General features: G+C 43.8%; 1 protein-coding gene across 1 annotated transcript; it reads left to right on the forward strand.

Moving 5' to 3' along the window:
• Positions 1-10,698: 10,698 nt before the first annotated feature.
• On the forward strand, positions 10,699-42,425 carry LOC141085296 (free fatty acid receptor 2-like). The gene is made up of 2 exons (XM_073570575.1): positions 10,699-10,944; positions 37,776-42,425. The coding sequence occupies exons 1-2, from the start codon at positions 10,901-10,903 to the stop codon at positions 38,749-38,751; spliced, it is 1,020 nt and encodes a 339-aa protein (XP_073426676.1). The 5' UTR covers positions 10,699-10,900; the 3' UTR covers positions 38,752-42,425.
• The last annotated feature ends 29,664 nt before the right edge of the window (positions 42,426-72,089 follow it).

The raw sequence follows: 72,089 nt of genomic DNA on the forward strand, positions 1-72,089 counted from the left end.
GAGTAGTGGTCCATGATGGTAAGAGCATAGATGTAGCCCGACCGGCTTGGGACCAACTTCACATGGTCCAGGGCAACCAACTCGAGTGGTTGCTTGGTCACTATTGGCTGCAGAGGAGCTCTCTGGCTGTCTCGATCCTTTCTGCGCAGGTTACATTGTCTACACTCCCGGCACCACTTTTCAATGGCTTTCCTCATACCAGTCCAGTAGAATCTCTCCCGGAGCAATGCTTCCAACTTCTTCCATCCGAAGTGTCCAGCTCCATTGTGGTATGCTTCCAAGACCATTGATGCCTCTCTTTGGGATTATCACCTGCCAAACCAGCTCATGAGTGCGGGCATTGATACTCCTCCGACACAGTTTTCCTTCATAAATGAACAGCAGGCCTCTTTCCTTCCACAACTGCTGGGTTTCCTCAGGAGCATTCGACTCTGGGCGTGAGTCAGCTTGTGACAGTAGCTCCTTCACCAGGCGGACTGCAGGGTCATTATCCTGAGTTTCTGCCCAGTCATGATGGGGCAATGGATTTAGGGTGACCTCTTTCAAGCCAGACCTTCTGTTTCTCACTCCTTGGGCACGTTGGGCCGCGATTGGCCGGTGGAAGGGAGATAACGCCATCTCTTCAAGAGCCTCAGGGTCTTCTCCTGCATCTGGCAGATTAGGCATTCTGGACAGCGCATCAGCATTGGCATTCTTGTGCCCTGCTCGGTACTTGATGGGAAACTCATAGTTAGACAGCCGAGCCATCCATCGCTGCTCTAGTGCACCTAGTTATGCAGTGTCCAAGTGAGTCAACGGGTTGTTTTCCGTGAAGATGGTAAACTTGGCTGAAGCTAGGTAATGCTTGAATCTTTCCGTCACAGCCCAGACTATGGCCAAGAACTCCAGCTTGAAGGAACAGAAGTTGTAGCAGTAGTAGTCCTTTCAGTGGGACGAAGCTTCCTGCTGGCATAGGAGATCACTCTTTCTTTGCCATTCTGTACCTGTGACAGTACTGCTCCAAGTCCCACGTTGCTGGCATCAGTATACAACACAAAGGGCTGTCATAATTTGGGTAGGCCAGTACTTCATCTCCTGTGGGAGCCATCTTCAGTCTGTGAAGGATCTCTCCAACTCCTCAGTCCATTCAAAGGTGGAACTTTTCTGTTTGGCCTTCTTGGACTGTCCCACCAGAAGATTTTGCATAGGAGTGGCTATTTAAGTGAAGCCTTTGATGAACCTTCGGTAGTAGCCTACCAACCCGAGGAATTGACGTACTTCATGGAGGTTGCTGGGCTTCGGCCAGTCCCAGATGACTGTGACTTTGTCAGGATCTGGTGCCACACCTTCTGCACTCACTACATGACCGAGGTACTGTACCTTGGGCTTCAGGAGGTGGCATTTGGAAGGCTTCACCTTTAGGCCAAAATTGGACAACGCTTCAAACACCTCAGCCAGGTGCTCCAGATGATCTTCATAATTCTTGGAGAAAGCAATGACATCATCAAGGTACAACAGGACTGTCTCAAAGTTCATGTGTCCCAGGCAGCACTCCATCAGCCGTTGAAATGTTCCTGGGGTGGTGCAGAGCCCGAATGGCATATAGTTGAACTCACAGAGACCCATTGGGGTGGTAAATGCTGTTTTCTCCTTGTCTACCTCTGCCACGGGAACCTGCCAATACCCACTAGTGACATAAAAGGTGGAGAAGTAGTTAGCAGTTTTAAGTGCAGCTAATGACTCTTCAATTGGGTAGGCATCTTTATGTGTAATGCTGTTAATTTTCCTGTGATCAACACACATTCTCATGGTACCATCTTTTGTCTTTACAAAAACTGTTGGAGCTGCCCAAGGGCTACAACTATCTCTGATAACCCCTGCTTCCTTCATCTCTCTCAACATACCTTTGGCACATTGGTATTGTGTTGGGGGTATGGGCCGGTACCTTTCTTTAATGGGTGGATGATCTCCAGTGGGGATATGATTTTGAACCCCTTTCCCTTGCCCCAAATCTAGTGGGTGTTTACTGAATACCCGCTCATATTCTTGTGTCGCTCTGTAAACCCCATTTTTCTGGTATGAAGGTGTAGAGTCAGTCCCCACCTGCAGTTGCTGGCACCACTCCTCCATTTGCTTCACGGTGCCATTGTCCTCCACCTGATCGGATGAGACCAAGGGCTCTGCTGCCTGCAAAGAGTTGTTATTAACAGTGAGCAGCTTAGCAACTGTGGCGTACTGAGGTATTGTGGCCTCCTCCTCCCCACAATTCAAAAGGCGTACAGGTACTCTCCCTTTACGTACATCAACCACCCCTCTGGCTGTCAGGACAGTGGGCCTGCTATCAGAATATACTGGTTCTACCAGTGCCTGGTAATCCTTCCCTCTGAGGCCTATGGCTGCCCGACACCAAATCAACATTTCACATCTGGGGGGTATTTCAATGGGGAAGGGGTCACTCACTCTGACACTGCCAATTTCTCCGCCAGAGAGTTCTACCTGTTGTCTTTGCATCAGGGCCTTGATCTCCTTCTGCAGGACTCGTTGTTCACTGGAACCAGCAGTCTCAGTCACCTGATGCAACTAGACAATAACCTCGGAAAGACAATTTTCAATTACATTTGTACCAAGAGTCACCATGGGATTACATTCTCGTCGATCAATATCCACAACTATCATACCTTGAGATTTTAACTCCACCCTCCCCACTTTAACAGTAATTTCTTTACATCCCACTTGTGGTAAAGACAGACCATAAGGCTAAGTGCACACATAGCAGAAATTTTCTGCTGAAAAACAGGACTCCCTTCCCAGAAACCGCGCGTTTTTTTCTGCACGTTTTCACCGTGTTTCTTTGCATGCGGTTTCTAGACACATGGAAAAAGCCAGAAACGCGGAAAAAAACGTGAAATTAATTAGCATGCTGCGTTTTTTACCACAATGCGTTTTTTTCACGGTAAAAAACGCATCAATGTGCACAAAAAGTGCTAAATGCATAGAAATAAATAGGAAGCTTCTTTTTCGCGCTTTTCCCATGGATTTTTTTGGCAAATCCACGAGGCAAAACCGCGAAAAAAAACGCTGTGTGGACACAACCTTACTGGCAACTACTGTTAGTTCACCAGATGGGCCACGGGTGAGTTCAGAGTCAGGCCAATACCTCTTATAAAGGATATAGGGCATAGTGGTCACCTGGGAGCCAGTGTCCAGCAAAGCGTTCATGGGGATGCCGTCAATCACCACTGGAAGGATTGGTCTCCCTCCAACATACTTGGCTCGCCAGTTCCTTGGGCCTTGTGGTCCTACTCCTGGGGGTTGGCCCTCTGCCCCAGGGGTTGCTGGTTTAAAGGACAAAATCTTGCAAGATGACCTGCCTTGTAGCAGCGATGACAGATGGGACGTCTGTTCTGGTCATAGCGGTCGTTGTTCCTTCCTCGGAGTGGCGGAGTTCTTTTCTTCCGGAGCCATGGGACATCCTCTGGACTGGAAGCAAGCTGGATCTTCTCTTTGGAGGACACCTGCAGGGACTGCATGGTTTTAGTAAGTGCAGCCATACCTTTGGTCAACTCCTGGACCTGAAGACGCAGCTCTTCTTTTGGATCTTTACCCAGAGTCTGTGCATCAGCCTCCACAGGGATGGAAGGGAAAGATGTTGCTTCCTGATGGTAGGTGATCGCTGGGCGCCTAGGGGGCGCTGGACGGCTGACAGTTGATTCCTGCAGGACCCAAATAGCCCTGTCCTTAAAATCAGCAAAGTCCAGATCAGGGTTTTGCAGGGTTATGATACGCAACTGTCCTCTGTGGGTACTGGATAGGAGTCCTTCAATGAACTGCTCCTTTAACAGTTTATCTTCCTCCTTCACACTGTCAGGATCAACTTGCTTAACTGCTCACAGCGCCTCCTGCAGTTTAAGAGCATAGTCCCTTATACTGTCCTGCGTTTTCTGCTTACATCCAAAGAATCACATCTTGATTTCAGCTGCAGTGCGAGTGTCAAAGGTGCTTCTCAGCTTGGCTAGAATCTTTTTAACAGTCTCTTTGTCAGTGTCCTGCCAGGCTTTCACCTCTCTCTGTGCTGCACCCGCTAGCTGTCCAATAAGGATGTGCCTATTTCGCACAGTCTATAGCACACAACAGTCTCTGGCACACAGGACCCGGGGATACCGGGCTCCGTAATCCTGTTCGTAACGCCAAGTTGGGTCGCCCTCCCAGGGCTGTGGGGTACTTGGTACCGGGCCGGTGTCAGCGGGATGTGTCACAGCAGCGGTGACCCGGTCCGTGGCCCTGGGCGCCCAAGTAATGGGGGAGATTGAATGGTGGAATGTAGTTGATTAAATGAATAGTTTGTGACACCACCTGTGGTGTTCAGCAAGTGAGATGTTAAGCCGACGCTGCATGTAGCTCCACTGGGACTGATGGTATGGTGCAGCAAAGATGTAAAAGCTCCCCACAGGTGAAGCTGTAGTCCCAGGGCAGTGTAGATGTGGTTGGCACGGGGATGTAGCAGTGCCGGAAGGGTAGGAAGCAAAGACACAGCGGGGTGCAATTTCTTTACCTTTACTTGGCAAATGCAGTCCAGCGTCCTGATTACAGATGGCACAGGAGCAGGCTAGCCTGGAAGCAACTCAGGGATCTCTCTATCAGATGGGTTGTGTAGTCTCCTTCCTAGCGCTGGCTTGAGGTACATGCAGTACATTGTTACACTGAAGTTCCTCCTTCTTATCATCTCTTAGAACTACCTCATATGGCAGACAGCTGTAGCCCTCTATCTCTCTTGGCTCACCCGTGGCTGTTGTGCCTCCGAGTCTTAGTTGGAAATAGAGCATTTACAGCCTCCTACTCCTCTGGTGTCTGTTGCAGGACCTTCAGTATCCATACAACCGTGGGGACCAGGCTCCAGATCATGCGCTCTCACTGGGAGGGAGCTCTCTTTCCTCAGCTAAACCTCCAGCTTCTCTCCACATGTCTACACACGTGGCCCTCCTCACACTATCTGACCACTCCTTCCTCTTGGCCCTCAGAGCGCACTCCTCCCTTCAATTCCGGTTCAGAGTTCCCCCTGCTGGCCTGAAGTGGAACTGTGTTGCATGTATAGGTTAACTGCGAGAGAGACCCTTCCTTGCTTCCAAGCATGACATCACCCTCCCTGGAGGAAGGCAATGCCACTGTGGCGACCATACTCATGGGGGCACCACATTCTCCCTTCAGAGGAGAGCACAAACAGGCTCTAACCAGAGTTGAAAGAGAAGTGGGAGGCCCCACTGCACAACTAAGCAACAAGTACATTAGAGTCTGTAGTTTGAGAAATCGACCACTCACAGGTCCTCAACTGGCAGCTTCATTAAATAGTAGACACAAAACGCCAGTGTCAACATCTGCATTGGAGATGTGACTCCGGGATGCTGGCCTTCAGGGCAGAGTGGGAAAGAAAAGCCATATCTGAGACTGGCTAATAAAAGGAAAAGATTAATATGGGCAAAAGAACACAGGCATTGGACAGAGGAAGATTGGAAAAAAGTGTTATGGACAGGAATCCAAGTTTGAGGTGTTTGGATCACACAGAAGAACATTTGTGAGATGCTGAAGAGCTGAAAAAATGCTGGAAGAGTGCCTGACGCCATCTGTTAAGCATGGTCGAGGTAATGTGATGGTCTGGGGTTGCTTTGGTGCTGGTAAAGTGGGAGATTTGTACAAGGTAAAAGGGATTTTGAATAAGGAAGGCTATCACTCCATTTTGCAACGCCATGCCATACCGTGTGGACAGTGCTTGATTGGAGCCAATTTCATCCTACAACAGGACAATAACCAAAAGCACACCTCCAAATTATGCAAGAACTATTTAGGGAAGAAGCAAGCAGCTGGTATTCTATCTGTAATGGAGTGGCCAGCGCAGTTACCAGATCTCAACCCCACTAAGCTGTTGTGGGAGCAGCTTGACCGTATGGTACCAAAAAGTGCCCATCAAGCCAAACCAACTAGTGGGAGGGGCTTCTGGAAACATGGGGTGAAATTTCTACAGATTACCTCAGCAAATTAACTGCTAGTATGCCAAAAGTCTACAATGCTGTAATTGCTGCAAAGGGAGCATTCTTTGACGAAAGCAAAGTTTGAAGGAGAAAATTATTATTTCAAATAAAAATCTTTTTTTCTAACCTTGTCAATGTCTGGACTAGATTTTAAATTCATTTGGCAACTCATTTGATTAATAAAAGTATGAGTTTTCATGGAAAACACAAAATTGTCTGGGTGACCCCAAACTTTTGAATGGTAGTGTATATCAAGAAGAAGCTCAGGATGGGACATGTGTACTTGGATGGGGACATATAGTGGTATGTAAAAGTTTGGCCACCCCAGTCAAAATTACTGTTATTGTGAACAGTTAAGCAAGATGACACATTTACTTTGTATTTTAGGCAAAAAATGTCATTTTTTACATTTTGAAAATTACACAAAGAAAAATGGGCCAATGGAAAAGTTTTGGGCAAACTGCATGCTTAGTATCCTGGGCACCCCATTTTGCAAATATCACAGCTTGTAAACGCCTTTTGTAGCAATCTAATAGTCTTTCAATTCTTGTTTGAGGAATTTTCATCCATTCTTCCTTGGAAAATTATTCTAGTTCTATGAGATTCCAAGGTTGTCTTGTATGAACTGCTATTTCGAGGTCTAGCCACAAATTTTCAATGATGTTCAGATCAAGGGACTGTGGGGGCCATTGTATAACTTTCAGCTTGCACCTTTCTAGGTCATCTATTGTTAATTTTGCCATGTGTTTAGGATCATTCTCCATTTGACGAAGCCATTCTCTTTTCAACTTCAGATTTTTTACAGATGGTATGTTAGTATCAAGAAATTGTTTAAATTTCATTGAATTCATTATTTTCTCTACCTTTAAAATGTTCCCCATGCCTTTGGCTGCAACATGACTGATCCATGATTGGCGAGATGTACTTTTCCTGAAATTCTGTGCCCTTTTTTCTCCACAAATACCTTTGATCATTGTGGCCAAAGCGTTGTATTTTAACCTCAATGTCCACATGCCTTATTTACAAAATGCGTCAGGATTGTTCAGATGTTAGTTTGCATACTTCTAATGCTGAATTTTATGATGATGACACAGGAGAGGTTTTCTTCTAATGACTCTTCCATGAAGGCCATATTAGTGAAAGTGCCTCTGAACAGTAGAACAATCTACCACAACTCCAGAGTCTGCTAGACCTTTGTGACGGTCATTTGCAGTCAAGTGGGGGTTATGATTTGCCTCTCTAGGAATCGTACTAACAACTCTCAATGAAATATTGCTTCGTGTTCCAGACGTTATCTTGACCTCCACTGTTCCTGTAAACTGCCATTTCATAATTACATTTCAAACTGAAGAAAGGGCAACTTGAAAATGTTTTGCTATGTTCTTATAGCCTTCTGCCTTTGGGCTTCCACCATTTTCATTTTCAGAGTGCAAGGCAGCTGCTTAGAAGATCCTATGGCTGTTATTTTCGGTACAATTTTAGAGGAGGCTGGATTTTTTAAACAGCTGAGAAATTTGAATCACCTGGCCTCCAGAGTTCCAGAATTTCTTTGGATCATGGCATGATGTCTATCTTTTGAGGATCTTTTGGCATACTTCACTTTGTCAGGCAGGATTTATTTAGGCTGTGTGCCCACGATGCGATTTTTAAGCGTTTTTGCCACGATTTTCGGCGTGAAAATGCTGCGAAAATGTTTAAAAATCTTGTACAGAATGCACCCCATGCATTCCTATGGCATTCCGCACATGCTGTGCTAATGCTGCGCTTTTTTCCGTAGCGGAATCGCATCGCGGAAAAAATCGCAGCATGCTCATTCTTTTGTGCGGAATCGCAAAGAATTGCCGCGATTCCGCACCCATAGGAATGCATGAGAATCGCTTACTTCCCGCATGTGGCTATGCCCACCATGCGGGAAGTTAAGCGTCTCATGTGCGGTTGGTACCCACGGTGTGGAGGAAAGGAGACTGTCCTCCAGGCCCTGGGTACTATACCCCTGTAAAAAAAGAATAAAAAATCGGGGTATATTTACCTTCCGACGTCCCGCGCTGCCGTCCCGGGCCTCAGCGTTCCCAGTAATGCCTTGCGGCAAGGTCCTGTAATGACGTAGTCTCGCGTGACTCTAGCGGTCTCGTGAGATCACTATAGCAATGCGAGACCAACGTCATCACAGGTCTCGCAAGGCATCGCTGGGAACGGGAGCGTCGCTGAGACTGCGCTGGACGTCGGAAGGTAAATATACCCCGATTTTTTATTTTTTTTATTATTTTTTACATTCTTTCTTTTACTATTGATGCCGCATAGGCGGCCTCAATAGTAAAAACCTGGTCACACTTGTCAAACACTATATTTGACGAGTGTGACCAACCTGTCAATCACATTCCAAGCGCTGCTTCAAATCGCTTGGAAAGTGCTTGAATATCGCACGCGAAAATCGCGGCAAAATCGCGATCATAATCGCGGTAAAATCGCGAGGAAAAAAAAGCGCGATTTCTGGGAAGGAGTCCGGTTTTCATTGTCCGGAATTAAACGCAACGTGGGCACATAGCCTTAAGTGATTTCTTCATTGAGAATAGGTGTGGCAATCAGGCCTGGATGTCGTTTAGGACTCAGCTTCCCAAAGATGTGATAAACCACAGTTTTATGTTTTAGGCTAAGTGCACACGTACCGGAACTCTCACGGAATTTACCTCGAGAATTCCGGAATTCCAGTCCGCGGGAAAATCGCATTTTAAATTCCCGTGATTTTCCCCGCGGAAAAACTAGCATTTTGCAAGCGTAATTAGCTTGCAAAATGCTAGCGTTCTCCAAGCGATCTGTAGCATCGCTTGGAGAACTGATTGACAGGTTGGTCACACTTGTCAAACATAGTGTTTGACGAGTGTGACCAACTTTTTACTACTGAGGCCGCCTATGCGGCATCAATAGTAAAAGATAAAATGTAAAAAAAAATAAAAAATAGTGTTATTCTTACCCTCCGACGTCCCGCGCATCCGTTCCCAGTAATCCTTTGCGAAAATGCCCATGATGATGTCAGTTCTCGCGGGATCGCGACGTCTCGCGGTTATTTGCGATGACGTCGCGCGAATGACCACGAGACTTCGCGATCCCGCGAGAACGGACGCCATCGCGGGCATTTTCGCAAAGGACTACTGGGAACGGGAGCGTGAAGAGAAGCGGAAAGGCTGCGCGGGACGCCGGAAGGTAAGAATAACAATATTTTTTATTTTTAAATTCTATTTTTTACAGGCATATGGTACCCAAAGCCCGGAGGACAGTCTCCTCTCCTCCGGACCGTGGGTACCATCCGCAATTGTTCTGCTTACTTTCCGCATGTTGTGCACAGCCACATGCGGGAAGTAAGCGGAACAATGCATTCCTATGGGTGCGGGATCGCCGCGATTCCGCAAAATAATGAGCATGCTGCGGTTTTTACCGCGAAGCGATTCCGCCGCGGTAAAAACCGCAGCATTAGCACAGCATTGCGGAATCCCATAGGAATGCATGGGATGCTTATTTTTCGCGTTTTCGCGGCAAAATCGCGCGGTTAAAACAGCCGCGGAAACGCGAAAAAAACGCCACGTGTGAACTCAGCCTTAAAGGGGGGTTACCACTTTTTCACACAGGGCCCTCTAGGTTTGGATTTCTTTTTCCCTTAATAATAAAGTTCTTTATTTAAAAAAACTGCATTTTGTGTTTACTTGTGTTATCTTTGTCTAATATTTAATGACAGGATGGGGTGCATATATACGACGATGGGGGACATATATACCAGGATGGGGCCAGGATGAGGGAGATATATATTAGAATGGGGGACATATATACCAGGATGGGGCCAGGATGAGGGAGATATATATTAGAATGGGGGACATATATACCAGGATGGGGTCAGGATGAGGGAGATATATACTAAAATGGGGGACATATATACCAGGATGGGGTCAGGATGAGGGAGATATATACCAAGAAGGAACACAGGATCAAAGGCATATATACAGGGAGTATACCCAGGATTAGGGACATATATACCAGGATGGAGGACATGTACACCAGGATGGGATCAGGATGAGGGAGATATATACCAGGATGGGGGACATGTATACAAGGAAGGAACCCAGGATGGGGGCCATATATACCAGGAATGAGCCCAGGATTGGGAGCATATATGCCAGGTATGGGTTTAGGATATGGAGCATATGTACCTGGAAGGGGCCCAGGATGAGGGACATTACTGCATAATGGAGGGCGTCATGTATCTCCCTATAGGATTTAGAATGCTACAAGGGTCCAACATGCAGGGGGACACAGGTCAAAATTTTGCAACGGGACCCATCAGACTCTAGCTATGCCTCTGCCTCTGGCTTTGGCTCAAAACTACATGTGTAATTTCAGACATATTTATGCAATTCCCCAGGATATCTTCATAAGTTCCGTAGACACTTTTTGTACTGACCCCCTTTATTGGGCAGGCGCTTGTTACTCACCGAGACGTCTCTGCCCACTTGTTGGCACACATTGCATTTCCCCGTATCTGGCGCAGTGCCAGCCTCTGCCACTTTACATTTCCTTCTCTATTATTCTTTTTGACTTGTATCTTTTGTGAAAATCTGACGTCAGCCAACTATGAGTTTACTTAAGTGACTGCTGGCTGCAGGCAGAGAAGCAGAGGAGCTGTAACCGTCAGCCGGCAGCACTCATCTGTCTCCACATTATGGTCATCCCTAACACCGGGGGAAATGCAGATGTTCACTGGATATAAGGTCACTGTTATTATTGCAACTTTAAAAAAATGTTCTTACTTTTTTTCTTGAAATGTGAAGTTTACGTAAAGTCGGTCTGCCGGGATCATCCCTGAACCATAGACTGACAGATCCTATGACTTCAAGGATTTTACAGCTGCAATGGAGACGAACTTAACCCTTAACTCATCCACGAAGTTAGACGGGTATGTTAGTTACTATTAAACTGTCTTTGCATTATAAAGTAATTATTTTAGATGTAGCAGTGCTAAGTGTGCGGAGCACATGCTTATTAATTGAGGATATACTGAATTTATCTGCAGGTCTATGCAAAAGCACAGATGATGTCACCATGACAAACACATCTCTGCTACATTTGTGTTATTCAGCAACAGATCATCTCTATGTAGTTTTACATTAAAATTGACGGTAATCCTAAAAGATTGCCGTCAGCTCAATCATACTGGATCAACAATAGAAATACACATGATCTAAGGAGATCTGGAATCTTCAGCCATATTCATGGGTAATTTCCAACATGGCAACTCATCACTGTCCTCCTGCCAGGCTGAATAGTCACCCTGAGAATGGGGCTCTGGAATGCCTTAATAGAATGGAGTGGTACCCGCTCATGTACGTCACTGCCCCATTCATTGTCTATGGGACTGTGGGAGAAAGTCATGGGAAAATAATGGGAGTATGGTACTCTGAATGGGTTATCACAGAAATAGATAATAGATAGACATATTTTTCTAATCTTGTAGATTTAAAGTTTAATGATATAGTAAGAAGTTCAGTTCCGTAAGTCTCTGCTTGCTGTCAGTGAATGGTAACTTTCTGATTTACACCTATAAGCTAAATGTTACATTCCCACAGATGAGATTTTGCTACAATTGTATCCAGTGCAGATACTGATAGTTCTTGTTGTGATCTGCTGTCCTGGCAATTTATCACAATGTATCAGCCATGTAATACGTATCAGTTTGTTTTTCCCACTTTTCAGCTCATACAGGATTGTCTGTACCGGATACCAGGGCCGGACTGGCTATCTGGCAATTCTGGCAAATGCCAGAAGGGCCTGTCTGGTCATGGGCCACTTGGCAGCTACATTGTTAGCAGGATCGGTGTTCTCAAGACACCCATTCTGTTAAGAGTTGTGATGGAGCACAAAGTACCTGACATCATTTACCCCAGCAGGCCACAGGTATCATTAGAAATATTGATCTTGTAGTAAAACTTGCTTTTCTCCTTCCGTTCCAATATTAGTAATATATCCCATCTGGAGCTTTGGAATGGGGACAACATGGGCCTCTGTGATTTCAAATGCCAGGGCTAAAATTCAGCTCCAGTCCATACCTGCCGGATACCATTGTGGCCAATCATCAGATCATCAGCTGTGAATTTTTTTGATCGATATCGTTGTTTTTTTTTTAAATTCACTGACAGCAAGCACATAAGGATATGACACACAAAGTTTATCAGAAAGTTGTAGAACTTTTCATTACCGGGGGATTAATGGTTATTGACATAAGACAGAATGACTGCAATTGAAATAACAGGTTAGATAATCAGCCAGCGACGCTGGAGCTGATCTTGCCGTCACCCGCGCTACAATCGATTGAGGGCTTATATCTGAGGACAGGTGCGAGGTCGGGAGACTTATATGGCGGCCGTCCAGCTGGATGCGGATAACACCCAGATACGAGCATGCACACTCACAGACTTTCTGCTCCTGACACGTGGACCGGGGATCTATCACTGTGTCATTAGGCAGATCTGGGCCACCTGACAACCTCTCTGAGGGTTGTCATGGTGGTCATATTGGTTGTCAGCCAGCTTTCTTCATAAAAGAGGACTGCTGTTCTCCCAGAGAGTTCCTTTAAACATTAAAAGTCATAAAATATAAAATCTCCAAAGCAAAGGAACAAATATTTATAAGGTGAGAGTCCAACTTTTCAGCAAATGTTCTGAGTTTGGTGCCAAAGTTTCACAGCCCAAAACTGTGAGTGTCAAAAAGTTTGTAGAGAGCGATGAGTGATGGCCTGAAGATAAAGTACCGTAAGTTTACTTCGAGGGGTATAAATAAGGTTTATTAGGAGCACAGGCGATGCTCACACCAGATAAAGTATCAGATATTACAGTGCGGTCCCTTAAGAACATTGCCGGGGACATAAAAGACCAGGAGTCCATGTCCTAAGATGAGCTTTATATACAGCAACTGCTAAGATACCAGGACCAGATATTGCCCAATACATCTGTTTACATTCATACTGACCTGTGACCGCTGCAGCCAATCACTGCATAGGAGTTCATAGATTGGCTGCAGTGGTGAAATAATATTGCCGGAAGAGAAGGTTAAGTGAGGGACCTGAAATCTGTAAGCATAAAGCTTGGCAGGTGAATGCTTGTTTGTTTGCTTTTGGGAGGGGGGTAATTTTTTAAAAAAGTAGAAAAGTGCTGGACATCCCCTTTAACCCCTTCACCCCCAAGGGTGGTTTGCACATTCATGACCGGGCCAATTTTTACAATTCTGACCACTGTACCTTTATGAGGTCATAACTCTGGAACGCTTCCATGGATCCCGGTGATTCTGACATTGCTTTCTCATGACATATTGTACTTCATGTTAGTGGTAAAATTTCATTCAAATAACTTGCGTTTATTTGTGAGAAAAACGGAAATTTGGCGAAAATTTTGAAAATTTCGCAATTTTCCAACTTTGAATTTTTATGTCCTTAAATCACAGAGATACGGCACACAAAAAACTTGATAACTAACATTTCCCACATGTTTACTTTACATCAGCACAATTTTGGAAACAAAATTTTTTTTTGTTAGGAAGTTATAAGGGTTAAAAGTTGACCAGCGATTTCTCATTTTTACACCACCATTTTATTTTTAGGACCACATCACATTTGAAGCCACTTTGAGGGGTCTATATGATAGAAAATACCCAAAAGTGACACCATTCTAAAAACTGCACCCCTTAAGGTGCTCAAAACCACATTCAAGAAGTTTATTAACCCTTTAGGTGCGTCACAGGAATTTTTTTGAATATTTAAAAAAAATGAATAGGTTCAATTTTTTTTATTTTACCAAGGGTAACAGGAGAAATTGGACTGCAAAAGTTATTGTGCAATTGGTACTGAGTACGCTGATACCTGATATGTGGGGGGGAATGCCTGTTTCGGCGCATGGCAGAGCTCAGAATGGAAGGAGCGCCGTTTGACTTTTTCAATGCAAAATTGGCTGGAATTCAGATTGGACGCCATGTCACGTTTGGAGAGTCCCTGATGTACCTAATCAGTGGAAACCCCCTACAAGTGACCCCATTTTGGAAACTAAACCCCCCAAGGAACTTATCTAGATATGTGGTGAGAACTTTGAACCCACAAGGGCTTTACAGAAGTTTATAACGTACAGCGGTACAATTAAATAATCATATTATTTCCACAAAAATGATCTTTTCACCCCAAGTTTTATTTTCCCAAGGGTAACAGGACCCTAAAAGTTATTGTGCAATTTGTCCTGAGTACGCTGATACCCCACATGTGGGGGTAAACCACTATTTGGGCGCATGGCAGAGCTCGGAAGGGAAGCAGCGCCATTTGACGTTTTTGGCTGGAATTGAGATCGGACACCATGTCGCGATTGGAAAACCCCTGATGTACCAAAACAGTGGAAACCCCCACAAATGACACCATTTTGTAAACTAGACCCCCCAAGGAACTTATCTAGATGTGTGGTGAGCACTTTAAACCCCCCAGTGCTTCACAGAAGTTTATAACGCCCGGGCGTGAAAATAAAAAATTCGTATTTTTTCCACAAACATGATCTTTTAGTCACCATTTTTTTATTTTCCCAAGGGTAACAGGAGAAATTGGACCCCAAAAGTTGTTGTCCAATTTGTCCTGAGTATGCTAATACCCCATATGTGGGAGAAAACCACTGTATGGGCACATGTCGGGGTTCGGAAGGGAAGTAGTGACGTTTTGGAATGCAGATATTGATGGAATGGTCTGCGGGTGTCATGTTGCCTTTGGAGAGCCCCTAATGTACCTAAACAGTGGAAACCCCCCACAATTGACCCCATTTTGAAAACTAGACCCCCTAAGGAACTTATCTAGATGTGAGGTGAGCACTTTGAACCCCCAAGGGCTTCACAGAAGTTTATAATGCCAGGGCATGAAAATAAAAAAATCATTTTTTTCCACAAAAATGATATTTTTGCCCCCAATTTTTTATTTTCCTAAGAGTAACAGGAGAAATTGGACCCCAAAAATTGTTTTGCAATTTGTCCTGAGTAGGCTTATACCCTACATGTTGGGGGTAAAACACTGTTTGGGCGCATGGCAGAGCTTGGAAGGGAAGGAGCACCATATGACTTTTTGAACTCAGAATTGGCTGGAATTGAGATCAGATGCAATGTTGCATTTGGAGAGCCCCTGATGTGCCCAAACAGTGGAAACCCCCAATTCTAACTCCAACCCAAACCCCAACACACCCCTAACCCTAATCTCAGCCCTAACCCTAACCCTAGCCCTAACCCTAGCCCTAACCCTAACCCTAACCCTAGCCCTAACCCTAGCCCTAATGGAAAAATGGAAATAAATACATTTTTTTTTATTTTATTATTTTTCCCTAACTGAGGGGGTGAGAACGGGGGGTTTGATTTACTATTTATGGCGGTTTTTATGTTTGGCAGCTGTCGCACGCTAAAAGATGCTTTTTATTGTAAAAATAGTTTTTGCATCAGCACATATTGAGAGCTATAATTTTTCCGTATTTTGACACACCGAATCATGTGAGGTCTTATTTTTTGCGGGACGAGTTGACGTTTTTATTGGTACCATTTTCGGGCACGTGACATTTTTTGATCGCTTTTTATTCTGATTTTTGGGACGCAGAATGAACAAAAACCAGTGTTTCATGAATTTCTTTTGGGGGAGTGCGCTTACACCGTTCCACGTGCGGTAAAATTGATAAAGCGGTTTTATTCTTCGGGTCAGTACGGTTACAGCGATACCTCATTTAGGTCGTTTTTTTATGTTTTGTCGGTTTTATGCAATGAAAACTATTTTATATAAAAAATAATTATTTTTGCATCGCTTTATTCTGCGAGCTATAACTTTTTTATTTTTTTGCTGATGATGCTGTGTTGCAGCTCGTTTTTTGCGGGACAAGATGACGTTTTCAGCGTTACCATGGATATTTATATGCGTCTTTTTGATCGCGCATTATTACACTTTTTGTTTGGCGGTATGATAATAAATCATTATTTTTTGCTTCGTTTTTTATTTTTATTTTTTAAGGGGTTCGCTAAAGAGATTAACTAATGGGACAGTTTTATAGGGCGGGTTGTTACGGACGCGGCGATACCTAATATGTGTACTTTTATTGTTTTGTTTTTTTTTATTTTCAAAAAATGAATTTATTGGGGAATATTTTTTTTTTTTTCACTAATTTATTTAGCGATTTTTTTAAAATTATTTTTACACTTTTTTTTTATTTTTTTTTTACTTTATTACATAGTCCCAGGTGGGACATCAGATCAGAGATCTGTCACAGGCAGTGCCGAAGGCTTCCTCATGCCTGCGCTTTGCAGGCACTGAGGAAGCCAGCTTCCTGCAGGCCCCCGAAGGCCCCCGTCGCCATCTTGGATTCGGGGGCCTGCAGGAAAGGAGCCCCCCGCAGCAGCGCTGCACATTGCGCTGCCGTGGGGGGCTCAGGGAAGCACGGAGGGAGCCCCCTCCCTGCCGATGCTTCCCTTTAACTCCCGGTACACCGCGATCGTGTTTGATCGTGGTGTGCAAGGGGTTAACGTGTCGGGGGCGGTCCGTGACCGCCCCTGACACATTGTGCCAGATGTCAGCTGTGATAATCAGCTGACACCCGGCCGCGATCAGCGGCGCTCACCACGTGGGCGCCGCTGATCGCTGAGACGTACTATCCCGTCCATGGGCATAGGGGCCCAGGTCCCATGGACGGGATAGTACGTCGGATGTCAGGAAGGGGTTAAAAAAAAAGTACTAACATAGCTGATATACAGACTGTTTTTAGCTCCGTGAGGTTGTGACAAGTTATCGTCACCCTGCAATCTTGTCCCAGGCAGGTGGACAAGTGGGGTGATAGAGGTCTGCCTCTAACGCTAATCGCTTAGATGCTTTACCGCTATAGACCACGACATCTAAGGGGTTTATTTGCTGTGATCAGAGCAGTTTGAGGTGGACATCACCTGGGTGACATGTATGGCACTGGGATGTATGAGTTTCTGAGTCTGCTCCATACAACTCCTGCGGAAGTCCATGAATGTTACCTCCATACTGTTGATCAACAAAACACAATAGTCAAAGATCAACATTAATTATCAATGTTGCCACCATTCAAAGCCAAGTGCTGCCACAACGTGACCTTTACTATTGCGACATAACATAGAGGATTACTTGATTTTGTTTTTAAATAACTCTTTAACTTTTTAATCCCTGACTTTCATGTGGGCTCACAAGCCAAGCCCACATCTTTCCTGGCAGGTGGTGGCTGAATTATTCAACCATCATGTGTCTTTATCAGCTGTGACTGCTAACATGTTAAACGCTGCTGTCAATCTCTGAAAGAGGCATTTAATTGGCGCCAGCAGGGGGCTTGTCATTCTATCCATGATGTGATCGCGGGGTGCCGATGGGTTGTCATGACAGGTAGAGGTCTGTTGAAGACCTCCATGCCTGTCATAATGATCCTCCTGTGAAAGCTAGAATTTAGTCCTTGAGAGACCATAATTTTAGCTATACATAATACAAACAATCAAATTATCGCAACTAACTGCAATACAAAAGTGAAAAAAAATGTTTTTAAAAGTAATAAAAAAATTAAAAAATATAACATTTCCAATCACCCACTTTTGCCTCATAAAAAAATAAAAAATACATATATTTGGCATCGCTGCATCTGTAAAAATCTCTTAAAATATAAAATTAATCCAATAGAGAAAAAATCTAAAATCCAGAATTATTGTTTTTTTGGCCACCGCAACATTAAATTAAAATGCAATAAGAGGCGATCAAAACATTGTATCTACCTAAAAAAGAGAACAGTAAAAATGTCAGGTCAGGGCACAAAAAAAGCCTTCACACAGTCCCAAATTGTGAAAACTGAAAACATGGAAAATGGCGACACAAGCAAATTTTTTTTTTTTTTTTTACAAATCTTCAACTTTTTGCCATTTAAAGAAAGAAAAAACTATACATATTTGGTATCTGCGTACTCATAGTGACCTGGAGAATCATATTGATATGTCAGTTTTATCGTCTAATGAACATGGTAAATGAAAAACTAAAAAAAAATTGTGGTATTGCACTTGAAATTTTTTCAGTGCATCACATGATAAACTGAATGGTGTCACTCAAAAGTACAACTCTCCCACAAACAGCAAGCCATCTTACATCTATTTAGATGGAAAAATAAAAAAAAATTATGGCTCTTGAAAGAAAGGGAGGAAAAAAACGGAAATTAAAAAATGGAAATTGGCTGCGGTGGCGGCAAGGGGTTGAAATAACATGGCAAAATATTAGGAAATCCTGAATTTCATGTGATATTCTTCTCATGTCAGGGGCGGACATACCGTGGGTGCAGCCTGTGCAGCCACACAGGGGTCATAAAGGTAAAGGGGCCACATCCATCTCCAAAGAAGATGGAATTGATCATGATGAGGAGCGATTGGGCTGGAAAGGTCCCATAGATTGTGCTGGCACAAGGGCCCTCTTCAGTCTGTCTGCCCTATGTATCAGACGTATCCAATAATTTTAGGGTTAAATCAGAAATGCATAAAATGTTGCATTTTTTTCCAGTGACCTCTAGATCTACCTACTCTTATTTTAATCTTTCTATTCATCATCATCACACATACTGTGACATCTCCCAGGTTCATCTCTTTTTATGACGTGTGCTCATAAGATTGTCCCAGATAACTCACACACTGGGAAGGAATGTATCACATCTCACCGCTGAATATGACACACGTCTTGCCATATAGATTCCCCTGTCCTACTTACAGTAATTACTCTATTCATGGTTCATTTCTTCTTTGAATAAAGGAAATTAAATTGTAACCCATATAATTATAGCACTTAGCATTGTACATCACTACAATGTAGCAACTTTTACATTGCAGCATTTTATATTGTAGCAACCAATTAGTGGTAGGGGCGGTGTTATACAGGTTAGCCTGATTGGTCTGCATGTGACTCCAAGTCAGGAAATGATAATGTGATAAAACACTGATTGTATTAAATCTACAATACACAGCCTAGTAAGTGACGCATCGCTGGAATAAGTATCTCTTGCTCTACATTAAACATTCTCGAATTACATAGCAAAAACCTGCTAACAGATTCTATTTACGTATTATGAGCAGTTCCTATACTCCTCTCTAATCACTCCCATTATTTGCAAGAAAGCCAAAGCTTACCAGAACAGGGTTGGAACATAAGTGATTCTCATAATATTATTGCATCGGGATAGTGCAATTCCTTAACAAAATAATTACTAGCAATTGCACGGGAGGTTTTAGTTTTGCAATTATCTGATGTAGAAGAGTTGTCCAGGTGCATAGGAGAGAAGTTGGCAATGTTAAACTCTAGAACACAACATGCAGGGACTGCTTTGTGTAAACTTCACGTAAAGTAGTTGCAGATACTGCCCTGGAGAGTCTCTCCATCCTATAAATTTCCTACCCTGGAGAGAAAATTTGGATTGTAAACTACAAAAGAATACTGTAAATCAGCCCAATGTTATGACAGTGTAGAAACTCACTCAGGGAAAGAAGGTATCACACTAAAACTGCAACTGACCCTGAAGATTCCTGTACAGACTAGAGATCCTGACCCTGCAGTCCCTAGTGGTTCCTGCATGAGCTGGCATAGCCCTAACCACAGACTGGACAATGACAACTTGGACCGATGCTGCCTGAAAGGCCGTCAAGTGCTTCACAATCCTCCTAAGGAACTGGAGTGCAGAACAGAGTGCAAATTACCTACAAAAGTGAAAATGTGCTGACATAGAAAGACAACCCAGAATGATTAAAACAAACCACAAAATCAAAAATAAAGGATTAAGGACATACTGTTAGATATTATATGCTACATATGCAGAAGATATGTGCAGGGTAAAGAACATAAACAGCAGAGAGAGAGAAACTTTTGCTGGTCTTTCACTGACTGGCTTAACCTACAGCAGTGTGGCTGGACATCCAAATGAGACTATCACCAGCAGGAAATACCAGACATGTGATATGAAAGAGCATTTGGCAAACATTAGCTCCTTAATCATCCTCAATAGAGATGAGAAAAACTGAACTTCAAAGTTCCGGGGTTCATAACTCGTCCTACAAAACCTGGCCAGACCTTCTCTGTCTTGCCTGTGAAAGCTCTTTTGCCTTGCTCTTAGAAGATGCTGTACTTAATCAAAGTTTGTTGTTGCTATTGGCAATTTGTCTTCCGGTGCTTTGTGTTTAAGATAAGTGTTTAGGAGAGTAGTTGTTATAGAGGTGTTCTGTTGTATGTGTTTATCTCCTGGTCCCTGTTCACATTTAGCTTATTCCTCACTCTCCCTATCCTCCTTCCTTTTGTTAATTAGTGCTTTGGTATGATAGAGGGTTTCTGTTATCCCTGTTTTGTCTGGTGTGTCATTTTCACATTACATTTCTGTCCCAGGCTCCATGGAGTGGGGGAGGAGAAAGAACAGGAACATAGTGAGGTCAGAAACTCAGGCTTCTCTACCATCATGAGTACCCATGGGACAGGGATAGTTAGGGTTCCAAGTTCCACTACAGTTTTACGGCCCCTTCCCTTAACTAAGAGAGAGGTAGATAGGGAGAGAGGCAAGCCCCCAAGCCCTTACTACAACCATTTTACAGCACCAAAGTTTGGGTCCCAGTTGACTTCTAGGGGGTTCAGTTTCAAGATTGGATAGAGTTCTGGTACTCAAACCATACTTTGGACCGTAGCCAAGCCCGAACATCCATGGGTCTGCTCATCTCCAATCCTCAGCTTCCCAATTGATTGCTTTGTACTAGATGAATGAGCTGTGGATAAACAATATATAATCAGCCCTCAAAGAACTCATCAATAATTTGTGTTAGTAAACACTGGGACATTTGAGCATCTTTTTGAAAATCCACCAACCCATAATATGAAGTAAATGTTAAATCTTTATGTTTTCTCTGCATAAACATTGCTCCTTGGAAACATAAGTGCTGCTTACTGGAAGTGTAACACCCGTACATTGTCCTCTGCTTTGGAGTGAGCTATGAGAATGATAAACGAGATTTGTCCTTCAAAGAATAAAAAACGATACATTACTCACACTTAATAAGTCACGCAGCTATTACTAGGGGTGCTTTATGTTGCACACAGTTTGGAGACACTTATTTCAGTTTGTACATAGGGGCAGTATTATAGTAGTAATATTCTTGTGCATAGGAGCAGTATTATAGTAGTTATATTCTTGTACATAGAGGCAGTATTATAGTATTTATATTCTTGTACATAGGGGCAGTATTATAGTAGTAATATTCTTGTGCATAGGAGCAGTATTATAGTAGTTATATTCTTGTACATAGAGGCAGTATTATAGTATTTATATTCTTGTACATAGGGGCAGTATTATAGTAGTAATATTCTTGTGCATAGGAGCAGTATTATAGTAGTTATATTCTTGTACATAGGGGGCAGTATTATACCAGTTATATTCTTGTACACAGAGAGCAGTATTATAGTAGTTATATTCTTGTATATAGGAGCAGTATTATAGTAGTTATATTCTTGTACTTAGGGGCAGTATTATAGTAGTTATATTCTTGTACATAGAGGCAGTATTATAGTAGTTACATTCTTGTACATAGGGGCAGTATTATAGTAGTTATATTCTTGTACATAGGGGCAGTATTATAGTAGTTATATTCTTGCACATAGGGGCAGTATTATAGTAATTATATTCTGGTACATAGGGGTAGTAGTATAGTTATATTCTTACACAAAGGGGCAGTATTATATTAGTTATATTCTTGTACATAGAGGCAGTATTATAGTAGTTATATTTTTGTACATAGGGGCAGTATTATAGTAGTTATATTCTTGTACATAGGGTGCAGTATTATAGTAGTTATATTCTTGTACATAGGAGCAGTATTACAGTAGTTATATTCTTGTACATAGGAGCAGTATTATAGTAGTTATATTCTTGTACATAGGAGCAGTATTATAGTAGTTATATTCTTGCACAAAGGGGCGATATTATAATAGTTATAGTCTTGTACATAGGAGCAGCATTATAGTAGTTATATTCTTGTACATAGGAGCAGTATTATAGTAGTTATATTCTTGCACAAAGGGGCAGTATTATAATAGTTATAGTCTTGTACATAGGAGCAGCATTATAGTAGTTATATTCTTGTACATAGGGGCAGTATTATAGTAGTTATATTATTGTACATAGGAGCAGTATTATAGTAGTTATATTCTTGAACATAGGAGCAGTATTATAGTAGTTATATTCTTGTACATAGGAGCAGTATTATAGTAGTTATATTCTTGTACATAGGAGCAGTATTATAGTAGTTATATTCTTGTACATAGGAGCAGTATTATAGTAGATATATTCTTGTACATAGGGGCAGTATTATAGTAGTTATATTCTTGTACATAGGAGCAGTATTATAGTAGTTATATTCTTGTACATAGGAGCAGTATTATAGTAGTTGTATTCTTGTACATAGGAGCAGTATTATAGTAGTTATATTCTTGCACAAAGGGGCGGTATTATAATAGTTATAGTCTTGTACATAGGAGCAGCATTATAGTAGTTATATTCTTGTACGTAGGAGCAGTATTATAGTAGTTATATTCTTGTACATAGGGGCAGTATTATAGTAGTTATATTCTTGTACATAGGAGCAGTATTATAGTAGTTATATTCTTGTACATAGGTGACAGTATTATGGTAGTTATATTCTTGTACATAGGGACAGTATTATAGTAGTTATATTCTTGTACATAGGGGCAGTATTATACTAGTTATATTCTTGTACATAGGAGCAGTATTATAGTAGTTATAGTCTTGTACATAGGAGCAGTATTATAGTAGATATATCCTTGTACATAGGAACAGTATTATAGTAGTTATATTCTTGTACATAGGAGCAGTATTATAGTAGTTATAGTCTTGTACATAGGGGTCAGTATTATAGTAGTTATATTCTTGTACATAGGAGCAGTATTATAGTAGTTATATTCTTGTACATAGGAGCAGTATGAGGCCGGAGTCACACTAGACGTATAAAAAAATTGTTCCGTTTTCACAGACGAGAATCGCACAATTGTTTCATGAACAGTGATCCGTATATCATCCGTGTGCAATGTAAGGATGCGATTTCTTCGCATGAAAGTATCCGTGTGACATCTGTATGGCATCCGTACGGCGAGATTTTCTCGCCGGTTAGAAAAATGGACATATAATGGGTCCATAGCCTCAAATATTTGTGAAAAAATATATACAGTCTATATATATATGTCAGTGAGACACATATATATATCTTTATATTTCATACAGAGCTAGATAGCAGAATAGGTGAAAATTCAATTGTCGGCATCTGTAAAATCAATACAGAACCCGACAGGATATGAGACATGGTTTACGTACAGTAAACCATTGCATATCCATTATTTTTTTATATGTCCCTGACTAATAATGTTAGTAGTGCATGTGTGTTAAATTTTGGAGCTGTAGGTGTTAAATTAAAGAATTATTTCACGGAAAAAAACGGCATGGGCTTCTGCCCAATTTTCTTCAACAGAGAGGGCAAGCCAGTGACTGAGGGCAGATATTAATAGCCAAGAGAGGGACCATTGTTTTTGCCCCCCCGGTAAAAAAAAGTCTGCCCCCAGCCACCCCAGAAAAGGCGCATCTGTAAGATGCGCCAATTCCGGCACTTACCCGCTCTCTTCTCACTGATGTGTAGAGGTGGCATATGGGGTAATAAGGGGTTAATGTCACCTTGCTATTGTAAGATGACATTAAGCCTGGTTAATAATGGAGAGATGTCAATAAGACACCTATCAATTATTAATCCACTAGTCTGAAAGGGGTTAAAAAACACACAGACATTAAGAAAAAAGACTTTTAATGAAATAAACACATATTTTTTCCATCTTTATTACACTCCCAATCCATTCAAAGCCATCGATGTATGCGGATGCCTCCACATGCGTCTTTTTGATGGTGTGGCGACCTGTGCAAAACACAACGTTTTGCATTTTGTTGCGGTCGTCAAAAAGACGCATGCGGAAGCATCCGCATACATCGGCACGGCCTGCATACCCAATGCTAAATATAGGGTACGCAGGCCGCATGCCGACGAAGGCGGAGCTGACCAGAGGTGGCGCGGCAGTGGGCAGAGCTTCACTGAGAAAGTCTGCATCCCTCCGCAGCTCCTCCATACGCTAGTGTGAAACTAGCCTTAGTGAGGGACATATAAAAAAATAACTGATATGCAATGGTTTACTATATGACAACCATGTCTCATATCCTGTCGGGTTCTGTAATGATTTTACAGATGCCGATAATTGAAATTTAACCGATTCTGCTATCTATATCTCTATGAAATATAAATATGTATATGTGTGTCTCACTGACATATATATATACCTATAGTATGTGTATGCATGTATTCTATCTATTCTATTTTAACCTGTCTGTGTGATTTTACAGTGTAGTGCACTGAATTGATGGCTTTTCTAAAGCACACCGCTGCGCATTTCTCGCAAGTCACATGCATGGTCCGTATGTAATCCATTTTTTTCTTGCCCCCATAGACTCGCATTGGTGAGTCTTGGCCAAAATACGGTGGAAATCGCAGCATGCTGCGAGTTCTCTCACACGTATAACACGGGTGAGAAAAAACGGATGATGGGAGCTGCCCCATAGATTAACATTGGTCCGAGTGCTATGCAATTTTTTCTCACATAGCACTCGTCTGTAATTCTCTCTAGTGTGACTCCGGCTTTATAGGAATTATATTCTTGTACATCGGGGCAGTATTATAGTAGTTATATTCTTTTACATAGGGGCAGTATTATAGTAGTTATATTCTTGTACATAGGGGGCATTATTATAGTAGTTACAGTTGTGGCCAAAAGTATTGACACCCCTGCAATTCTGTCAGATAATACTCAGTTTCTTCCTGAAAATGATTGCAAACACAAATTCTTTGGTATTATTATCTTCATTTCATTTGTCTTAAATGAAAAAACACAAAAGAGAATGAAGCAAAAAGTAAAACATTGATCATTTCACACGAAACTCCAAAAATGGGACAGACAAAAGTATTGGCACCCTCAGCCTAATACTTGGTTGCACAACCTTTAGCCAAAATAACTGCGACCAACCGCTTCCGGTAACCATCAATAAGTTTTTTACAATGCTCTGCTGGAATTTTAGACCATTCTTCTTTGGCAAACTACTCCAGGTCCCTGATATTTGAAGGGTGCCTTCTCCAAACTGCCATTTTTAGATCTCTCCACAGGTGTTCTATGGGATTCAGGTCTAGACTCATTGCTAGCCACCTTAGAAGTCTCCAGTGCTTTCTCTCAAACCATTTTCTAGTGCTTTTTGAAGTGTTTTGGGTCATTGTTCTGCTGGAAGACCCATGACATCTGAGGGAGAACCAGCTTTCTCACACTGGGCCCTACATTATGCTGCAAAATTTGTTGGTAGTCTTCAGACTTCATAATGCCATACACACGGTCAAGCAGTCCAGTGCCAGAGGCAGCAAAGCAACCCCAAAACATCAGGGAACCTCCGCCATGTGTGACTGTAGGGACCATGTTCTTTTCCTTGAATGCCTCTTTTTTTCTCCTGTAAAATCTATGTTGATGCCTTTGCCCAAAAAGCTCTACTTTTGTCTCATCTGACCAGAGAACATTCTTCCAAAACGTTTTAGGCTTTTTCAGGTAAGTTTTGGCAAACTCTAGCCTGGCTTTTTTTATGTCTCAGGGTAAGAAGTGGGATCTTCCTGGGTCTCCTACCATACAGTCCCTTTTCATTCAGATGCCGACGGATAGTACGGGTTGACACTGTTGTACACTCGGACTGCAGGGCAGCTTGAACTTGTTTGGATGTTAGTCGAGGTTCTTTATCCAACATCCGCACAATCTTGCGTTGAAATCTCTTGTCAATTTTTCTTTTCCGTCCACATCTAGGGAGGTTAGCCACAGTGCCATGGGCTTTAAACTTCTTGATGACACTGCGCACGGTAGACATAGGAACATTCAGATCTTTGGAGATGGACTTGTAGCCTTGAGATTGCTCATGCTTCCTCACAATTTGGTTACTCAAGTCCTCAGCCAGTTCTTTGGTCTTCTTTCTTTTCTCCATGCTCAATGTGGTACACACAAGGACACAGGACAGAGGTTGAGTCAACTTTAATCCATGTCAACTGGCTGCAAGTGTGATTTAGTTATTGCCAACACCTGTTAGGTGCCACAGGTAAGTTACAGGTGCTGTTAATTACACAAATTAGGGAAGCATTATATGATTTTTCGAACAGTGCCAATACTTTTGTCCACCCTCTTTTTTATGTCTGGTGTGGAATTATATCCAATTTGGCTTTAGGACAATTCTTTTTGTGTTTTTTCATTTAAGACAAATTAAATGAAGATGATAATACCAAAGAATTTGTGTTTGCAATCATTTTCAGGAAGAAAATGAGTATTATCTGACAAAATTGCAAGGGTGTCAATACTTTTGGCCACAACTGTATATCTTTGTATATAGAGGCAGTATTATAGTAGTTATATTCTTGAACATAGGAACAGTATTATAGTAGTTATATTCTTGTATATAGTTGACAGTATTATAGCAGATATATTCTTGTACATAAGAGCAGTATTACAGAAATTATATTCTTGTACATAGGGGGCAGTATTATAGTAGTTATAGTCTTGTAGATAGGGGCAGTATTATAGTAGTTATATGTTTGTACATAGGAGCCATATTATAGTAGTTATATTCTTGTACATAGGGGCAGTATTATAGTAGTTATATTCTTGTACATAGGGGCAGTATTATAGCAGTTATATTCTTGTACTTAGGGGCAGTATTATAGTAGTTATATTCTTGTACATAGGGGCAGAATTATAGTAGTTATATTCTTGTATATAGGTGGCAGTATTATAGTAGTTATATTCTTGCACATAGGAGCAGTATTATAGTAGTTATATTCTGGAACATAGGGGGCAGTATTGTAGTAGTTATATTCTTGTACATAGTGGCAGTATTATAGTAGTTATATTCTTGTACATAGGGGCAGTATTATAGTAGCTATATTCTTGTACATAGGTGGCAGCATTATAGTAGTTATATTCTTGTACAGAGGGGACAGTATTATAGTAGTTATATCCTTGAACATTGGGGCTATATTATAGTAGTTATATTCATGTACATAGGTGCAGTATTATAGTAGTTATATGTTTGTACATAGGAGCAGTATTATAGTAGTTATATTCTTGTACATAGGGGCAGTATTATAGTAGTTATATTCTTATACATAGGGAACAGTATTATAGTAGTTATATTCTTGTACATAGGGGCTGTATTGTACTAGTTATATTCATGTACATAGGTGCAGTATTATAGTATATTCTTGTACATCAGAGCAGTATTATAGTAGTTATGTTCTTGTACATAGGGGCAGTATTACAGTAGTTATATTCTTGTACATAGGGGCAGTATTATAGTAGTTATATTCTTATACATAGGTAACAGTATGATAGTAGTTATATTCTTGTACATAGGGGACAGTATTATAGTAGTTATATTCTTGTACAGAGGGGACAGTATTATGGTAGTTATATTCTTGCACATAGGAGCAGTATTATAGTAGTTATATTCTTGTACATAGGGGCAGTATTATAGTAGTTATATTCTTGTACATAGGGGCTGTATTGTACTAGTTATATTCATGTACATAGGTGCAGTATTATAGTAGTTATATTCTTGTACTTCAGAGCAGTATTATAGTAGTTATGTTCTTGTACATAGGGGCAGTATTACAGTAGTTATATTCTTGTACATAGGGGCAGTATTATAGTTGTCACGGTCACACGTGTCTCTGGACGCAGCGAGTACCACAAGGCGAACCCATATGACACACGTGACCCTGGATACACCTCCTCCAGTTGGGCGAATTTAAATAATAGGACGTGCAGCTGGATACACCGCCTCCAACTGGTGAATTTAGATATTACACGTATATATAAAGTAGTCTGGAAACCCCGCCTCCAGTAAGGCGAATTTAAATAATAAAGGGGGAACCTGGATAACATTAACAATGGTGGGCCCTGCAATAGGGAATAGGGAAGTGGAGACCTCCTGAACTCCCCTGAGCCAGTGTCCCTGCACTCCTAACGTTCCCTATGCCGGTTCCGCAGCGGGCGACGCACAGGAACCTAAAAACCCTAGCTCGCCCTGAACCTAAACCCTCACTAGGGAATTGGTTGGTGCGGAAACTAATCCCACCACTGCACTAAACACATGAGGGAAAATGACAATACAGGGGAAACACCACTTCGCTTTGCTCTGTTGCGTACGCTCCTAGCAACAGAGCCCACCACCTGTGTGCATCTTCTCCACCCGGATCCATCACCATAACTGGATCCTTCACCATATTGCAGCCTTGGAGCAGAGTCCACCACCAGTTGCAGCTGACCAGTAACAGAGTCCCAAAGATGAGCTCAGCTCCTGCCCAAAAAGTCAAGCATGCTTGAGTCCAGCTCTCAGCAACCAAGTCCCGCATGCTGAGTGCAACTCTCTCCATAGTCGTCACTCCACCAAGCCATGCAAGCACTTCCTGCTGACACCATAAACTGTGACTCCACCACGCCATGCCAGCCCTTCTTGTAGACCACATAGCTGCCACTCGTCCCCTCTGGCTGGGCTGCGCAGGACTCATGTTCAGCTCCCTCCTTCACCCAGGCTTCCTTGTGAAAGACTAACACACAATATCACCAACAGTGATTGAACACACCTGGCTCTCTTTTATAGAGCCTAGCACCTGATTTGTAATTAAGTGCACATTAAACCAAAGAAACTAAAGTGCACTACCACTCACCACCACCGGGGCAACTTAGAATGAACGACACCACATGTAATAATTCTAATGGCCACCGGGGGCAATCACATCACTTTGGCACCTAGCCAAAGGAAAAAAGTTCACTTATCCATTTAAACTGTCAGATCCACGCTGGATCATGACAGTACCCCCTCCTTAATGAGGGGCCTCTGGACCCTCAAGACCACTCCCCATTAGGGAAACACCAACAGCGGGGACACCCAGATCCTGAGTTCACCCCACCACTACCTGACACTTCAGGTTAATGACAAACACACCGCTGGTATTGGCAATACATGTTCGTTTTGGAGGCACCACTCATCTCCACAGTGCCGACCTGGGGAACAAGGTTATGTATGTGAATGTTTAGTATGCGCTGGTAACACTTCGCAACACACTTCCACTGATTTTTTTTTTTTTTTTTGATGGCCACCCATACACGCTCATTCACACACAGGTCTGGACCTGAACGTTTATTGCACACATTCATTAGTCATAAATTTGGTGAACTCATTCTGGACTCGACAACAGAGGTCTCCCTCCGCTGTCACCACACTCACACCCCCGCTATTCACCAAGGGACACCACCCTCCAACCCTTTCACCATGAGGTCTGTGCCTCCCAGGGTTGGTTAATGGCGAGGGGTGAGATTTGTCCATACTCCCCCGCAGCACACCTGCTGCTCACATTTGGAGGTGAAGGGACCAGGAATATGGTGGAAATATACACTCGCTGGTCACCTTCCTCCAAACGACCAGGAGGGGGCGGCCTCTTCGGTGGTATAGAAGATTTGGCGTCAGCCCCGCGGACTATAACACCAGTCTGCTCACTACAGGGACGTACCCCTTCACCTCGGGGAACCCCAGACAGCACCATGGGGATCACCAACTCCACCCACCTGTCTGGTTACATCCGCTTGTATGAACAAGTCCCACTCCCCAGCAGCGACTCTAGGGGCTTTTACCAAAGCCGCAGGGACATGGAGGAAAAATACACTCGCTGGTCGCCTTCCTCCACACGACCAGGAAGGGGCGGCTTCTTCGGTGGTATTGAAGATTTGGCGTGAGCCCCGCGGACTATCACCAGTCTGCTCACTACAGGGACGAACCCCTTCACCTCGGGGAACCCCAGACAGCACCGTGGGGATCACCAACTCCACCCACCTGTCTGGTTATGTCCACCTGTATGAACAAGTCCTGCTCCCCAGCAGCGACTCAAGGGGGCTTTTGCCAGACCCGCAATTTGCCAAAGCCACCATTTTGATTTCCTGGTTGCCTGAGCAGATGCCCCAGACCCTGATAACTGCTGCTGCTGCAGCGGCTCTAACACACCATGCCACTCCCCACTCACCTCAGTGAGGCCCGGCAGCAAATATTCACAGGTCTCCACATGGCCAAAGCTCACCAGAAAAAAAAAATGTATGGTTGGTGATAATGTCAAGGTCACGCGTGTCTCTCGACGCAGCGAGTACCGCAAGGCGAACCCATTTGACACACATGACCCTGGATACCCCGCCTCCAGTTGGGCGAATTTAAATAATAGGACGTGCAGCTGGATACACCGCCTTCAACTGGTGAATGTAGATATTACACGTATATATAAAGTAGTCTGGAAACCCTGCCTCCAGTAAGGCGAATTTAAATAATAAAGGGGGAACCTGGGTAACATTAACAATGGTGGGCCCTGCAATAGGGAATAGGGAAGTGGAGACCTCCTGAACTTGTACATAGGTGGCAGTATTATAGTAGTTAGATTTTTGTACATAGGGGCAGTATTATAGTAGTTATATTCTTGTACATAGGGGCAGTATTATTGTAGTTATATTCTTGTACATAGGCGGCAGTATTATAGTAGTTATATTTTTGTACATAGGGGCAGTATTATAGTAGATATATCTGTGCACAGAAGAAAGATCCTTACAGGTAATGTGGGAGCTATGATTACTCTTGCATTATGATGGGAGGGTCATTGATAGTGAAACAATAAACTTAGTTAGCCTTATTAAGATTAGTATCAGAATATTATGAAATTCAACTGTTTCAGAATTACATTTTCCTGTTTGGATGGAAATAAAACCCTCCTTGTGAAATCCCGTAAATCCTCAGTGTCCTCAGTTTTGCTGTATGCTTTATGAACGCTTGTTGATTTCATTGCTGGATGCACACACAATATTACCTCCAATTTTTCGACAATTTCATGTACCTACATTTCTTTTCAGTGGCAGCTGTGTCAATACGACTTGTTTATGGACAGCACAGTATTAGGACAGATTGGGAGAGGATATCAGCAGTCAGACTAGCGGCCAGATAAAAGATGCACTGCCTTATCAGATGCTATGTTGACTCTGCCCACATCATGTAATCTGGCTACAAGCAGAATAATTAAAATGGAAGTTCAACTGATAAAAAAATGCATTATGGATAAATTAATGAACTTTTAAAAATAATATTAAACGGCCTGCTTGGGGAATTAATTAACTTCTTTACCCCAAGGGTGGTTTGCACGTTAATGACCGGGTCAATTTTTACAATTGTGACCACTGTCCCTTTATGAGGTAATAACTCTGGAACGCTTCAATGGATCCTGGTGATTCTGAGAATGTTTTCTCATGACCTATTGTACTTCAAGATAGAGGTATAGTTTCTTTGATATTACTTGTGTTTATTTGTAAAAAAAAAATGGAAATTTGGCGAAAATTTAGAAAATTTAGCAATTTTCTAAATTTGAATTTTCATGATCTTAAATCACAGAGATATGTCACACAAAATACTTAATAAGTAACATTTCCCATATGTCTACTTTACATCAGCACAATATTGGAACCAAATTTTTTTTGTTAGGAAGTTATAAGGGTTAAACAGCGATTTCACATTTTTACAACACCATTTTTTTTAGGGCCCACATCACATTTGAAGAAACTTTGAGGGGTCTATATAATAGAAAATACCCAAAAGTTACACCATTGTAAAAACGGCACCCCTCAAGGTGCTCAAAACCACATTCAAGAAGTTTATTAACCCTTAAGGTGCTTCACAGGAATTTCAGAATGTTTAAAAAAAGAACATTTAACTTTTTTCACAAAAAATTTACTTCAGATCCAAATTTTTTATTTTACTAATTGTAACAGGATAATTTGGACCTCAAAAGTTGCTGCACAATTTGTCCTGAGTACGTTGATACCCCATATGTGCAGGTAAACCACTGTGTGGGCGCATGGCAGATCTCGGAAGGAAAGGAGCGCCGTGTTTGACTGTTTCAACGCAAAATTGGCTGGAATTGAGATCGGATGCCATGTCTTGTTTGGAGAGCCCCTGATGTGCCTAAACAGTGGAACCCCCCACAAGTGACCCCATTTAGGAAACTAGACCCTCCAAGGAACTTATCTACATGTGTGGTGAGCAACTTGAACCCCCAAGTGCTTCACAGAAGTTTATAACGTAGAGCCGTGAAAATAAATTATATTTTTTTCCTCAAAAATTATTTTTCGCCCCCAATTTTTTATTTTACCAAGGGTAACAGGAGAAATTTGACCCCAAAATTGTTGTGCAATTTCTCTTGAGTACACCGATACCCCATATGTAGGGGAATACTACTTTTGAGGCACAGTGCAAAACTCAGAAGGGAAGAGGCACCATATTAGAGTTCAAATTTTGCTGGAATGGTTTGAGGGTGCCATGTCACATTGGCAGAGCCCCTGAGGTGCCAGAACAACAGAAACTCCCTATATGTGAACTCCTTTTACAACTACACTCCCCATTTAATTCATCTAGGGGTGTACTGATCATTTTAAAACCACGGGTGCCTCTCAGAATTTTATACCACTGAGGTGTGAAGAAAGAATAAATTACATTTATACCACTAAAAAAAATTTTAGCCCCAACTTTTTTATTTTTTCTAAGGGCTAATAGGAAATTTTTTTACAACAAACTGGGATCCATTTTTTCCGGAGTGTGCCAATACCCTACATGTAATTGGGAAATATTTTTTCCAGCACAGTGCAAAACTCTGAAGACAATTAGCACCAGATTTTACTGTAATGGTTTGCAGGTGCCATGACCCACTGGGAGTGCCCATGAGGTGCCAGAACAGCAGAACCTCCCATATGTGACCCCATTTTACGAACTACACCTCTCAATGACTTCATAGAGGGGTGCAGTGATCATACTGACACCATTGGTATGTCACAGAATTTTATACCTTGGGCAGTGAAGACAAAATAACTACATTTTTACCACCAATATTTAGTTTTAGCCAAAAATTTTACATTTTCACACAGGAAGTGGGTAAAAATAGCACCAAAATTTGTTCCACAATTTCTACTGCACGTGGCAATACCCCATATTTGGCTGTACAGTACTACTTAGCCATGCAAAGAGACTCGGGAGGAATAGAGCGCTGTTTGCCTAATCAAGTGAATGGGTCTGTGCACATGTCAGTGTCTCCGTTGGCGAAACTCGCTGACATGTCCGTTTTTTAATGTCAGCACGGGCCACAAAACATCCCGCACACGTGCATACACAACACACATGGATGTCATCCATGTGACATGCATTGGCGCTGGGGAAGAAGCATTACAGTATGTGCTGTTCCCCAGCGCCGGGTGCTGAACATGGCTCTCATCATTCTCCCATGCTCTGCCGGCGATCGGCACGAGCAGGGGAGAATGACGAAAGTTACATTTAAGTGATAAAAGAGACAGCAGGGGGTGGCTGATGGGACTATTACTCCCATCAGCCTACCCCTGCTGCTGCTAATAACAGTGACAACAGGAGAGGCTGATGGGGGTATTCATCAGTCATCACCTGCGCTATTAATAAATAAATTAAAAAAAGCAGGGGTTCCCCTGTATTTTCTCTAACCAGCCAGGCAAAACTCATAGCTGGGGGCTGCAATCCTCGGCTGTCATCTTCAGCAAGGCTGGTTGTCAAGAATAGAGGGATTCCCACGCTGGGTTTTTAAATTATTTAAATAAATATTTTTTTTTTAAAAACAGCATGGGGTTCCCCCGCATTTTTGGCAACCAACCTTGATAAAGCTCACAGCTGGGGGCTGGTATTCTCAGGCTGGTAAGGGATAATGGATATTGACCTCCCCAGCCTAAAAAAAAGCAGCCTACAGCTGCCGAGAAAAGGCACATTTATTAGATGCACCAATTCTGGTGCTTTGCCCGGCTCTTCCCACTTGCCCTGTAGTGGTGGCAAGTGGAGTTCATATTTGTGGGGTTGATGTCACCTTTGTAATGTATTTCCTACCCCTCATAAACAGAGGGGTAGGAAAGAGGCGTAGTCAGGTCACGGTTAGAGGTCAGAATTCCATGAAGGTAGCAGATCAAGACAAAGGCTAGGCAAAGGGATGGTCAAAGTCAAGGTCCAAAGGGGGCTAGGCAAATGGATGGTCAAAGGCAAAGTCCAAAGTCGGATTGTAACAAGGGGGCATGGGGTGGTAGTCATAGCTGAGTCCACTAAGTCACAGACAGTGAGCACCCCAGTCCCTTGCACATGAATAGACAGTTCCAGTCCCAGCCATAGATCACAGTGTGAATCACGGCTGCTCTCCACGTTGGCACGGCATCCTCCAGATGCCCAACACGTCACTCTTTAGGGCTCAATAGTGGCAACTTGTTTAATGAAGATAAAGAATGGAGGAAGATAACAATTCCTGAACTGTCCCTATTCAAAGATGCTGATCCTTCGGCCGCAGCAGCCAAAGCATCAGCTCCCAACGGCTCCTGGAAGTCACCTGGAGGGCACTATCACAGCGTCTGTGCCATGTTCCACTGCCCGGCAGTCCTTGGCAGCTTAAAGTCCCCAGCCGGAGGTCCCTTCTGTCCCAGATGGGGAAACATACCCTGTCTCAAGCTAGTCCAGCCTCCTCCTGTTCACCACTTCTGTCCCTAATCTAAACATAGGCATAGAATTAAAGAGAAGCAGGCAGTGGTAATATACATTGACACAGCAGAAATAAAGCATTACACATTACACGATACATATAAGGGAACCATTGGGGGTCGCATGGGCTCCGTTTATAGGAGAGGGGAGGTAAATGAAGGTATTCAACACCTCCTTACAGTGCAACAAAAGATCAGAAGATCAGAGCACTGGAAAACAAGGCACACACACACCACCAAGCTAAAGCTACAACTGATAATGATCAGACACTGACAGCAAGCTGGTGGTTGGACAATCATTCAATATCAGACAAGTTGGAAACTCGTCAATTGCATCCTATGCATGTCTTACATCTATTAATGAGAAGCTGATTGATGCAAATTATCTTATCAACATCGGCATTTAATTGAATATATTTATTACCATGCTCGTGACAGATGCTGACCCGCCGAGAAAGGAACGGTTTAATTAAAATCTGTCTCAACAGATTGCTTCATAGGGAGTCGTATAATAAAAGTTCATGAGGATATTTTCATATCCGGTTTGAAAATCTTTATTGTTTAATAGGAAAATAAAAAATATATATTTTGTTAAAAACAGGTCAGGAAGAAACAGGAGTCAGTAAGCTGTGATCACTGGGCAGAAACCCTGAGAACGTCTTCTTCATCCATGGCTCTTCATTTGATTAGCTGGCCTGGCGTGACATCTTTGTTGCGGATGACACACATGTGACATTGCACTAGGCCGGTTAATCAAAAGAAAAGCTGCGAATGCTGTCAGATAAAGGGTGGTTCTTAGGATTCCCATTCAGCGGCCAATGAACATTGATGTGACCACGAGACCGATTCCTTCATATCAATTAGCCCCAAATATGGTTACTCACGCAGAGTAAAATAAAGCTGAATTATACAGAATTGTGAACAAAAGGAAAATTAACAAAACTACTCCAATGTATTGTTCATGCGCTCTTCCTTTTAAACCTCAGTATTATAATATTTCTGCCCATGATATCACTTGTATCTTGTGTTTTTCTCCAGTTTTATCCTGTGTAGACTATCTCTAATTTTTAGTTGTTTCTGAGTTCGTGGATGAAGTCTGTCTGCTATGATGTCTCCCATACACAAACATGAGCAGTGTAGCTGTGAATACAACACTGAGCTAAAATAAAACACTTGAAAGCAGTAGCATAGAGGCATTATTGAGCTGTACTGAACAATGTAGCTGTGAATAAAACACAGAGCTAAAATAAAACACTTGAAAGCAGCAGCATAGAGGCATTATTCAGCAGTAATGAGCAATGTTGTGAATCCAACACTGAGCTAAAATAAAACACTAGAAATCAGCAGCATAGAGGCATTATTCAGCTGTTCTGAGCAATGTAGCTGTGAATCCAACACTAAGCTAAGATAAAACACTTGAAAGCAGCAACATAGAGGCATTATTCAGCAGTACTTGTCATGAACACCGCACGACACTCGCTCACTGAGCCAGTGCACATGTCCTGAGTACAAAAAACTGTGCTCAAAGGTACCTGTGGAGCAGGGCAGCAGCGGTGACAATGTGTGCTTCAAACTATCAGGACCTGAAGCATGTGACTGCTGGGGGCGTGGCCTAAGCTCCACAGAGCTAGGAGCTGCAGGGAAACTCCTAGAAAGGTAACTACGGGACAAGTTACAAAGGTGCATAGACAGGGGCGGAAACCAGATCAAGCCGGGGTCAATGCACGAGATAGCAGGACAGTACCAAAGGGTTAGACAGAGTGGATAGTCAGGACGTAGCAATAGATCAGAAAACCAGAACGGGCAATAGACGGTACAATAGGGGCAAACAGTAGCGGTGTAACAATAGCCAAGCCAGGAGGTCAGAACCAGAGAAGACTATAGTACCTAAAACGTGAGATGGAGTTCAGAGTGAGGGGACAGGCCGGGTCAAACACGGGAATCAAACAAGCAATGCAGTACATGCACACCAGGGGGGTCGATCAGACACACAGCCAGAATAACAGTATAGCTGACAGAGAATGCTAGTCTGGAGTGAGTATAAATACCCCTCCCAGATCCAAAGAGAGGCCGGCAAAAGTTAACCCTGTGATAACAGTACATTAACCATGTCCTAACCATGACAGTACTGAGCAATGTTGTTGGAAATCCGACACTGATCTAAAATAACACACTAGAAAGCAGCAGCATAGAGGCATTATTCAGCTGTACAGAGCAATGTAGCTGTGAATCCAACACTGAGCTAAGATAAAACACTTGAAAGCAGCAGCATAGAGGCATTATTCAGCAGTACTGAGCAATGTTGTTGTGAATCCAACACCGATCTAAAATAACACACTAGAAAGCAGCATAGAAGCATTATTCAGCAGTACTGAGCAATGTAGCTGTGAATCCATCACTGGGAGGAGATAAAATGCTTACTAGAAATCGGTGACACTAGTTTATCTGTGTCTGTGCTTCTTGTTTTCAATCTACTTTTCATTCATCATAAACGGCTGAAATCTGACTCTTCAGTGATCCATCAGTCCTTCCTGTTTAGACCAATGTAGATATTAATAGTGAATTACCAGTTCAGAAACCTGGGTGTTGAGATAAAGTGGCTCAAAAGTGGAAAAGATGTTTCTGATATATTACAAAGTTTCTTATAATCACTTGAACTATTGGTTTATGCTGTTTAAATGACAGTGAGGATTTAGTTTCTTGCAAATGGTAATTTTAGGTTTACTATGTAGTCAGTGAGAGGTGACAAAACATCAGTATCGGAGGATCGTTGATTGGGAACTGTTATACCTAACAGTCACATGCCCTTTTTTATGGGGATGTTCTCAGGGCAGATCAGTATGTCTTAATTGTCATGGGTCAGACCCTACTTGCAATCATATGAAGGTAATGTCAAAAATGTCAACATGTACTGTAGGTCAACCTTAGTGATCATAAATTTCCTATACTTGTTAATAATTTTTTTTATACTTTGTTGTTGTTTTTTTCAGGGGCTTTCAAATTGTTCCACAGAACAATCAGTTAGTCCTGGCCGTCTACATTTTCACTTTCCTGACCGGTCTACCTTCCAACGTGTTGGCTTTCTACGCTTTCCAAGTCAAGGTTCGTAAGAAGCCAACTCCAGTGGACATCCTTCTCCTCAACCTGACCATCTCAGACCTCGTCTTGCTCCTTTTCCTTCCTCTGAAGATGCGGGAAGCTGCCTCCGGAATGGTTTGGGATATGCCATTTTTTCTTTGTCCTCTTACAGGTTTTTTCTATTACAGTAGCATCTACATCAGCACGTTGTTCCTCATGGCCATCAGCGTAGAACGTTATCTTGGAGTGGCTTTTCCAATTAAATACAAACTCCACCGAAAACCTTCCTACGCAATATTCGCCAGCATCATCTTCTGGTTTCTAGCCTGTGCTCACTGCAGCATTGTGTATGTGGTCCAGTACTCTATACCCCACAATGTTGCCGCCACCAATGAAACCAAATGCTATGAGCAATTTAGTAAGGAGCAACTTAGGATTCTTCTCCCGGTACGTCTGGAGCTTGGTGTGGTACTCTTCTTCATTCCATTCATTATAACTCTTTTTTGTTACATAAACTTTGTACGGATTCTGCTGTCCCTACCCAACATCCAGAAGAAGAGGAAGCAGCGAGCCATCGGCTTGGCCTTGGCCACTCTTGCCAACTTTTGCATCTGCTTCGCTCCATACAATATCTCTCATATCGTTGGATTCATACAGAATGAGAGTCCAACATGGAGGGTGAACGCTCTTCTGCTCAGCACATTCAATGCCGCGTTGGATCCAATAGTTTTCTATTACACATCAACGACGGTGAAGAACACTTTTTTCACCTTTGCAGCAAATATTTTTGTAAAATTAAGGAATGTCTGGCCATGTAAGATGCTCTGTTCTCCCCTGGATGATGCTCCATTTAGGAGAGAAAGCAATACAGAAAGGTCCTCCACCTAAGACTTAATGGACAATGGAGAATGTATGATATTCAGGAGAGATGGACTGTCCTTTCCTGTGAAAAATGTGCTTAGCTTAAAAAGCTTAAAGAGAGTCAAAGCTAAGAGACACTTTCATCATCAGGATTGTAAATCGTACAGATTGGAAGGAGACGTTGTAGAGCTCTGAAGAAATGAAGAAATCATGATGCTTTTGACAAGAAATGTATAATGTTGTGTATTTATAATAGCCCTGAATAGTTGATCAAATCAGAAATGTTATAATTGGTACAAATATTCCTGAGCTGCACTCACTATTCTGCTGGTGCAGTCACTGTGTACAAACATTACAATACTGATCCTGAGTTACATCCTGTATTATACTCCAGAGCTGCACTCACTATTCTGCTGGTGCAGTCACTGTGTACATACATTACATTACTGATCCTGAGTTACATCCTGTATTATACTCCAGAGCTGCACTCACTATTCTGCTGGTGTAGTCACTGTGTACATACATTACATTACTGATCCTGAGTTACATCCTGTATTATACTCCACAGCTGCACTCGCTATTCTGCTTGTGCAGTCACTGTGTACATACATTACATTACTGATCCTCAGTTACATCCTGTATTATACTCCGGAGCTGCACTCACTATTCTGCTGGTGCAGTCACTGTGTACATACATTACATTACTGATCCTGAGTTACATCCTGTATTATACTCCAGAGCTGCCCTCACTATTCTGCTGGTGCAGTCACTGTGTACATACATTCCATTACTTATCCTGTACTGATCCTGAGTTACATCCTGCATTATACCCCAGAGCTGTACTCACTATTCTGCTGGTGCAGTCACTGTGTACATACATTACATTACTGATCCTGAGTTACATCTTCCATTATACTACAGAGCTGCACTCACTATTCTGCTGGTGTAGTCACTGTGTACATACATTACATTACTGATCCTGAGTTACATCCTGTATTATACTCCAGAGCTGCACTCATTATTCTGCTGGTGCAGTATGTACATACATTACTGATCCTGAGTTACATCCTGTATTATACTTCAGAGCTGCACTCACTATTCTGCTGGTGGAGTCACTGTGTACATACATTACATTACTGATCCTGAGTTACATCCCGCATTATACCCCAGAGCTGCACTCACTATTCTGCTGCTGCAGTCACTGTGTACATACAGTACATTACATTATCCTGTGTTGATCCTGACTTACATCCTGTATTATACCCTAGAGCTGCACTCACTATTCTGCTGGAGCAGTCACTGTGTGCAAACATTACATTACTGATCCTGAGTTACATCCTGCATTATACCCCAGCGCTGCACTCACTATTCAGCTGCTGCAGTCACTGTGTACATACAGTACATTACATTATCCTGTATTGATCCTGAGTTACATCCTGTATTATACCCCAGAGCTGCACTCACTATTCAGCTGCTGCAGTCACTGTGTACATACAGTACATTACATTATCCTGTATTGATCCTGAGTTACATCCTGTATTATACCCCAGAGCTGCACTCACTGTTCTACTGGTGAAGTCACTGTGTACATACATTACTGATCCTGTACTGATTCTGAGTTACATCATGTATTATACTCCAGAGCTGCACTCACTATTCTGAGGGTGCAGTCACTGTGTACATACATTACATTACTGATCCTGAGTTACATCCTGTATTATACTCCAGAGCTGCACTCACTGTTCTGCTGGTGAAGTCACTGTGTACATACATTACATTACTGATCCTGAGTTACATCCTGTATTATACCCCAGAGCTGCACTCACTATTCTGCTGGTGAAGTCACTGTGTACATACATTACTGATCCTGTACTGATCCTGAGTTACATCATGTATTATACTCCAGAGCTGCACTCACTGTCCTGCTGGTGCAGTCACTGTGTACATACATTACATTACTGATCCTGAGTTACATCCTGTATTATACCCCAGAGCTGCACTCACTGTTCTGCTGGTGAAGTCACTGTGTACATACATTACTGATCCTGTACTGATCCTGAGTTACATCATGTATTATACTCCAGAGCTGCACTCACTATTCTGCGGGTGCAGTCGCTGTGTACATACATTACATTACTGATCCTGAGTTACATCCTGTATTATACCTGAGAGCTGCACTCACTGTTCTGCTGGTGAAGTCACTGTGTACATACATTACTGATCCTGTACTGATCCTGAGTTACATCATGTATTATACTCCAGAGCTGCACTCACTATTCTGCGGGTGCTGTCGCTGTGTACATACATTACATTACTGATCCGGAGTTACATCCTGTATTATACCTCAGAGCTGCACTCACTGTTCTGCTGGTGAAGTCACTATGTACATACATTACTGATCCTGTACTGATCCTGAGTTACATTATGTATTATACTCCAGAGATGCACTCATTATTCTGCTGGTGCAGTCGCTGTGTACATACATTACATTACTGATCCTGAGTTACATCCTGTATTATACCCCAGAGCAGCACTCACTATTCTGCTGGTGCAGTCACTGTGTACATACATTACAGTGTTTACCCCATACTGATCCTGAGTTACATCCTGTATTATACTCCAGAGGTGCACTCACTGTTCTGCTGGTGCACTCACTGTTTACATACATTAGTGAGAATAGCAGCGCCAGACATTAAATAGTGAGAGGGGCTTTTTTGAGTTTTTTATTAGGGTTTTTGACTACACGGGTCGGAGACATTTGGACCTTCTGCTCCTGGAGGCCAAGTATAAGATGATAGCAGCTCAAGTTTGATTTTTTTATCGTATTTATTTGTTTTTATTGATCCATTTTATCTTCCCAAAAATATCGTAATTGTCCATTTTATGGGCTTGGAGCGTATTCCGATTAATGTTTATATTACTTTTCTACAAATGCCCTATAAAACCGGTCTTACAACATAACCACTTCCCAGTTTAATTTTTCTAATACTTGATGCTCTTATCTATGTGACCTACTTGTATGTGTTGTGCTACTGAGGACTGTACAGAAAATGGCGTATTTATGGTCTCACATAAGGAATCTGTACAGGGGTAGACAAGCAAGCAATCCATATTCTGCTTCCATTTAAGGGAAATCTGTCACCAGGTTTTGACATCTGAGAGCAGCATGATGTAGGGGCAGAGACCCTGATTCCAGAGATGTATTTGCTTACTGGACAGGTAGCTGCAGTTTTGATAAAATCCCTTTTTTTCTCTGCTGCAGATCTATCAGTTCTCTGAATGCTCAGCTCTGTATAACCCTGCCCAAATCACTGATTGGCTGCTTTCTGTGTACACTGTGCATAGGCAGAACACTGCCAATCAGTGGTAGAGCATGGTTGGACTACATTGCAGCAGTTTTACTGCTCCTCTAGTAGTCATCTTCTGTTGCTAAAACAGTGATTTTACAAAAATTACAGCAAGCAACCAAGTAAGTGATACATCCCCCGAATCAGGGTCTCTGTCCCTACATCATTCTGCTTTCAAATTAGATAATAAAACCCTGCCGATAGATATTTTTTAAGCAACCAATGAAAGTTGCATTGTGATTGGTTAAAAAAAATAATAGAGGAATTTTGATTAGTTGATATGAGCAATGTATCCACTTAGGGAACTTCATATATGGAGACCACTCTGCTTGTGAATCAAAGAGAATATGAATATTATGTGCAATGCAAAATAAAGATATTTTTCAACATAAAGAATTTTGTGTAAATATTTTTTTCAATGGGTGAAAATAAAAAGTTTTCCTTTCATTGGAAGAAGAGATTTTTTGGGGAACCTCCAATTTATGCTCCTATTTTCTGAGGTTGCTGTACTTGCACACAATGTGTTTATCAGGAGGATTTTTTCTGGAACACCACCTGAAAAAGCTATAAAAAACATAAAAAAGAATGAACATATGCACAACTATGTCAAAGCGACTCGCGGCACATACAGCATGTCCTCCGTAGTCTTAACTTTTACTTTTAACCTCTTCATTGTCCGAACCACCATTCTGCAGCTGGCGACCAATAAATCCTTATCTACCTTATAAATAAAATTAAAAACTTTCAAAAAACAATGAAATTGACACTTTAGGGAAAAAACCCTGTTGGTGTGCACATATTCTAAGGATGAAAGGAGACATATAATGTCCTGGTAGTCGAAGACAGGGGCTTTTTTTTTATACATTTATTTAATTTTACCCACTTTTCATTTTATCATGTATTTATTTGTCATTTATTTCACATATTGCATCCCCAAAATGTCATCAAAGAACTTTGGGGAAACATTTCAACATTTAAATACTTTTTTTTATTTGATTTCCCCTGTAACTTGTTGCTCTTATATTGGCCCCAGTTACAGGGGAAAAATTAAAAGCTAGGATTCCTGTTCTCTCTCTATACCAAGCTGTCAATTGTATGGAGGTGGCGGCATCATTTTTTCAGACTAACAATAAACTCCATAGATGTCATGGTCAATAGTGATCGCCTCATCTAAGTGGTTACACAAAGGGAAGCTTTCTTTGTCAATCAATGCACCTCCTCAATGGAAGGATGTCCTGCATATCAATTCTGCCATCTCTATCTGGGCCAGATATGGGATTGCTTCCTAAATATTGGTGTAGACCCTTGTGGCACATTCTAGCCTTTTCCACTGTGCTCCAGCACCGGAAAAACATGACTGATACTCAAGATGTTGTACGATCTAAAAGTAAAAATTACCTAGATAATTGTAATTGAAATTTGTACAATATGTATTTTTACAAGGGACTAATGTTTCGGAAAAGGTTATTTTACAAGGTTGCCTGTCAGTGGCGTAACTACAAAGTTATGGGCCCCGGTGCAAACTTTCAAATGGGGCCCCCCATGCCAAAATACACGCACATCTCCGCTCCGTACATCTCGTACATGCACATCTCCACTCCGTACACCTTGCACACGCACGGCTCCACTCCGTACACTCCGCACACCTCGTACACGCACCTCTTCGCTCCGTACACCTCGTAAATGCACATCTCCACTCCGTACACCTTGTACACGCGCGGGGCCACTCCGTACACCTGGTACACACATATCTCCACTCCTTACACCTCGTACATGCACATCTCCACTCCTTACACCTCGTACACACGTGGCTCCGCACACCTCGTACACGCACATCTCACTCTGTACACCTCGTACACACGCGGCTCCGCTTCGCACACCTCGTACATACGCGGCTCCGCTCCGCACACACAAGGCTCCTCTCTGTCCACCTCATACACATGCGGCTCCGCTCCATACACCTCGTACACACACGGCTCCTCTCCGTCCACCTCAAATACAGGCAGCACCACTCCGTACACTTAGTACTCACACGGCTCCGCTTCGTACACACACGGTTCCGCTCTGCATACCTCGCACTCACACGGCTGCACTCCATACACTTCGTACACACATGGCTCCTCTCCGTCCACCTCATACACATGCGGCTCCGCTCCATACACTTCGCACACACACGGCTCCTCTCCGCATACCTTGTACACACACGGCTGCGCTCCATACACTTCATACACACACGACTCTTCTCCGTACACCTCGTACACACAGGGCTCCGCTCCGTACACCTTGTACACACACGGCTCTGCTCCGTACATCTCGTACACACACGGCTCCGCTCCGTACACCTCGTACACACGGCTCTGCTCCGTACACCTCGTACACACATGGCTCCGCTCCGTACACACGGCTCTGCTCCGTACACCTCCTACACACATCTTCCCTCCGTACACCTCATACACACACAGCTCTGCTACATCCACCCTGTAAACCCCTCCTGACCACACACATAAACTTCACCTCATCCAGCACCATGACAACCAGCACAGCAGAGTCCTGCAGACATGGAGGTCCCTGATCATGTGACCCCTGACTCCTCCCCTCCTGTGGCCTCATCACAAGTCCTGTGTGCACACTGGAGAAAACAGCCTAGCGATGGGCTGCTGTCAATGCGGTGGGTCTCTGCGGGAGGGCGAGGATGGGGTGCATAGGGGGCGTGACAGCTCAGTGCAGTGCGGGACACAGGTGGGGGGGTCAAAAATGAGACTGTTCCACGAGAATCGGGACAATTGGGAGATATACCTGCGGGGCCCTTCTGCCCGGGCCCGGTTGCAGTGGGGACTCCTGCGACCGTGATAGTTACGCCCCAGGCTAGAGGTTATGAAGGTTTACAGGGAGTAGAGTCACGATTTGTCTGGCTCCCTGGTGCTTTGTCGAATAAGGAGTGGGACAGAGATAACATTTTTACCCTATAAATTAATTGCATTTATTGTGTTTGCTACTTCATATGAGGAATAAAATGATCCACCCTCTTTGTATTAATACACTTGTCTCATTGTAGCCGTGGAGAGTAGCCAGTGGGTCCTTGTTGATGTCCACCTCCCAATATAAGTGACAGTGCTGTATTCTTCCGATAAGCAGATTGTATTTCACAGAGAATAGAAGATTATAAGGAACATGTTTGGGAGGAAATTAAAAATCAGATAGAAAACTGCTCCATACACCTTGTACACACATGGCTCTGCTAAATCCACCCTGTAAACCCCTCCTGACCCCACACATAAACTTACCCTCATCCAGCACCATGACAACCAGCACAGCAAAGTCCTGCATACACTGAGGCCCCTGATCATGTGACCCCTGACTTCTCCCCTCCTGTGACCTCTGCACAGGTCCTGTGCACACAGAACAGCCATTGCACACTCCTGAATGTGCACCTTCCCTCTTCTAGCCTGCCTGGCAGCCAATCAAAGCACGGAGATCCACAACCAATGAGCGGCTGCAGCTCCCAGAGGCTGCTACTCCCCTGACACGCCCACTACACGGCTCACATTGGAAGTGCAAACTCGTGAGTGGGCCCCTAAGTACTCCAGGCCCCGTTGCAGCTGCGAAATCTGAGACCGCGGTAGTTATGCCCCTGTTGCCTATTTACAAATTAACTGGACTCTTTGTCCTCAATGAATGGATCTAAGCTGGTATCAGATAACAACTAGGAGAGACACAATGCCTTGTCCGCTGCCTCCTATTTACTCTAGGATTGGTGCGTAATAAAGTTTTATATGTATTGATATCAACATCCGCCTCCTTTGACTGAGGATTTCAAGTCATCAGTTTAAGTAGATTTTTTGTTGTTTTTTTAATGGACTTCAGCTCGATCTGAAGCCACCGATACTTGATGGATAAGCAATATGTAAGAAGAATGCTCTTGTTCAAGCCTAGATAGGTCCACCAGGGTCTTCTCCACTGTTATCTTGATAGCATAAAGCCATCAAGGTCCTGGTCTTCCTCTTTGCCTTGATCCTTCTATTCTACCAAACATGATATCCTTCTCCAGTGATTGCTCTCTTTGATGCATCCACAGTGAGAAAGTCATAGGTTGGTGATCCTTGCTTTGAGTTACATGTCTGGCTTGATTGGTTACAGAATTTGTTTGTTCTTCTTGCCATCCATGGTATTGATATCATCCTTCTACAGCACCACATTTTGAAGGTGTCGATTCATATTCTGTTTTGTTTCTTTATCGTCCAGGTTTCCCATTAGTTTGTTAAATAGCTAAATATGTATGAGCCGTGTCTTCATTACCAGTGAAATGTTCCTCAATTTGAAGACCTTGTCCAGTGACTTCATTGTTGATTTGCCCATAGCTATTCTCCTACTGACTTCCGATGTTGTTGCTGCATCTTGAGTGATCAATGATCCTAGTAGGTTGAAGTTCTTTACAAAGGTCTTGAGGTATGACGTGGGGTGTGTTGAGCTGCATGTGACTGCATACAATATGATATGCGTCAAGGCATGCTCCATGTGGCACGTGACGTCATGGGGTCTACAGAGCCAAAGACTGAAGTCACCAAAGTCACCATAGACCTGGAACGAAGAGTAAATATAAAAGATGAAAAATACATGAGAAGAGTTGATTGGAGGACCAGCGGTGACAGGAGAGGTAATAGGATAGACAAGGAGAGGTGATTATAAGAGGGGATGTTTTTCATCACCTTCCCAGTAGATAAAGTTTTCTTCAAACTTAATAGTGTGTTGATTCAGCTCTCCAATAATAATAAAAGGAGTATGAAGACTGTGTCCTCCAATGATGATGAGATGTGTATTTCAGACAATGGTTTTTACTGTTGAAATCTCTTTGCTAGCTCCATCCTCAATAATGAGAAGACTCTCCTGAATCTGTCCAAGTCTACGCAGTAAAACTGAAAAGTGGAAACCTCAGCCTGCTGAAGTAAACAGTGTGAAATTAGGAACATTTCATGCTCCCTATATATAAATATTTTTAAAGTAATATATTAGAAAAATAATAACAAAAAACATATAGATATATTTTGCTAATTTTGGAATTTTCTTTCCCTTAAAGGAGATGGAGCTAGATAATGCAAAGGGTTTACATTATAATGTAGATCAATGTTCATTCCCACATGAAATATTTCTTGAGTTTCTCCAAAGTGATACATTTATTTGAGGCAAAACTTCAAAAAAAGTGGATAACGTTTTTGCTTTGGAAATTATAAATATTAATTTTTGGAAAAGTTTGAGGAATGGAAACGTGTTTCTTTCACTTTGTCATTTCTTTTGTTATTTATGTTTATTTCATACTTAATAAAATCAAACTGATAAATGTAAACTTAATGGAATCAGATTGACCTACAATACCAGGAAAAACTTATGTAGGAAAGTGGTGCCATTCTTGGAAAAAAGCTAAACTTTTTTTTCTAGCCTACAGCAAATGCAAAATTTGTGGTCAATTAAGTAAAAAAAATGTTTAATTCAAGATATTTGTATTGCAAAATGTACTTTGCATGCAGGATACTAAAGTTTCAGATCAAATATTTAATTTGCATTATGGGAATTACGAGTCTCTAAGGAAACTTTTCAATTTTGTTCCAACCACGTTTTAAAGAAATTTAATATTCACAAATTATAATTCATCACACATTACGTTTTCTCTTAGAAAAAGGAAGTGGTTTATTAAGAAGCAGGAAGCAACTGAGATGTATCTGCACAGTCATTAACCCCTTAGTGAGTCAATTTGCAGCTTAATGACCAGGCCAATTTTTACAATTCTGACCACTGTCCCTTTATGAGGTTATAACTCTGGAACGCTTTAATGGATCCCACTGATTCTGAGAATGCGTTTTCGTGACATATTCTACTTCATGTTAGCAGTAAAATTTCTTCGATATGACTTGCGTTTATTTATGAAAAAAGTTTAATGCCCTTAAATCAGAGAGATACTTAAAAAATACTTAATAAATAACATTTTACACATGTCTACTTTACATCAGCTAAATTTTGGAAACAATTTTTTTTTGTTAGGAACGTATTGTCACAAAGTGACTGGCCCTGTATGACACGACCCAGCAATCGGTCGGTCACCAAACAGCAAACAAGCAAGGGAACACCAGGGACACAATTACAACGATGGGCCCTGAGATAAGGAACGGGGAAATGGACACCTCCTGCACTGTCCTGAGGCTGTGCCCTGGTCTATCCTGACATCCCTATATGGCTTCTTTCAAAGCGTCGCCGAGCAGGATACCTTAGCCCTCACTTGCCCTGCACCTTGCAAATATAACAGACAAAGTAAGACAAACAACACAGCTTTCTCTAGCAATGCACAGCACAGCAGAGTAAGGCACCCGATCACAGCATTTAACTGAAGCACCACTGCACCCGAAAGCTCCTGTCTTCAGCACGGTTGGTTTCCAAAAAGGACCTGTATAACCAACAGTCAGCTGATGCACCAGGTGACCTTTTAAAGGAGTGTGGGAGTGGTCACCACCTGCATCAGCAAACTGATCAGCCATGTAATTACACCAGCGGCCACCAGGGGGAAAAACAGATATTAACCCCGATGGCCTGAAAGGAAAATAGTTTTATTGTGAGAATTCAGATCTGACACAGATCCATAAATGGATTGTGACATTTATAAGGGTTAAAAGCTGACCAGCAATTTCTCATTTTTACAAAAAAATTTACAAAGCCATTTTTTTAGGGATAACATCACATTTGAAGTCACTTTGAGGGGTCAATATGACAGGAAATACCCAAAAGTGATACCATTCTAAAAACTGCAACTTGCAAGGTGCTCAAAACCACATTCAATAAGTCTATTAACCCTTTACGTGCTTCACAGGAACTAAAGCAATGTGGATGGAAATAATTAACATTTAACTTTTTTTAACAAACATTTTAATTCCGAACCAATTTTTTTCATTTGCACAAGTGTAAAAAGAGAAAATGAACCACAAAATTTGTTGTGCAATTTCTCCTGAATACGCCGATACCCCATATATGGGGGTAAACTACTATTTGGGCACATGGCAGGGCTTGGAACAGAAGGAACGCCGTTTGACTTTGTCAATGCAGAATTGGCTGGAAGTGAGATCGGACGCCATGTCACGTTTGGATAGCCTATGATGTGCCTAAACAGTGGAAACCCCCATTATGCCTCTCCTCTTAGCCTATTTGCCTACTACACTATGCTCAGGATTAAGTTTTTGCATTTATTAGGGATTGAGGATTTGCTCTACTGCTGTATGCCATTATTCATGTAGGCAATTTAAATACTAACTTATTTTTTTGGCGCACTTTACTTATCTTTGTACAGCGCATACTTTGAATAGTATATATATATTGTTGCCACTTTTTTATTATGGCTTTTTGCGGACTTTGCATGTGAATAATTTTTTATATAATTCTTGTTATCTTCACATTTTTACGAACTATCCCTTTGGGAAGCTTGTTTTATATATAATGAAAGCTCCACATATGGACTATTGAATTACTATATTGATTACGACTTTTTGTGGATTTTGCATGTAAAGAATTTTTGATATAATCCTTGTTATCTACACATTTTAGGAACTATCCCTCCGAGAAGCTTTCTTTATAGATAAGGAAAGCTCCGTATATAGATTATTGAATTACTATATGTGCATATATTTTTTCATTAAATTGATTGTACCTGATTTATAGGCCTTTGTCTTTTTGCATTTATTGCCCTGAAAAAAATTGCATTGCACTTCAATGCTTTTTTTATTGATTTATAATAAAATTCTATTGTTTTTATGGCATATAGTTTCCGCTTTGTTTCTTTCGTATGATTTATGAATTTATTGGAAATGCCGCCTCTATTAGGCAATATATAATATTATGATACCCATAAGGAACTTATCTAGATGTGTGGTGAGCACTTTGAACCTCTAAGTGCTTCACAGAAGTTTATAACGTATAGCCATAAAAATAAAAAATCATATTTTTTCCACAAAAATGATATTTTCGCTCCCTAATTTTTATTTTCACAAGGGTAGCAAGAGGAATTAGATCCCCAAAGTTGTTGTGCAATTTGTACTGAGTACGCCAATACCCCATATATGGGGGTAAACCACTGTTTGGGCGCACGGCAGAGCTCGGAAGGGAAAGAGCATCGTTTGACTTTTTCAACGCAGAATTGGCTGGAATTGAGATCGGACATTATGTCGCGTTTGGGAGCCCGTGATGTGCCTAAACCTTGAAAAAAAAACACAAATGACACTATTTTCGAAACTAGACCCCTTAAGGAACTTATCTAGATCTGTGGTGAGCACATTGAACCCCCTACACAGAAGTTTATAACGCAGAGCCGTGAAAATAAAAAATCATTTCCTTTCCTCAAAAATGATTTTTTAGCCAGCTATTTTTTATTTTCACAAGGGTAACAGGAGAAATTGGACCACAAAAGTTGTTTTGCAATTTGTCCTGAGTACACTGATACCCCATATGTGGGAGGAACTACTGTTTGGGTGCATGGCAAAGCTCAGAAGGCAAGGAGCGCCGTTTTGGAATGCAGACTTTGATAGAATGGTCTGCAGGCATCATGTTGTGTTGGCAGAGCCACTGATGTGCCTAAACAGTTGAAATCCCCAAAAGTGACCCCATTTTGGAAACTATACACCCCCAAGGAGCATACCCAGGTGTGTGGTGAGCACTTTGAACCCCAAGTGCTTCACAGTTTATAACATAGAGCCGTGAAAATAAAAAATCATATTTTTTCCACAAAAATGATGTTTTCACTCTTAAAGTTTTACTTTTACGAGGATAACAGGAGAAATTGGACCACAAAAGTTGTTGTGCAATATGTTCTGAGTATGCTGATACCTCATATGTGGGGAACCACTGTTTGGGTGCATAGCAGAGCTTAGAAGGGAAGGAACACCATTTTGGAATGCAGACTTTGATGGAATGGTCTGCGGGCGTCATGTTGCGTTTGCATAGCCCTTGATGTGCCTAAACAGTAGAAACCCCCCATTTTGGAAATTAGACCCCCCATGGAGCTCATCTAGATGTGTGGTGAGCACTTTGAACCTCAAAGTGCTTCACAGAAGTTTATAACGCAGAGCATGAAAATAAAAAAATCTTTTTTTTTCACAAAAATGATTTTTTTTAGCCACCGATGTTTCATTTTCCCAAGGGTAACAGGAGAAATTATACCCCCATATTTGGTGTGCAATTTGTTCTGAGTACGCTGATGCCCAATATGTTAGGGAAAACCACTGTTTGGGCACACGTCGGGGCTCAGAAGGGAGGGAGCACCATTTGATGTTGTGAGTTCATTTTCCCCTTCGTCACTGAGGTCTGGTGAACTCCCTATTCTGGTAAAGGAAGGTAATGAGCCTGATTATCAGGCACCTGAGCCTAATGAGGATGACTGGCTGAGTGGAGTCACGGACTGGATATAAGGCTGCCGACGCCCTTCTGCCCTGCGGGTGATTTCTCTGTGGACTTCTAGGATACCAGTCTGATTCCTGCTCCTCTAAAGCTAAGTTTTCTGCTTGCCTGTTAGCATTTGTGTTTTGTTTTTGTTTGCCTTGCTTTTCTGGATTCTGCCATTCCCTGCTGGGGTGAGCTGAATCTCCTTTTGCCGGTTGCTCTGTCTTCAGAATATTCCTGAGTACTGACATAGCTTTTTGAAGCCTAGCGTCTTCAGGGCCTTTTTCACTGTCAGTCTGTTGGCTCTTATTTTCATAGGGTTTTTCACGGATTGCAGACAGCAGCCTTCCTGTCCTTTCCTATCTAGTTAGCTTGGGCCCCGTCTTTGCTCAGTCTATCTTTCTGTCTGTGTTAGTGTTCTTTCTTCTTGCTTCACCGTCATTATATGTTGGGGGCTGCCTTTTGCTTTTGGGTCTGCTCTGGGACAGTTCAGATTTCCCTTTCTGTCTTTAGGCTATATAGTCCTCCGGCTGTGATCGAGGGGTCTAGGGCATTGTAGGAACCCCCCACGGCTACTGCTAGTTGTGTTGATAGGTTCAGGGGTCTGCAATCCGATAGCTGCCAACTTCTCTGGTTTTCTGGACTCAGCTAGCATTCCTGTTTTTGCCTCCTACGGTGACTCATTCATAACAGAATCACCAGCCATACCGCAGATCCTAGGGTACTCAATAGCAGGAAAGAGTTGGGTTTAAAAAAAAAAAAAAAAAAAAGTGTGTATATTCTTTCCTCTATATCTCTGAGGCCGTAGGGGGAATTTTTTTCTCTCAATGGAGATCAAGCAATTGTCTGATTGGGTGGAGCAGCTCGCTGCTGAAGTGCGGGGAATTTCCGCCCACCTTGCTCGTTCGCATGCTGTTGAACCAAAGATCCCTACACCTGATGTATTTTTTGGGGATCGATCTAAATTTTTGAGTTTCAAAAATAATTGTAAATTATTTTTTGCCTTGAAGCCTAACTCGTCAGGGAGCTCCGCGGAGCAGGTTAAAATTGTCATCTCTTTGCTGCGTGGCGATCCCCAGGATTGGGCGTTTTCTTTGAAACCAGATGATCCTATTCTGACTAATGTGAACGCATTCTTTCAAGCCTTGGGGTTGTTGTATGACGAACCTAATGCTATTGATCAGGCTGAAAAGACCCTGTTGGCATTGAACGAGGGTCGAGATTCTGCAGAGTTGTACTGTCAAAAGTTCCGAAAGTGGGCGGTCCTTACTACCTGGAATGATAATGCCTTGGCTGCTCTCTTTCGGAAGGGTTTGTCAGAAGCCATAAAAGATACTATGGTGGGATTTCCTGTTCCCTCTGGTCTGGACGATTCTATGTCATTAGCCATTCAGGTTAATCGGCGTTTACGTGAACACAGGATTGCACAAGAGGTGTTGCCACCGGATGAACAGATGTGTGAACCTATGCAATGTGATAGAGTTTTGTCTAGGGGGCAAGGTCAGGAGTTCAGAAGGCGTAATAAGCTGTGTTTTTTCTGTGGAGATGCCTCGCATATTATTTCTGTTTGTCCTAAACGAGAGAAACGCTTTGCACACACGTTTTCTGTTGGTGGTGTTCTTCTGGCAATTACTCTGATCTGCTCCCTGTCCACATTTTCCGCCAAGGCTTTTGTGGATTCAGGAGCAGCGCTAAACCTAATGGACTTGGATTTTGCTAAACGTTGTGGATTTCCGATGACACCTCTGCAGACGCCTATCCCTTTGAGGGGGATTGATGCTACTCCTTTGGCGAAAAATAAACCTCAGTTTTGGACCCAGGTGGTCATGCGGGTCGCCCCAGACCATCAAGAAAATTGCAGATTTTTGGTGTCGCATGGTCTGCATGATGCCGTTGTTCTGGGGTTTCCCTGGTTGCAAATTCATAATCCAGTTTTGGATTGGAAATCTGTGTCTGTGGTGAGTTGGGGTTGTCGGTGTGCCTTTAGTGAGGCTCCGGTTTTTTCCACCTCTCCTCAGTCGCATGATGTTCCTGACTATTTGGCGGACTTTTATGATGTATTTAGTGAGAATGAGTCTGCATCTTTGCCTCCTCATAGGAGTTATGACTGTGCAATTGAACTGAGCCCGGGGTGTAAATTTCCCAAGGGTCGGCTCTTCAATTTATCTGTACCCGAGCACGAGGCTATGCGATCCTATATTAAGGAGGCGTTGGAGAAGGGTCATATTAGACCATCCTCTTCACCCTTAGGTGCTGGGGGTTTTTTTGTGGCCAAAAAGGATGGTTCTTTAAGGCCTTGTATTGATTATCGTGCCCTCAACAAAATTACTGTTAAATATCAGTATCCGTTACCCCTGATTTCGGATCTATTCTCTAGAGTTAGAGGTGCTTGCTGGTTCACCAAGCTTGACCTCAGGGGGCGTATAATCTTAGCAGCATTAAGCAGGGGGATGAATGGAAGACGGCGTTTAATACTCCGGAGGGACATTTTGAGTACCTGGTGTTGGCTTTTGGGCTCACTAATGCCCCTTCTGTCTTCCAGTGCTCCATGAACGATATTTTCCGAGACTTTGTCGATAAATTTTTGATTATCTATCTGGATGATATTTTGATCTTCTCCAAGGATTGGGATTCTCATGTGGAACATATTCGGACTGTGTTCCGGATCTTGAGGGAGAATTCCCTGTATGTCAAAGGATCGAAATGCCTTTTTGGAGTACAGAGGATTTCATTTTTGGGATTTATTTTGTCTCCGTCAACTATTGAAATGGACCCGGCCAAGGTACAGGCCATTTATGATTGGGTTCAGCCCACTTCTTTGAAGGCCCTCCAGAAGTTTTTGGGGTTTGCTAATTTTTATCGGAAATTTATAGCAAAATTTTCTAGTATTGCCAAGCCATTGACTGATCTGACTAAAAAGGGTGCTGATGTGTTGAATTGGTCTCCGGAGGCTGTTGCTTCTTTTCAGGAGCTGAAGCAAAGATTTACCTCCGCCCCGGTTTTGCGGCAACCGGATGTCTCACTCCCGTTCCAGGTAGAGGTGGATGCTTCTGAGATTGGTGCAGGAGCTGTTTTGTCCCAAAAGGATCCTGTAACATCTAAAATGAATCCCTGTGCTTTCTTTTCCCGAAAGTTCTCTCCATCTGAACGTAACTATGATGTGGGGAATCGGGAACTGTTGGCCATGAAATGGGCATTTGAGGAGTGGAGACATTGGTTGGAGGGAGCTAAACATCAAGTTGTGGTCCTCACTGACCACAAGAATTTGATTTACCTAGAGTCGGCTAAACGCTTGAACCCTAGACAGGCTAGGTGGGCCTTGTTTTTTACACGTTTTGATTTTGTGGTCTCTTTTCTTCCTGGAACTAATAATGTCAAGGCAGACGCCCACTCTAGGAGTTTCTTTGCTGATTCTCCTGTGGTGACCAAGCCTGCTACCATCTTAGGCGAAGGGGTAGTTCTTTCTGCCATCTCGATTTGAGACTTGCTCTGCAAGAGTTCCAGGAGGACAAACCTGAGCGTTGTTCCAGTGGAAAGTTGTATGTTCCTGACCAGTGGAAGAAGAGAGTGATGTCTGAAGTTCATTGCTCTGCATTGGCTGGTCATCCAGGTATTTTTGGTACTAGAGATCTGGTGAGTCGCTCTTTTTGGTGGCCCACCTTGTCTCATGATGTCAGGAATTTTGTGCAGTCCTGTGGGACTTGCTCCCGGTCTAAATCTTGTTCTCGCTCTAGTGGATTGTTGATGCCTTTGCCGGTCCCCAGGAGGCCATGGACCCATATTTCAATGGATTTCATCTCTGATATGCCGGTCTCTCAAAGAATGACTGTTATTTGGGTGATTTGTGATAGGTTCTCTAAGATGGTTCATCTTGTACCACTCCCTAAATTGCTGTCTTCCTCTGAGTTGGTGCCCCTGTTTTTGCAACAGGTGGTTCGCTTGCACGGGATTGCTGAGAACATGGTATCTGACAGAGGAGTTCAGTTTGTGTCTAGATTTTGGAGGACTTTCTGTTCCAAGCTGGGAATTCAGTTGTCCTTCTCCTCTGCTTTTCACCCTCAGACCAATGGGCAGATGGAGAGAACAAACCAGACCTTGGAGTCGTATTTGAGATGTTTTATTTCCGCTGATCAGGATGATTGGGTTTCATTTTTGCCCTTGGCCGAATTTGCTTTAAATAATAGAGCTAGTTCTGCCACTTTGATGTCACCTTTTTTTTGTAACTTTGGGTTTCATCCTCGATTTTCTTCAGGGCAGGTGGAGCCTTCTGCCTGCCCAGGTGTTGACACTGTGGTGGAGAGAATGCACCAGATCTGGGACCAAGTGGTGGATAAGTTATCTCTCTCCCAGGAAAAGGCCCAGCGGTTTTCCAATCGACATAGGACCATTGGTCCCCAGTTTAAGATTGGTGATATGGTGTGGTTATCATCAAAAAATATTGCTATGAAGGTGGCTTCTCCTAAGTTTAAGCCTAGATTTATTGGACCTTACAAGATTTTGGAGATTATTAATCCGGTCTCTTTTCGTTTGGCTCTTCCTGTCACATTTAAAATCCATAATGTGTTCCATAAATCCTTGTTGAAGAGGTTTGTTGAACCAGTTGTTCCTGGGGTGGCACCTCCAGATCCTGTATTGGTTGAAGGTGACATGGAATATGAGGTAGAGAAAATACTGGATTCCCGTCTGGCTAGACGGAGACTCCAGTATTTGGTTAAGTGGAAGGGTTATGGTCAGGAGGATAATTCCTGGATCTCTGCCTCTGATATTCATGCCAAAAGATTGGTGCGTGCCTTTCATCGGGCTCACCCTGATCGCCCTGGTGGCGTGGTTGAGGGTTCGGTGACCCCTCCTCAAGGGGGAGGTACTGTTGTGAGTTCATTTTCCCCTTCGTCACTGAGGTCTGGTGAACTCCCTATTCTGGTAAAGGAAGGTAATGAGCCTGATTATCAGGCACCTGAGCCTAATGAGGATGACTGGCTGAGTGGAGTCACGGACTGGATATAAGACTGCCGACGTCCTTCTGCCCTGCGGGTGATTTCTCTGTGGACTTCTAGGATACCAGTCTGATTCCTGCTCCTCTAAAGCTAAGTTTTCTGCTTGCCTGTTAGCATTTGTGTTTTGTTTTTGTTTGCCTTGCTTTTCTGGATTCTGCCATTCCCTGCTGGGGTAAGCTGAATCTCCTTTTGCCGGTTGCTCTGTCTTCAGAATATTCCTGAGTACTGACATAGCTTTTTGAAGCCTAGCATCTTCAGGGCCTTTTTCACTGTCAGTCTGTTGGCTCTTATTTTCATAGGGTTTTTCACGGATTGCAGACAGCAGCCTTCCTGTCCTTTCCTATCTAGTTAGCTTGGACCCCGTCTTTGCTCAGTCTATCTTTCTGTCTGTGTTAGTGTTCTTACTTCTTGCTTCACCGTCATTATATGTTGGGGGCTGCCTTTTGCTTTGGGGTCTGCTCTGGGACAGTTCAGATTTCCCTTTCTGTCTTTAGGCTATATAGTCCTCCGGCTGTGATCGAGGGGTCTAGGGCATTGTAGGAACCCCCCACGGCTACTGCTAGTTGTGTTGATAGGTTCAGGGGTCTGCAATCCGATAGCTGCCAACTTCTCTGGTTTTCTGGACTTAGCTAGCATTCCTGTTTTTGCCTCCTATGGTGACTCATTCATAACAGTTTGACTTTTGGCTGGAATCAATGGTGGTGCCATGTCGCGTTTAGAGACCCCCTGATGTGCCAAAACAGTGGAAACCCCTCAATTCTAACTCCAACCCTAACCCCAACACACCCCTAACCCTAACCCTAACCACAACCCTAACCACAACACACCCCTAACCCTAACCTCAACCCTAACTATAACCCTAGCCACAACCCTATCGCCAACCCTATCCCTAATCCCAACCCTAACCATAACACTAACCACAAACCTAACCCCAACACAACCATATCCCTAATCCCAACCCTAACCCTAATCCTAACCCTAATCCCAAACCTAACCCTAATTCCAACCCTAACCCTAATTCCAACCCTAACCCTAATTCGAACCCTAACCAAAATTCCAACCCTATTCCTAATTCCAACCCTAACTTTAACCCTAATGGGAAAATGAAAATAAATATATTTTCTTTATTTCATTATTTTTCCCTAACTATGGGGGTGATAAAGGGGGTTATTTACTTATTTTTTTTTATTACTGTGATAGGTTCCAGCACAGTGACCAAAATGAACCAATAGGAACATTTTTTCCAATTGTTGTCGGGTTCTTCCCGGAAGAAGATGGCGGCGCCCATTGGGGAAGCAGGAGGGCTGAGGAGCACCGGGAGGTACCGTGGGGGAACAGGACCCTATTTCTTTCTCCTCTTATGTGCGATCACATTAGAGGAGAGAGAAATGAAATGGCACATCCAACTTTTTTTTTGCGGTCACCGTTATATGGTTAATAACGGCAATCGCAAAACCGGGGTCGGTAAAAACTGCCCCAAATCATGTTCTCTTGGATCTCGGCTACCCCCGCTGGCTGAGACTCCGGAGAAAATCCGACTCTGGGGGGCACTATAGACTTTTTCTACAGCGCCGTTAATTAGCGGCACTGTGGTTTAAGTACCCTTAACTACCGTTCTTAAAAGGCGTATTGGCGGTTGTTAAGGGGTTAAAGTAAATGTCAAGTCCCTTTCATTGTTTATCTAGGTACAGTGCCACACAAATAGTTGTGGCTGTGCCTGGTACTGCAGTGCAATGTGGCTTAGTCCTGTGCAAGTAAATGAGACCAAACTTAAGTTACAGGAGCAACCACAACCATATATATGGTGCTGTTGCTGGATAAATAAGATAAATAATGTGGCACCCCTGATGGTCCAGTCGCCTCAGAGGTACTGCACCTCAACCAGAGGTGTGGTATCCCACCTTGCAGGTAAGATGGAGACACCTAATCTGCTCTGACACAACACCTACATCCACCACACACTATAGCAGCAGGTGCTCCACTATCCCTGCTGGCTAGGAAAGGGTGTTAGAAGGTGGGTGGAGTTTGAGGTTTAGAGCAGGAGAATAGAAGGGAAGTTAGGAGAGTCTTCCCATAGGGGAAGAAGGGGAAAGACGCGCATAGGCAACCTTCCCATAGGGGAAGGAGGGAAGAGATAGAATTGTACAGCAGACTTCTGATCTGAGGGGGCTGCTGGTACAGACTGAATGACTGAAGGAAGCTCTCTGAAGTGGGAAAGGGATTCCCAGAGGCACGGGTTGAGAGAGTGCTAGCCATGGGGCTCGTTCCACGCTGACAGACGTCAGGTGAGGGAAATCCAGATCGCAGAAGGGTCTCGGCCCCTAGCCTAGGGGGGTGGACAACAGGACTCAGCTAGAAGATTATAGCTGTGGCAACTTTAGGGGCCACAACCAGCAGCCTCTGACCTGGACACTGACTGTGAGGTGCTGGGAAGGAAGAGGAGTGGAAATCAGCACAGTGAGACGGCCAGGGAAGGCATATACTGACAGTGAGTTCTGGAAAGGTGTTCTCTATCTGCCTGGAAGTTGGCTGGATCCCTCACCTGGAGGACGTAGCACTATGCCGGCATCTGTGTGCACCAGAACTGTGAGTAAAGCTTTGGAACTGCACCTCACTGTGTCTTTTGAATTCTTACCTCAGCACTCACCTAGCACTGCTACATCTACCATCAGCAAACATAGCATCTTCAACTAACTACCACTGCTCTGGGACAACATCTCTACCTGTGGGGAGCTATACCAACTCTGCTGCATCACCAACAATCCCAGCGGATCTGCACTGTATCGCTGGTCTCTTCTGATCAGATACCACAGGTGGCGTCATGAACACTCATTACAAAAACTCTTAATTTTTCATTCCCTTGTAAATATTCCCCTTTTATTGGATGCCCAGGGCCACAGACCAGGTCAACGCTGCTGTGACACTGCCCCTTTAAGAAGCGGCCCGGGACCAAGTAACCCCACGGCCCTGGCGGGCACTCCAATGACATAGTGATCAGATGATCAGCAGGGGTGCGGGCAGTCAGATCTCCACTGACCAGAATTGTCTGGTATCATAAGGAAATTCTAAAATAATAAAAATGAAGTTAATCAGGAAACGTATCAACATGAAAAATATAATTCCCTTTGGAGGACCCAACAGGTTTGTGTATTACATAGAGAGCCCATTCATTTGAAAATGGAAGGGACATTGTTTCTCCAGTGGAGGTGCTGCAGGGAAATTCAGTACATATTCAAGGAAGGCAGCAAGCAACCATATGATCAATTTATCACAGTAGAAACATTTCAAGAGTAGCTAAACTTTCAGGAAGTTTTTTTTTACTTGGTAGGCACTTAAATTGCCTGCAGATTGTGGAGGGAGGTCAGGGGGGCTGAGTGTTTAGACCTCAATTGATCACTCAATAGACTTCCAACCAGTGTGCAGCTCAGAAGACAGGAGTGTGAGATTAGTATGGAGTCAATCGAAAGCTAATGAGTATGTAATGACACCGATGGTGTCACTGGCGCAGCCTAGGGGGCACTATCAGGGGGCACGGAACCGAGCGCAAGGAGTGGAAGAACAAGGCACAAAGACCTGAGACTAAGCAGTGAGCACAGGACCTGGGACTAGCAGTCATGTGATAACAGGGGGGCGGAGTCACCGCGCGTGAGAACAGAGAAAGCAGCCGAGAGCGCAAAGTACAGGGCCCAGAAAGTTAACATAGTCAGTGGAGAGCCGAGGGTCAAAAGCCAAACGAGAGCGAGGTACCTAGAGATAAGAGAGAGCGTAAACCAAGATGAGCCAAGGGATCAGAGAACCAGGAAGGACAGAGCAGTCAGTACAGAGCAGGACACAGACGCAAAAGTCGGGTGACAAACCGGGTCATACACAGCAAAGCTCACACTCACAGAGGCACAACGATTACATTACGGATGAGTAACCTGGGTTAGCAGCCACTAACTGAGAACACAGAAGTATCACCTACTCCAAACCCAGGAACTACCAACATTAAATAGCCACCCCAGAACCAAAGAGAGGCGAACTAGAATTAACCCTGACTAGTGATCAGCGAGTAATCTCATTGCTCGGGTTTTCCCGAGCATGCTAGGGTGTCCTCCAAGTATTTTGGCGTGCTCGGAGATTTAGTTTTCATCATCTCAGCTGAAGGATTTGCGGCTGCTAGACAGGCTGAGTACATGTGAGGAATGCCTGTTTGTTAGGGAATTCCCACATGTATTCAGGTTGTCTAGCAGCCGTAAATCTTACAGCTACTTTGACAAAAACTAAAACTCCAAGCACGCCAAAATACTCGGAGGACACCCGAGCATGCTCGGGAAAACCCGAGCAACGAGTATACTCGCTCATCACTAACCCTGACCTGACCAGGTTGGAGGTAAAACCATCCCGTCCAGAGTCATAACAGTACCCCCTCTAAACGGGGGGCCACCGGACCCCCAGGTTTCCCAGGAAACCGGGCATGAATGGAGAGCACCAGAAGATCAGCAGGAACCCAGGATCGGTCCTCAGGACCATACCAGTGTACAAGATACTGTATGGAGCAGTGGACCAACCGGGAACCCACGATGCGCTCCACCTCGTACTCTTCTTGACTGTCCACCAATACATATATTCTGAAACCGATGAGTAAAATGTTGTCACACTGAAAATACATGGAGTAGCAGTGATCTGTTATATGTTCTCATGTTACAGAGCCTTTCGAACCAGTGTCCTTCATTCACAAGCAAGGAAAAGCAGAGTGAACCTCCTGAGAAACGGGGTGGTAATGTAAGAGGTATTACAGTACAGAAGACCCCGTCACACTGGTGGCAGCGGCGGGATATGATACCCCGTCTATAGGAGTAAAGGGCTGAATGGAAAACAACTACCAGAAGTTAAAGAGGAATACATTAAAAGACCTGGTGGAAGCTCGAAGATTAATCGCCAGCAACAAAACAAAAGCAGATTTGCTAGCAGCCATCATGGAACACGACAGTGCAGCGCCCCCCAATGTGAATGTGGAAGAGACTGAATTCCAGAGGGAGGTAAAGAGCAGACTGGCGTTCTATGGCCCAAACCTGCAGTAGAAATCGTACGAGAGGTGATGGCTGATGTGCGTACTGATCTGAAGGAAAAGATGGCAGAGCGGACCAGGATAGAGCTAGCCAAGATGGAGATGGCAGAGCGGACTAAAGTAGAGCTAGCCAAGATAGAGCTAGCCAAAATGGAGATGGAAGAGCGGAGAGAGGAGAGTCAGCGAGCAGGGGGAGCTCTGTCCTCCGCCCAGGTACCGTCAGCAGTAAGCCACAAAAAAATCCAGTATAATGCCTTCCGACAGTTGGGGGAGGCAGAGGAAGACATTGATGGCTTTCTGCAGGACTTTGAGCAGCAGTGTGCCCTTCATCAAGTGAAGCCAGAGGATTGGGTTCAGGTTCTGGCCAGCAAGCAGACAGGCCGGGCAGCGGACGCCTATCGCACGGTACCTGATGAGAACTGTATGGACTATGAGTGGGTCAAAGAAGTGATCTTGGCCCAGTATGCGCTGACACCAGAGGCATACCGCCAAAAGTTCCACAGACTTATAAAACAGGTAACATACCCACGCTGAATGGGCCTGTAAACTATGGCAGTCACTGCTACAGTGGGTACAAGGGAGCCAAGCAACCACTAAGGAGGATGTCCTCCAGCTCTTCTTGTCAGAGCGATTCTTTACTGGACTAAACCCCGAGACACAAGAATGGCTTCGGGACAGACGGCCAATGACTCTTGAGGAGGCCGCTCATCTGGCCGATGAACATCATGATGCCAGGAGGTCTCAGTTGTCAGGATCAAAGACTGTCACTAGGGGCCCTCCCATGGGTCTTGAGGCCCCTAAACCACAGAAGGTTGTCAGGGGACCAGCTAAAACTGCAGCTTACCAGAGTCCCCCTGGAGTGCGATGCCACACCTGCCATCAGCTGGGCCACCTGCAAAGACAATGTCCCAACCGGACTCAGCGTACCCAGTGGCCAAAGGCGGGAACGGCTACCGTCATCCGGGCCACTGTGCACTACTACCAGGGCGAAGCTGACCTGGCATTGGGGGCTATGACTAATCCGGGGAGGAAAGAGATGGAGGAAGTGCTGCATGAAGTAGACCCCGTGCAGGCAGCCCGGGCAGATAATCGACAACAGCATCGACAGGCGGTGTGGGTTAATGGGAAATGTATGCAGGGCCTAAGAGATTCCGAAGCAACTTTGACCCTTGTGAAGCCTCATCTCGTCCGGGACCAAGAGAAGATGGACCAGACAGTGGCCATCCGTGTAGCAGGGGGAGCCATACATCAACTGCCCACTGCCAGGATTCACCAGAACTGGGGAGTCGGGGTTGGCCTTGTTGAGGTCGGCCTGATGGAGGATTTGCCTGCAGACGTCTTGCTGGGAAATGACTTGGAGCCCATGTTGTCTGCATTCTCGGTCGCCTCTCTGGCTGAGACCTATCCTGTGACCACCCGGAGACAAGCTCGAGCTGCGGAGGCGGAATCACACTCAGAGGAGGCCCAGGTAAGACACCCCAGCCCTACACGTATCCCCATAGCCAGACACATTTCTTGGGCCACCCCAGCTGAGTTTAAAAGGGAGGTACTTGAGGATCCCTCATTACAGGGGCATCGTGGGAAGGCACAGGAGGGGAGAGGAGTACTGGAAGGGGAACAGTTTGTATGGCATCAGGGACTCCTCTACCGGGTTACAGAGCAGCGCCACACAGGGACGAGCCCCACTATAAAATGACAGCTGATAGTTCCCAAGAAGTATAGGCAGGAGCTTCTGCGACTCTCTCATGACATACCCTTGGCCGGGCACCTCGGCGTCAGTCGCACCAGGCATCATCTGACACAAAACTTCTTTTGGCCGGGTGTAACCTATGATGTTCGTCAATACTGCCAGACCTGTGACAGTTGCCAGCGCATTGGCAAGAGGGGAGATCACTGCAAGGCCAAACTACACCCTCTCCCCATTGTGGAGGAGCCATTTAGCCGAGTAGCGGTCGATCTCATAGGGCCGTTAGCCCAACTCAGTCCGTCAGGGAAAAAGTATATATTGACAGTGGTAGATTATGCCACACGGTATCCAGAGGTGGTTGCATTACCTAACATACTGGCAGAGACAGTGGCGGCTGCCCTGCTCCAGGTTTTCTCACGGGTTGGATTTCCCCGGGAGGTTATCTCGGACCAGGGTACCCAGTTTACAGCAGAGGTGACCAACCAGCTGTGGAAACTGTGCAGTGTAAAGTCCATTAGAAGCGCCCCATACCACCCGCAAACCAATGGGTTGTGTGAACGTTTTAACGGAACATTAAAACAACTCATTGGGACTTTTACCAGGACCTACAGGGACTGGGAGAAATTGTTGCCACACCTTCTGTTTGCCTATCGGGAGGTTCCCCAGGAATCCACGGGGTTCTCCCCGTTCGAACTGTTATATGGGAGGCGGGTAAGGGGACCCCTGGACTTAGTGCGAGAACACTGGGAAGGGGAGGGAACCATAGAAGGGATACCTATTGTGCCCTATGTGCTGGAATTCCGGGACCGCCTACAGGAGCTGACTCAGGCTGTACGTGGGAACATGCAGGCGGCCCAACGGCGCCAGCGTGTATGGTACAATCGGAGGACCAGAGAACGCACCTTTGAGATAGGACAGAAGGTCCTGGTGTTAGAACCAACTAGACAGAACAAGTTCAAAGCTGCATGGCAGGGGCCCTACCAGGTAGTGGGGAAAATAGCCACCTACAATGTCGCCGATTGTGACGACCCTAGGGTTATTCGCATGTTCTACGTGAATATGCTGAAGCCCTACCAGGAGCGCCCTGAAGAGGTAGTGGCCATCTGTGCACCCGAAGCAGAGGATTTAGCAGGACTCCCTTTGCCTGATGTCTTAGGGGAGAGGACTCAGTCTAAAACATGGGACCAGGTACACTTGGGAGAAAACCTAGGGCCCCGGGAGAGACAGCAGGCGGAGGCGTTGTTGAGGCAGCGACAGAGGATGTTTTCAGAGAGACCTGGGTACACCTGCCTGGGACAACACAAGGTTGAGACCCAGGATCAGACCCCCCCTGAGACAATCCCTCTTCCGCGTCCCTGAGTCTGTAGGAGAAGGGATGTGACAAGAGATACAGGAGATGTTGCATTTAGGCATCATTGAAGAGTCATATAGTATCTGGGCATCCCCGTAATGTTAGTGTTAAGGGGAGAATATATGGCATTTGAATATATGCAAGAATCAAAAATTATACCACTATATGGACGTTTTGCTGAATATTAGAATCATGTAGCTTTAAGATATTTCTGGTTCTCTAAGACTTATTTCTGTATCCACCTAGTCTCATCGAAACTGGGTTAGGCTAGGCCAGAAACAATAATCAGTTGCATAATGATTATATAGTAGATATAGGACATATGAGATCATATGAGATCAATAATAATTTGCTATTTGGGGTAATCACTAATTTGGAAAGAACCCATGATGTAATGCAATGAGACAGCTCGATTTTTGCTATAAAATGTTGTACACTTCTGGAAATAAATCAGAAATCATTTGAGAGACAATTGCTTGCATTTGTCTCAATTTCTCCGGCCGTAAGACCCCACATTCAATTTGGAAGCAGAACAATTAAGATGAAGACACACGCATTCTGTGTGCCATATCAATATCATTTATATCATTAGTGCCCAAGGAGGATGGGACTACCCAGTTTTGTGTAGACTATCGCAAACTAAATGAGAAAACGGTGACGGATGCATATCCCATGCCGCGTGTGGATGAGTTGTTAGACCAGCTGGTGGGGGGAAAATATTTGACCACCATCAACCTATGCAAAGGCTATTGGCAGATCCCCCTAAGTCCTGATGCTATTCCCAAGTCTGCATTTGTCTCCCCGTTCGGCTTATTCCAGTTTCGAGTTATGCCATTCGGGATGAAGAATGCCCCTGCGACCTTCCAGAGGCTGGCTGACCGGCTTCTGGATGGTCTCCAGGACTATGCTTGTGCCTACCGGGATGACATCGCCATCTACAGCGCGACATGGGATGAGCATCTAAATCACCTAGAGACAGTACTGGACAGGATCCACAAGGCCGGAATCACCTTAAACCCCAACAAGTGTCACGTGGGCAAAGCAGAGGTTCAGTATTTAGGACATTGGGTGGGAAGTGGGAAACAGCGACCAGAACCAGCCAAGATTGAGGCCATAGCCAAATGGCCCACCCCACGCACTAAAACCCAGGTCATGGCGTTTCTAGGGACAGCAGGGTATTGTAGGAAATTTTCCCCAATTACAGCAGCGTAACCTGGACCCCCGAGTGTGAGGAAGCCTTCCGCCAGCTAAAGGACGCCCTCACAAATACCCCGGTATTGGCCGTACCTGATCCAACTAAACGTTTCCTTGTTCACACAGACGCTCCTATGTTTGGATTGGGGGCAGTGCTGAGTCAAGTTGGGCCAGATAGTCAAGACCACCCGGTAGCTTACCTGAGTCGGAAACTATTGCCCCGCGAAGTAAGCTATGCGGCCATCGAGAAGGAGTGCCTGGCAGTAGTATGGGCACTCAAAAAGTTACAACCATATTTGTATGGACGACAGTTTTCCCTCCTAACGGACCATAATCCCCTAGTGTGGCTTAATTGGGTCTCTGGAGACAACGCCAGATTACTGCGGTGGAGTTTAGCCCTACAACCTCTAGACTTCACCATTCACTACAGACCTGGCAAACAAAATGGTAACGCCGATGGACTAAGTCGACAAACGGAACTTGTACCAACCCCATAGACTTCAGTCATCCCCAAGCCGATCCGTTAAGGATCAAACTGTGTATGCCAATCGCGTCGCTGAAAAGGGGAAGCCGTGTTACAGAACTCCCCAGCACACCGAATAGGAGATGTTTGCCCTTAATGCAGCAACCGACTGGCTGCGACCCCCTGGGCAGAAGTAAGCAAGATATCCCACTTCTGACCTCCTCCCACCTTTGTAAATCCCACGGCTATTGTAATGTACATCTGGCATCTTAATTGGAGCCTGTTATCTACTGGCATGACACACATTGATTGTCCTGCCCTCTGTATGTATATATATTCTGAGACCGATGAGTAAAATGTTGTCACACTGGAAATACATGGAGTAGCAGTGATCTGTTATATGTTCCCATGTTACAGAGCCTTTTGAACCAGTGTCCTTCATTCAGAAGCAAGGAAAAGCAGAGTGAGCCTCCTGAGAAACGGGGTGGTAATGTAAGAGGTATTACAGTACAGAAGACCCCGTCACAACTGGGAAGTTCTAAACTCCGGGAAGCCTTGGTCCCAGAAGGGATTAGAATAGCAGGAAGTTACACTGAGTCACAGCAGGGAAAAATAACTCCCATTCTCCAGAGCAGACTGTAACCTTGTGAGAATTGTAATATCTCCTCTGAACTGCACCTGAACTACAGTAAATGATAAAGTGACTATTCTTGTCTCTTGCCTTATTACTCCGTGCCTTCTACTCGCATCACAATCTCTGGGGGTCTGCCCTGGTTGGAGAGGGTGTAACATCTGCACTGCCATCACCATCTACCCCCCAGGGATCATCTGCAGTGCAGGCTATACTACAGTCGAACACTCCAACTGGCGTCACGAATCACTACATAAACTTTATTCCCATCCAATTTGACCCCTTTTACATGACCACCTGTAGCCACTGACCGGGTCACCGCCACTGTGACATCTCCCATTGAAGTTAACAGGCTCGGTACGGAGTATCCCACGGCCCCTCGGGCGTGTCATTTTTGGCGTCACGAGCAGGATTCGAACAGGATTACACTGCGTGCCTAATGTCCTCCAGGAGCAAGGGTTTACTAGGGGGGAAGATGTCTAATCCTGGCGACGCTGAGGGTGCAGCAGCTGCAGCTCCCATATTGCCTCTCACCATGCCTTATATACCGGGTGCGACATGGCTGCCACAATACAATGGCGAATCGCACACCTTAAGTGACTTCAAAGAGAAGCTGCGCAGCATGATTGAAATTTACCCTATGTCAGAAGAGCAGAAAGTCAGTATACTTACAAGTCAGCTCAGTGGCGCTGCTCAGAGAGAAGTTAAATCTTGGCCAGCGACTGATAAAAAGACTGTAAAAGACATTTTTGCTAAGCTAAAGGATACTTTTGACAGCCGTACTGCTTCAGAAAATAAAGATGCGATTTTTCAGCTGCAGACAGAATTCACAGGACACTGTTAGAGACTATGGTCTTAACCTGCAGGAGGTGCTGCAGGCCATTAAACAAATTGATCCAGACAGTGTAAGGGATGAGAACAAAATGCTGAAAGAACAGTTTATTGAAGGTCTGTCTGACTCCAGTAAGGCACAACTGCGCATGATGTCATTGCAGAACCCCGACATGAACTTTGTTCAGTTTAATGACAGATCCATCCGTATCTTAAGAGAATCTACCTATGTCTGCACGGAGCCAGTTAAACATCCAGCAGTTACATACCACCAGGGGGCAGTATCCTCACCCCAGGTGCCTGCAGAACAGCATGTGCAGACTCCAGTTGATGATTCTATTGCAGATTTACGGCTGCAATTACAGGAACTGACTAACAATATGGCTGCTCTATGTAGAACTGTTCAGACTCTCCAGACTTGTTCCCCCACAGAGAGGATCCAGCTAGCATCAAGCCCGAATGATATCCCATGGCGCCGACCAAAGAGGATGCCGCAACATCAGCGATGACTGACTTGCACCAGTAGAACAACAGACAGATTTGACTCTTCTGGGAGACCCATCTGCAGACGGTGCCATAATCATCATATTGAAAGGGAATGTCCTTTAAATGGGTGACCCCTGGGGCCGAGGACCAACCCCCAGGAGTAAGACAATCTGGTCCAACTAACTGGAGAAACAGGTATGTAGGTGGACGTCCACTTATACCCGTGGTAGTGGATGGCATCCCCTTCACCGCCCTCATGGACACTGGATCACAGGTAACCACAATGCCTCACACACTGTACCAGAAATACTGGACTGATGCTGAGTTCATCCATCTTCCTGATGGTAACTTGTCTTTAATAGCAAGTAATGGTTAACCTCTGACACAGGTGGGGAACAAAGAGGTTGTCATTAAAGTGGGGAAGGTGGAGCTCAAAGCTCAAGGTCTTATGGTGGTAGAGGTGGAAAGAGGAGAGTGTCCACCTATCATAAGATTGGGCACAAATGTGATTGAAAATTGTTTAAGTAAGGTCATAACCATTTTGAAAGACATAGCCGAGATGGCCCCGTACAAAGAACAGCATGTCCTCAATGAAGATATCAAGGCCCTCGTGCAGCAACAGCAGGTGGTGTTAACTGGTGGAGAGATTGGTAGCGTAAGGGTGAGTGATCCCTACTCCACTATGCTTCCCCCTAGAAGTGAAACCCTCATCTCGTGCCAAGCAGCCATAGGCATCAGAGGATGGGACTACCAAGCTCTCCTTGAACCAGTCTATTCAGATAGCAGACCTACTGTGCTGACGGCCAGGGGAATTGTTGATGTTAAAAGGGGCAGAGTCCCGGTACGTGTCCTGAACTGTGGAGAGGAGGAAGCTTGCTTGCCCCGTTATGCAACCGCAGCCAAACTATTCACAGTCAGCAACAATGATATTCAGGCTGTAGAACCCTTGGATCCATCAGAAGTGACGGATGGCAATGGCTCTTCTGTTCAGATGGAGGAATGGTTCCAAAAGATACATGTTGGCACCGACTCCACTCCTGTACATGAGAAAAATGGAGTGCAGCGGGTGGTACAAGAATGCGAGAGGGTTTTCAGTAAGCATCCTTTGGATTTGGGCAGGTAAAAGGGCTTCATCAAAACATCCCCACAGGAGATTACCCACCTATCAAAGAAAGGTATCGTCCTGTACCTCCTGCTCATTATCAGTGTGCAAAAGGTATGCTAAGATGAATGAAACAAGCAGGGGTAATCAGAGATGGCTACATTCCTTGGGCGGCTCCCCTGGTGTTAGTCAAAAAGAAAGATGGTACAATGCGCATGTGTGTAGATTACAGACAACTTAACAAAATTACTCACAAAGATGCATACCCCTTATCACGCATAGAGGCGTTAAAATCAGCTAGGTACTTCTCCACTTTGGACTTAACCAGCGGGTACTGGGCAGGTTCCTGTTGCTGAGGCAGACAAAGAAAAAACTGCGTTCACTACTCCTATGGGGCTATGTGAATTTAATTACATGCCATTTGGATTGAGCAGTGCTCCTGGGACCTTTCAGAGAATTATGGAATGTTGCCTTGGACACATGAACTTTGAGACTGTGCAATTGTACTTGGACGATGTGACTGTATATTCCAGGACCTATGAGGAACATCTGGAACACCTCGCAGAGGTCTTGGAGGTATTGTCCAACTTCGGCTTAAAGGTAAAACCATCTAAATGTCATCTCCTAAAGCCCAAAGTGCAGTAATTAGGCCATGTCATGAGTTCAGAAGGAGTAGCACCCGTCCCAGACAAAGTGACTGTCATCAAAAACTGGCAAGTACCCACCAACATCCAAGAGGTCAGACAATTCCTAGGCCTAGTGGGATACTACAGACGCGTTATCAAAGACTACTAAATTGGCAGCCCCCCTTCAAGATCTCTTAGTTGGCCAATCCAAAAAGGTCAGAGGCCAGAGTCCCCTGATTGAGTGGAATGCTAGGTTGGATGAGTCATTCAACAGCCTTAAGCAAGCACTTACTGGAGAAGAGATCTTAGCGTATCCAGACTATGATCAGCCATTTATCCAGCATACCGATGCAAGCAATGTTGGGTTAAGAGCTGTCCTATCTCAAGTGCAGCAGGGTAAGGAGAAAGTCATTGCTTATGCCAGTCGGAAGCTTCGTCCTACTGAGAGGAACCCTACCAACTATAGCTCCTATCGTCTGGGCAGTGACCGAGAGGTTCAAGCACTATTTGGCCTCATCTAAATTTACCATCTATACGGTCAACAATCCGTTAATCCATCTGGAGACCCCCAGGCTTGGCACCTTGGAACAAAGATGGATGGCTCGGATGTCCAATTATGAGTTTGTAATCAAATACTGAGCAGGCACTAAAAACGCCAATGCTGATGCTTTGTCCCGTATGCCAAATGCTCCTGATCCAGCAGAAGATCTAGAAGACCTGGAAGAAATAGAGATGCTGGCATTCCACTGCCACAGTGCCTCCCAAGACTCTAACCACGTGACAGGGAGAAGTTTTGCCATTAGCGGAGTTTCCCTTAATCCACTACCTCATCATGGTTGGGCAGAGACGCAGAGCAGTGACACGGCTATATGTACGGTCAAAGAACTCCTTGGAGAAGCAGATTCATCTCCAGCTCCTGATGCGCCTGCGGATGTCCAACAGTTGTGGAAAGAGAGAAAGAAGCTATTCCTTTATGAAGGCAAGTTGATCCGAAGAGCTATTAACCCACGTACGCATGAACTGGTCTGGCAGATCGTGGTCCCCAGAAAAGACATGCCCATGGTCTTGGAAGCTTACCACAATCAAGCAGGACACTTTGGTTGGAAAAAGCAGGAAGTAGTCATCCGCCATTGCTTCTTCTGGACAGGTATGAGACGGTCTATTGAACAGTGGTGTAGGGAATGCGGCCCATGTAATCTCAGAAGAAAGAATTCTGCCAATCAAAAGGCTCCCTTGAAACCCATCATCACTAAACAACCTTTGGAACTGGTGACCTTAGACCACATGTAACTAACCCCTAGCCGATCAGGGTATACCTATGCCTTAACAATCGTGGATCACTATTCCCGTTTCCTAGTGGTCGTTCCAGTGAAAGACCAAACAGCAAGAACAGCTGCAAAGGCATTCCAAGAATATTTCTGCAGACCCCATGGCTACCCAGATCAAGTGCTGACAGACAGAGGTCCAGCCTTCAAAGCAGAAGTTTTTCAAGAATTTTGCTCCCTCTATGGATGCAAAAACTTCAGAACTACATCATACCATCCACAAGGCAATGGTCTTTGCGAAAAACTAAATCATCTTGTGATCAATTTATTGCAGATCCTACCACTGGAAGAAAGGAACCAATGGCCTGAGAAATTGCCTGATTTGATCGAAATGTACAATTATATCCCAACCAGCGCAACAGGATATGCTCCAGCTTACTTGATGCGTGCCCGGCCAGGTAAACTCCCCATCGACCTAGAAATGGGAGTCCTAACTTCTGAAACCATATCCAGCCAACTGGACACGGATTGGAATACGGAAAGACAACTGCAGTATCAAAAAGTTCAACAATGTGTAGAGGAAACTCTTGCGCAAGCTAGGCAAAAAGAGGAAAGGAACTTTAATAGGCATGCTGTGGCAACCCCCTTACCAACAGGTGAACAAGTGCTGAAGAAAAAGAGAAGAAACCACAAGTTAGATGACCAATGGGAGGCTCAGCCTTACACTATTCAACCATCTAGCTATGACAACAGCAAAGTGTGTACTATCTCCAAAGACGGCGGAAAAATGTGTACTACCGTATCCAGAGACAATCTGAAAGTATGTCCAGCACAATTTCGTGAAAGAGTTGAGACTAAGGAAGATCCTCAGCTAAAAGAAAAGACTGATACGAAGATTTGCATTGTTCTAGGTGAATTCCATAGTTCTTG

This window comes from Dendrobates tinctorius, unplaced genomic scaffold (assembly GCF_039654945.1).
Source record: "Dendrobates tinctorius isolate UK_male_01 unplaced genomic scaffold, ASM3965494v1 ptg000028l, whole genome shotgun sequence".
NCBI lineage: Eukaryota > Metazoa > Chordata > Amphibia > Anura > Dendrobatidae > Dendrobates > Dendrobates tinctorius.

Coding starts and splice junctions, on each gene's coding strand:
- LOC141085296 (XM_073570575.1), top strand. CDS start 10,901: ATGGAGACGAACTTAACCCTTAACTCATCCACGAAGTTAGACGG. Junction 10,945..37,775: donor TCATCCACGAAGTTAGACGG/GTATGTTAGTTA, acceptor TGTTTTTTTCAG/GGGCTTTCAAATTGTTCCAC.